Genomic DNA, 72,089 nt, shown 5'->3' with positions numbered 1-72,089 from the left:
CCATGAATGTTTGGACCTCTTGGCTTCTGTGCCCCGTAAGGGCTTTCTCCCACGCGTCGAATGAATACGAGGCGCCAGGGCGTTTTTACATTCGCCCCCCTAGCCAGATAAATGAATTGTCTATTAAAGGGATGGGGATCGTTAGATCCGATCCATACCATCCTCTCCTAGCGAGAGTCCATCAGAGCGCGTTCCGGAAAGATCCATTCCAGCATGGCCGACCTCTGCAGCTCCTCCTCCTGCCCCCGATGCCCTAAGCCCGGTGATTGGGAGAGGTGTTCAGTCCCACACAGTCGTTTAGTCGAACTGCAGACTAAGGGATTTCTCCCTCCGGCATACATGGTGCCCGTTCGAGCCGGGCTCGCCATCTATAATGGCGGGGATCAAGCGGAGAGGTTTCCCTGTCCCTCTATGGGGGAACGGGTCTGCCTTGTCCCCTATCTATTAAGGGGACTTGGATTTCGAATTCATCTGTTCCTCCACGGGCTCCTGGAGTTCTACGGCCTCCAATTACACAACTTCACCCCCGCCTCCATCCTACATATCGCCGGCTATGTGTCTCTCTGCGAGTTGTTCCTGGACTGCGAGGCTCACTTCGAGCTGTGGAAAAGGCTTTTTTGCCTCGTCCCTCGCACACAGAGGGGGTCACTTTATCAAGTGGGCGGAGCCGAAATATGGCGCATCGCCGACACCGGATACCTATCCGGTACTCCGAAGAAGTCGCCCGAAGACTGGCCTTCAGAATTGTTTTATATGGAGGACGTTCCCCTTCCGGACCCTATTCGGCGGGGACTTCCCGAGTTCGACAATGCTCCTCTGAAGAAACGCTGAAGTTGGCGCCCACGGAGCCCCAGGGTGGAAGACAACAGAGAAGTCCTCTATCTGATGAACCGGATCAAAGCTCTGGCCCAATCAGGATTGACAATAATCGAAGTTATGTCGATTTGCATAATGCGGGGAGTGCAACCACTTCAATATCGTGGGCACCCCTTGTGGTGTTATAACGGGGCGGATGACGCCACCCGCTGAGGGCGTAAGGGTCCGGACAATGCCAACACTTTAGCGAAAATTTTGTCCGAACTGTTCAAGGGTGAGGAAGAGGAGTTCACCCGCATCAAGCTACAGGATGGATTCTCCATGTACAATCCTCCAAGCTGGGTAAGTTATATCTCCCTGCTCCCATTTTTCCCGCATTCTTTGTTGTAGGTGTTCACCTTGCCACTTTGCGGCAGGAACTGCAAAAAGCCATAAAGGAGGTTAGTAGCCCTTCTCCACAACCAGAGGACCCTGACCGGGCCCTCGACTCTGGACTCGAAGAAGATTCGGTTATATCCGTGGAGCTGATAGACCGGTAGTTCTATCAGTTAAGCTGCGATGATGCCATGGTGGCCATTACGGCCGACTATCCCGGACCGCTCCCTGCATCACACGTAAGAAAAACCAAAAATCCCAACTCCAAAACTAGGATCCCCTTTTAGACACTTCACCCACCATATACACATGGTATTTTACAGGGAAGGATTTTGGGACGCCCTGCCGAACCCGCAGCAACGCGCCAACAGGAGGCACCGAGGCCGGGTGGGCCAAAAAGGAAGGCGATCAGGATGGAGACGCCGGCGCAAAGGTATAACAAAACCCCGCTTTGTGGTTGTCGTCTTTCTCGAAATATAATGACGCCCGTGTTTCTTTAACAGAAAAAATGCTCGCCGGAATATGTCCGGCGATGTTACTAATCACGCCTCCACCAGCCGGGCGCCAGGACCGGACATAGAGGCGGAAGCCGATATGGGGTTGACGCTGGATAATCCCCCTACAGAGGATGCGGATAGATTATCTGCTACTAACTCAGAAGTGGAAAGCGCCATGAATCATAGGCGCCGCTGGGACGTACTCCGGGACGCTTGTTTCTCACCAGAGGCATTTGATGCCTTCAATTCCGAAGAGGCGTACCTCCGTGTTACTCAAGATGGTCTAGGCAGAGCCACAGATCAGTATGTGATGTATGGGTAAGTAAATCTAGCAATTTATATGTATCAGTAACCCCTGAGACTTCAAACGGTTAGCAGAACTGATTTAAGGATCATCTTTATTGAGTAGGTTCTTACAGAGAAGAATACGAGGCTATCCCAGGAGCTGGAGGAGTGCAAGACCCAACTGCAGGCCACTATTACCGTATTGCGGGAATCGAAAAACCCTCTCGCTGGTAACATTTACTTTAAATAATGATGGTTACCATATAGTGTGCAGCGTGGCTGTAGATCTAACAATAGATGTTGGAGATGAATCCTGAGAAAATCTGGAGGAACAGCATGTTATGCGACAGCTAGAGGCTGGCAAATGCGTGCTGACTGAGGTTAGGCGGGAGAAAAACAATCTCCAAGACGCCAATGTTAAGTTGAGCGTGGAACTAAAAGACGTTTGGGGCCAGCTTGCAGACTCCGAGAAGGAGAATAAGCGGCTTCGGCGCGGCATTTTCGGTAAGTGCTTGAACGAATCCTTTTAAAGGAGTACGGCGAAGAAGGCAACTAACAACATTATGTCTGTAGGTATGCTGACGGGTCGTCCCGCGGAGGAAATACCCGGGTCTGTGGGTGAATTTCTATCCGAGCTGTCACATCTGCACGAACAAGTTCGGCACGTGATGCAGGGTGTTGCCCAGGCCTTGTGGCCGTCTGTCTCCCTGCCAGAGGGCGTTGCAGAGCTTGTGGAGAAGCTCAAGGGAGCATGGCGCGCTTCCGATTATGAAAGATATCATCCTGCCGACAGGGTGCCAGAGAAGCCTGGGCCATGGTGAATACGCGGTATACCAAGGCAGACCCAAATCACATGGCCGAGGTCGGACCTGTGGGGCCCGACGGAAAAGAGATCCCCGTTAGCTTAGTTTATGGGCAGGTAGAATTAGCCACAAAGTATTCCCAACAGGATTGTAGGCTAGACCGCCTGTTGGATGGTATATAGGAGGAATTTAGTCAGTCTGCATGACTATGTAATTAAAGTGACATGTATAATGCCTTCTAGCCGGATTGTAGATCATTTGTCATGGCGGACCTTTTCTCTTCAACCTCGGGACCCGATAGTCCGGAGTGTATCCGAATACCTTCTCAGTTATATAAGAACCAGGGTATGCGTGGAGACCAGGCGTAGGGGCATTGGTGCTTGAACAGACAAGTGCCCAACTAGTTATGTTATATTAGATGGGTAGTAAGAAACATCTTCCAGGGAGAATAGTTCCGTTAAGGGTTCCTTTCCCTGGGTAAGCATGCCCTAAAGTGCATGTCCGGACTGCGATAGGAAACGCAGGAAAAAACATCTGTGGGCAGATATGGAAAATAAGTAAAAAATCATATTTTGTTCGCCGATCGAATATTCCCTTAAGAACGCTAGCTTTCGGCTTCACCCAGTCCGAGGTACACATCCGGCTGACCCGACAGTAACAATCGCAGAGGTGCTCCCCTTATGCCCTAGCCGAATTAACGGGAATGTAGGGCTTAAATACAAGTGCCAGGCAACCCAGCTTGCCAAAACTTAAGTCATATCGATGCATATAATGGCGAAAAAAGGTACATGTGGAAGCATAACACATGTGCGGGGCACGAGCCCCAAATAAATAGTCAAGCTTCTGTGAAAGAAGCCCCTAGGTATGAGAGTGTGGCTAGCGCATATGTCATGTGCAAACGAGGCGCAAGTTGGCCTTTGAAGGCCTGGAGAAAGAATAAAAGAAAGAAAGAAAAAATAGGACATATAATAAATAAAAATGGACAGAGGAAGGGGACGAACACAGGGTCCGGCGATAGGCGTAGAATCTTCGAAGCCTGGCCGCGTTCCATGGGTTCGGCTCGAGTCGATTAGTCGATGCATCCCGCAGTTGGTATGCTCCACCGGTCAGAACTTGGTCAATAATGAAGGGACCTTCCCATTTGGGCTCGAGCTTGTTCTTTTTCTTATCCGGCAGGCGTAGAACTACTTCACCAACGTTATAAGTTTTGGCCCGTACTTCTCTGCTTTGGTATCTGCGAGCCTGTTGCTGATAAAATGCGGAATGGGCTTTTGCTACGTTGTGCTCCTCCTCCAGGGTGTGAAGACTGTCCTGCCGATCGAGCTCGGCTTCTCTTTCTTCGTATATGCGCACTTGAGGTGAGTCATGAATTATGTCACATGGCAAGACTGCCTCTGTGCCGTACACCATGAAGAAGGGTGTATATCCGGTACTACGATTCAGCGTGGTCTGTAGCCCCTAGAGTACGAAGTCGAGCTCCTCTACCCAGTGCGTGTTAGACTCTGTTAAGGAACGCACTAATCTGGGTTTAATGCCGCTCATTATAAGACCATTTGCTCACTCGACTTGACCGTTGGTTTGTGGGTGATAGACTGAAGCATAATCGAGTTTGATGCCCATTTTGCTGCACCAGAGTTTTACCTCATCGGCTGTGAAGTTCGTGCCGTTGTAAGTGATGATGTTGTGGGGGACGCCATAACGGTGTTCGACCCCGGATATAAAGTCTATCACCAGTCCGGATTCGGCTGTTTTAACAGGTTTGGCCTCTATCCATTTGGTGAATTTATCCACTATGACCAGTAAGTATTTTTTCTTGTGGGTTCCCCCTTTAAGGGGTCCAACCATGTCAAGCCCCCAGACCGCAAAGGGCCACGTAATGGGGATTGTTTGGAGGGCGGTGGGTGGCATGTGGCTTTGATTTGCAAAGAGCTGGCAACCGGCGCAACGTTGGACCAAGTCATGTGCGTATGCCCGGGCCGTTGGCCAATACAATCCTGTACGGAAGGCCTTGCTTACAAGAGCCCGGGCTGCGGCATGGTGACCACCGAGTCCGGCATGAATTTCCGCCAGGAGCTTCCGCCCTTCCTCTTCGGAGATACACCTTTGAAGGACTCCGGTGGTGCTTTTCTTATAAAGCTCTCCTTCATGGACCTTATAGGCTTTAGATCGCCGCACTATGCAGCGTGCCTCATTTTGGTCCTCGGGGAGTTCCTGCCTAGTTAGGTAGGCCAGGAATGGTTCTGTCCACGGGGCGATGACGACCATTATAACGTGGGCTGAAGATGTTATTTCGGTGGCAGAGCCTCCGATTATGTCAGAGTGTTCGGTATCGGGCATTGTGGTTGGGTCCGGGCTGTTATTGCTGGGTTCCCCTTCCCATGCTACGGATGGCTTGAACAGCCTCTCCAAAAAGATGTTGGGGGGACTGCATCGTGTCTTACACCGATGCGTGCGAGGACATCTGCCGCCTAATTGTTTTCCCGGGCTACATGGTGGAATTCGAGCCCCTCGAACCGAGCTGACATTTTTAGGACGGCGTTGCGATAGGCTGCCATTTTTGGATCCTTGGCATCAAAGTCTCCATTTATTTGGGATATTGCGAGGTTTGAATCCCCCCGCACCTCTAGGCGTTGAATGCCCATGGATACTGCCACCCGGAGCCATGTAAAAGGGCCTCATATTCGGCTGCGTTGTTGGAGTCCGTATACATTATCTGGAGTACGTATTGAACTGTATCTCCGGTTGGGGATGTCAAAACGACGCCAGCCCCCAGACCAGCCAACACTTTGGAGCCGTCGAAGTGCATGATCCAGTTGGAATACGCGCCGTACTCTTTAGGGAGTTCGGCTTCCGTCCATTCGGCGACAAAGTCGGCTAGTACTTGCGACTTAATGGCTCGCCGTGGTTTGTATGTTATGTCAAACGAGAGGAGCTTGATGACCCATTTGGCAATTTGGCCCGTAGCGTCGCGGTTGTTTATAATATCATTAAGTGGCACTTCCGAGGCTACTGTAATCGAACACTCTTGAAAGTAGTGTCGCAGCTTCCGGGATGCCATGAATACCGCATAGGCTATCTTTTGATAATCTGGGTACTATGATTTGCATGGAGTGAGGACAGTGGATACAAAGTATACCGGCTTTTGAAGAGGGAATTTATGTCCGTCCGCTTCCCGTTCGACAACGAGCACTGCGCTGATGACTTCATGAGTTGCCGCAATGTACAACAGCATTGGTTCGCCGATGTTTGGCACGGCCAGGATTGGGTTAGTTGCCAAAATGGCCTTTATTTCTTCCAATCCGCCTGTAGCCGCGTCCGTCCACTCGAAGTGTTCGGTGCGCCGAAGGAGGCGATAAAGGGGTAAAGCCTTTTCTCCTAAGCGGTAGATAAAGTGGCTTAGAGCCGCGACGCATCCAGTTAACTTCTGGATTTGTTTGAGGTCTGTCGGGGTAGCCAACTATGACAAAGCTCGGATTTTGGCCGGATTAGCTTCAATACGTCTACTGGAGACAATGAAACCCAGGAGCTTTCCGGCTGGTACGCCGAAAATGCATTTTTCCGGATTGAGCTTGATGTCGTATGTTCGGAGGTTGTCGAATGTGAGCCTCGATTCGTCTATCAAAGAGTCGAAGTGTTTGGTTTTGATGACCACATCGTCTACGTATGCCTCTACTGTTTTGCCGATTTGTTTCTCCAGACATGTCTGAATCATGCGCTGATATGTTGCGCCGGCAGTTTTGAGCCCAAAAGGCATTGTGTTAAAATAGAAGGTATCGTATGGTGTGATGAATGCCGTTGCGGCTTGGTCGGACTCCGCCATCTTGATTTGGTTGTAACCGGAATATGCGTCGAGGAAACACAATGACTCGTGTCCTGCGGTAGCATCAATAATTTGATCGATGCGCGGCAGGGGGAAGGGATCCTTTGGGCAAGCTTTATTGAGGTCCTTGAAATCGACACAAAGGCGCCAGGATTTATCCTTCTTTGGTACCATCACCAGGTTTGCTAGCCAGTCCGGGTGTTTTATTTCTCTGATGAATCCGGCCTCCAATAACTTGGCTAGTTCCTCTCCCATGGCCTGTCTCTTAGGTTCGGAGAAACACCAAAGAGCTTGCTTGACCGACTTGAATCCCTTTAGGATATCGAGGCTATGCTCGGCCAGCCTGCGTGGGATTCCTGGCATGTCTGAGGGATGCCAGGCGAATATGTCCCAATTCTTGCGCTGGGAGTCTCGTAGTGCGGCGTCCACGGCGGGGTTTAACTGTGCCCCGATGGAGGCTGTTTTTGTAGGGTCCGTTGGGTGGACTTGGAATTTGACTATTTCATCCGCTGGTTTGAAAGAGGTGGACTTGGATCTCTTATCGAGTATCACGTTGTCCCTGTCCACTGTGGAGCGTAGCGTGGTTAATTCCTCAGCCGCTAGCGCTTCGGATAATGCCTCGAGGGCCAGTGCGGCTGTCTTTCTTTCGACGCGGAGTGCTGTGTCCGGATCACTAGCAAGAGTGATAATTCCATTGGGCCCGGGCATTTTGAGCTTCATGTACCTGTAATGGGGTATGTCTTGGAAGATTGTGAACGCCTCCTGCTCTAACAGGGCGTGGTAACCGCTACTGAACGGGGCCACTTAGAACGTAATCTCTTCGGACCTATAATTCTCCGGCGCGCCGAACACCACATCTAGTGTGATTTTGCGTGTACAACGCGTTTCCCAACTGGGGATTATTCCTCTAAAGGTTGTGCTGCTTCGCTCGATGCGGTTCTAGTCTATTTCCATTTTTTGAAGGGTTTCCTCATAAATGAGGTTTAATCCGCTGCCGCCGTCCATGAGTACCTTGGTGAGTTGAAAGCCGTCCACAATTGGACTAAGGACCAGTACGACTGGTGCTCGGGCTGTTCGGAATTTAGGTTCATCACTGGCATTGAAGGTAATAGCCATGTCACTCCATGGATTTATTGCTGATATGTGGTAGATTTCGGCCATGCTGCGGAGTGTTCACTTGCGCCTATTATTTGACGCAAATGTCTCAAAGACTATTAACACCGTATTGTTATCCACGGGATGGTGCTCTGTGGCATTTGGGATAAGAAGATCCTCACCACTTTTGGCCACATGCCGGAGTATCCAACATGCTCTAAGGCTGTGCATTGGTATTGTATCCGCTGTACTATGAACTTTGCAGGGGCCATTGAGCCATCCCTCCAGTACGGTTCCATGCCCTAAGAGGGTTTTTGCTTTTTGGTAGTTGACCCGGTGTATTTTTATAATGCACCCTTTTATTTCGGACTGGGTTCGTATTTAGGGCCGGATTATCCCAAAAGTTTATTTCGGTTTTCCAGGCACTTTCCGTCGCACAGTACTTTCGTACTATGGACGCCAAGTCGGCGAAACGTGATATCTCACGGCGATTTATGGCATTAAGGATTCCCTTGTCCGTGCAGTTATTGCAGAAAAATAAGTTTGCGTCTTCCTCGCGACTGTCCTTAACCTTGTTCATCGCAAGGAGGAATCTGGCCCAATAGTGATGTACTATTTACTGGGGCTCTTGCCTAATGTGGGAAAGATCGCTAATGTTTGGGTGGGTGGGTGGATTTGAATCCGAACCCTTACCCGATCTGGGATCCAGGGGCCGAGGAATTTCCAATTTTGGAAATTCTGGTTTCGGGGTGTTCCCCAATAATCCTGGCCCGCTGCCTGACTCTAAGTTCAGGGATTGGGTGTTGTCCTCCCGCGAACGGGTATCCGGCTCGGAGAGCTCGGGAATCCGGACATAGTTGGTCCTCAATATGAAGGAGAGGTCGCCGCATTGTCCCTCCACCACTACAATATGATGGGTGACCGGCGAAGAGTTAATCTCCCTTTGATCGGGTTTAAGCCCAATCTGATCATAGTCCGTAGCGACTCCCAGGGTGGCAACGCGATCCAAGTGCTCGTTTAGAGAGGCGAGCTCCATTGGATCCATCCGTTCGGTGAGTGCCGATTTGACGTGGAGGCTGTTTTCGATGATCCGAGAAGTCATCGTCGGCGTGGCGGCCGAACAGGCGGTCATGACGAAACCGCCTAGCCCGAGAGTTTGGCCGACAGCCAAAGCTCCCCCAACAGTAGTACCGTCTTTAAAGACAAGACGAGACATCCTTCCTTCTGGCAACGACACAGTGGAACTCTCAATGAAAGCACCAATGTCGGTGTCAAAACCGGTGGATCTCGGGTAGGGGGTCCCGAACTGTGCGTATAAGGCAGATGTTAACAGGAGGTAGGGGACATGATGTTTTACCCAGGTTCGGGCCCTCTTGATGGAGGTAAAACCCTACGTCCTGCTTGATTAATATTGATGATATGGGTAGTACAAGAGTAGATCTACCACGAGATCAGAGAGGCTAAACCCTAGAAGCTAGCCTATGGTATGATTGTCTGTTATTGTGTCCTACGGACTAAAACCCTCCGGTTTATATAGACACCGGAGGGGGCTAGGGTTACACAAGGTCAGTTACAAAGGAGGAGATATACATATCCGTATCGCCTAGCTTGCCTTCCACGCCAAGTAGAGTCCTATTCGTACACGAGACGAAGTCTTCAATCTTGTATCTTCATAGTCCAACAGTCTGGTCAAAGGATATAATCCGGCTGTCCGGACACCCCCTAATCCTGGACTCCCTCAGTAGGGTACGAAACCACCTTGAAGTTATTCTTTCCAATCAATCTGTTGGGCTATTCCTATAAGTGTCACAAACAGCCCTAGAGTTCGTACTAGAATAACACCTTAAGACACAAATCAACCAAAACCCTAATGTCACCTAGATACTCCAATGTCACCTCAAGTATCCGTGGGTATGATTATACGATATGCATCACACAATCTCAGATTCATCTATTCAACCAACACAGAACCTCAAAGAGTGCCCCAAAGTTTCTACCAGAGAATCACGACGAAAACGTGTGCCAACCCCTCTGCATAGGTTCATGGGTGGAACCCGCAAGTTGATCACCAAAACATAAATCAAGTTAATCACGTGATATCCCATTGTCACCACAGATACGCATGGCAAGACATACATCAAGTGTTCTCAAATCTTTAAAGACTCAATCCGATAAGATAACTTCAAAGGGCAAACTCAATCCATTACAAGAGAGTAGAGGGGGGAGAAAACATCATAGGATCCAAATATAATAGCAAAGCTCGCGATACATCAAGATCGTATCACCTCAAGAACACGAGAGAGAGAGAGAGATCAAACACATAGCTACTGGTACATACCCTCAGCCCCGAGGGAGAACTACTCCCTCCTCTCCATGGAGAGCACCGGGATGATGAAGATGGCCACCGGAGAGGGATTGCCCCCTCTGGCAGGGTGCCGGAACGGGTCTAGATTGGCTTTCGGTGGCTACAGAGGCTTCTGGCGACGGAACTCCCGATCTATTGTGCTCTGCGGTATTTTTAGGGTATATGGAGATATATAGGCGGAAGAAGTACGTCAGGGGGGCCACGAGGGGCCCACGAGGGTGGAGGGAACGCCCAGGGGGGTGGGTGCTGCCTCGTGGCCTCCTCGTATTTCCCCTGACATGCACTCCAAGTCTTCTGGGCTTCTTTCCTTCCAAAAATGAGTTCCGTAAAGTTTCAGGTCAATTGAACTCCGTTTGATTTTCCTTTTCTTCAAAACCCTCGTGACACTGGCACTGGGCTCTGGGTGATGTGGAGCGAACCTCGCGACGAGGGTCGGTCCGTTGTTGGCCCGATCTTTCACGGCACAAAACTCCATCACAGCAAGAACTAGACGTAGGTTTACGAAGATGTTCACAAACATCGCAAAAACAACACGACAACCCCTCGATCCGAAGGAATAACGTGGACGAACCGTATAGGTTCAGCTTGTAATCCCCTACGCAACGCGTCGCTGGAACTCACACGCCAGTAGAGATTTTGACAAGATTTCTCTAAAATCAATAATGGCGAGCGGCCGGAAGACACACGGTGTCTAATTCATCTCAAAATAACCTACATTTACAATGATTTGTTTCCTATCTCTATATAGTAGCCGACATGACAAAAACTTAGAACACAAGAAAGAAACGTACGAACCTAACTCTATCTATAGTATTGGCTAGTGCAAGCCTTTTACATCTCGGCCGCACCTAAACTAAACAACTCTACTCTAATATATTAACCGGCATAATCTCCAAGCATGTAGGCGGGCCCCATCCAACAGCACAAAGACTTAACAAATCACGTATGGAAATACATCTCCACTTCCTTTCTCTACATCATAGGAATAGATAGAGAAATATGATTACCAGCTTCTGCATTTTAAACCATAAAATAAGTGCAGCAGATAGATCCTCCATTTTAATTACAAGATCTCCAAAATAATAATATCTCCATCCATCTTTTCCTCGCGTGTAGCCATGCAAGCTTTTGCCTCCACACATATACGTGGGGAACCAAGACTCTTCACAAGGATTAGCAATATTACTCACTTGTTTATCTCTTGTAATAAATATATCAATTTGACCCACATGCCTCATCTTCTTGGCCCTATCACTGGGTTAATAGGTTAGTCCCAAAAATGTTATAAAAGTGTATAATAAAGCCCATAAACATCCAAAACAGTAGATAATATAGCATGGAGCAATCAAAAATTATAGATACGTTGGAGACATATCAGTTATTCTCAAGATGAGTGTTTATTCAGTTGTCATTGCACGAGAGTAAGGCAAAGGTATTAGGGATGCCTAGTCCCGAAATGCAAAAAAATGAATTTACTTTATGTTGTCAAATAATAAATTCTTGGGAAGTGTTGGTATGGAGGGCAACCGTGGACACGGCTGGCCATGGAAAGTGAAAGTTATGGTGGAAAAGGGAATAAACTTTATTTTCTGTTCGGGATCGCCTATGATATATCTATGCATGGAAAGTATTGGGAACACTAAGTTGTTTTGTTTGGTGGGATGGATACACCTCTCAAAATGTTTTTATCTCTAAGTTTTCGCTTTGAGCTCTGGCACCTCTACAAATCCCTACTTCCCTCTGCGAAGGGCCTTTTTTTACTTTATGCAATTTTTATTTTGAGTCTCCATCTTCTCTTATAAAAGAACCAACTAGGAGGCAATATGATCGTACTTAAGTATTGGGTGTAGCTAATATTCCAGTGTGTTTCATGAATGGATCAATGTTTGAGCATGATGGGCTAGGGATAGCTTATATTAGCATTGATATTTTGAAAGACATGGTTGCTTGTTGATATGCTTGACTATCTAAATTATCAAGTCAAAACTAGACTATTGCTTTGAACAACTAAAAGTCCAAATGTCCATGCTATAAAGAAAGAAATATGATATGACATGATAGGCAACATTCCACATAAAAATTCTGTTTTTATCACTTACCTACTCGAGGACGAGTAGGATTAAGCTTGGGGATGCTAATACGTCTCCAACATATCTATAATTTTTGATTGTTCCATACTGTTATATTATCAATCTGGGATGTTTTATAATCATTTTATATCATTTTTTGGTAGTAACCTATTGACATAGTGCCAAGTGCCAGTTCCTATTTTCCGTGTTTTTTACATCGCATAAAATCAATATCAGACGGAGTCCAAATGCCACAAAACTTTATGCAGATTTTTTTATGGACCAGAAGGAACATGTAGGGCCCTGGTTGCACATGGGGAGAGTCCCGAGGAGGGGACAACACACCAGGGCGCGCCAGGAGGCCCAGGTGCGCCCTGGTGGGTTGTGCCCACCTCGGGTGCCCCCGGGGCCGCCTCTTTACTCTATAAATACCCCAATATTTCTAGAATCCTAGGGGAGTTGATGAAATATTCATCCAGCCGCCACAGAGTCCAGAACCACCAGATCCAATCTAGACACCATCTTGGATGGGGTTCACCACCTCCATTGGTGCCTCTCCGATGATGCGTCAGTAGTTCTTTGTAGACCTTTGGGTGCATAGTTAGTAGCTAGATGGCTTCATCTCTCTCTCTATCTTGATTCTCAATGCAATGGTCTCTTGGAGATCCATACGATGTAACTCTTTTTGCGATGTGTTTGTTGGGATCCGATGAACTTCGAGTTTATGATCAGATCTATCTTTTTATATCCATGAAAGTATTTGAGTTTCTTTGATCTCTTTTATGCATGATTTCTTATAGCCTCATATTTCTTCTCCGATATTTGGGTTTTTGTAGCGATCCGACCTCAGACGATCAAATCTCTGTGCATAAGTGTCATCCCTGGATCGGTAATGCTGACACACACAGTACTCGAGGATCTATAACAGAGTCCAATCACACACTTATTACATGGAATGTCTCAAAATAGAACTTATTACAATAATATGGCTGAAGGCCATCTAAATAAGATAACAGCGAAAGCTTCGAAGGTAAATGAGTCCATCAACTCCAACGGCATAGCTGAGTGCATGACAACGACCTAGCGCACCTTACTCTTTGTCTGAAAACTCGACAACATAATACGTTGCAGCCTGTGTAGGTCAGCACATGGAATATGCTGGCAAGATAACACTATAGAGAAATGAACAAGTAACAACTATAACTATATGCATAATTGGCTGGTGGAGGCTCTATGGTTATCATTTGTATAAAGCTAGTTTTTCCCTACAACAATGGAATACATTTTATTTAACTACAAAGTTTGTTTAAATATTGAGAAGGTTCCTCCAACTCAACCCCAAAATAATAATTATCAACCCAACAAATTAATTAAGTAGAGTGATGAGATCAAATCAATAATTCAAGTACCGGATACTCAAGATGTCCATAATCAGGGACACGGCTAAACATGATTAGTTTATACACTCTACAGAGGTTTGCACACTTTTCCCCGCAAGACTCGATCTCCTCCTTTGGATTTCTCACACTGCATGATGTTTGAGAAACGGATGACCGAGACACAGTCTTTCTAAAGAGGTCCCCTTAACTGATAGATAGGCCGGCACACCTACAATCCCCTACATCTTCTAGCCCATCATGGAAAGGTTTCCCACAACTTACTCAGCTATGCTAGAGCGCATAATGGCATGTGGCTGCACATGGAAGTTTCTAGCATGAATAATCTTATGATCCCTTTGAGCCTGGGTGGAAAACCATAGGATGATCACACAGGTACTCCGGGATATCCCAGGACAACGCTGGATTGCCCCAGGTGCCCAGACAACCACCGGGTGCTCCAGGGTGCCTCAACCAATCCACCCAAATGTGTATTGAAGTAGCCACCTTAAGTTTAACCATTAGTAAATAACAACTCTCACATCTGTCGTGGATCACTCAAACCAAACCACGTCTACGAGCGTAGCATAGCAATATAAGCATAACGTAATAACACCCAGGGTTTGAATGCAAGACATTAGGTTCTACCTCATCAACTACTTCCCGATACCCACAAGTTATCAAGTCCTAACCATGCAGTGTTTGAGGATTGGAACTAATGCATAAAAATTGGGTAATAAAGGGGTATGATCAAAGTGTTACTTGCCTTGTGGACGATCTGAAAACCCTAGTGACTCGTAGTAGCACGCTTCGCACTCCAGAAACTCTATCGTAAACAAACAATAGCATACATAAGCACTCAAGCATAAGGTGCAAGGGTAAAACTCAAGAGAAATATCTAAACTGAAAGTTCAACTCAAGATCTTTGATTTGCAAAAAGAATCAATTGAATCGGAGTTACGAAACTCAAACTGCGATCAAAAGAAGTTCGAATACAAATCTGCTTGAAACCAAATTTTAATTTGTCAAAATCATGTTCAAGTTATTTATTTGGAAAGAGGCGATCAATACGAAGATTTTGGCATTGGTTTTGGATTTGAACAAACAAGTAAAAAGTAACGAAGGTTTGAAAATCAGGGACTAATCTATGATAAAAGTATTCACGGATAGGTCCCTGGCTGAAAAATAAAATAAAAAGAAAAATCTAACAAACGAACGTTCGCTAATAGAGCTAAATGAATGAAAGCCGTTTCTTAACAGAAGTTAACCGGTGAACGCTCGCTAAATAAACTAAAGCTAAAAACCAATATAAAACAGAACCGACAATACCAAAAAAAACACAAAGAAAACCGGTGAACCAAAACGGTTATTACCGGTCAACGGTCTCGGCCGGCGGCGGTCAAGGGCGAACTGCAAGGTGACGGCGAGGCGGCGGCGGCACATAGCAGCGGCGGCGAGCGGTGGCATTGGCGGCGGTGGCTGCGGCTGCATGGAGGCGGCGGCGGTGATGAGGAGGAGGGGGGCGGGGCAGCTTATAAAGGCCGGAGGGGGCTTCTTGCGAGAGGGGGCGGCGAAAGGGAGTCCGAGCTAGACTCCCTCGGCGACGACGGCAGCGAGGACTCCTCCTGCCAGGGAGGAAGGCGGCGCGGGGCTGCTGGGCCTTTGGCCCAGTCGGGCGAGGAAGACTTTTTAAAAAAATCCCGAAAGAGGAATCCTAATAAAATATAAAAATATATTCTAAAAATATCAGAAATAATATTTACCGTCTAAACCTAATATTTAGGACAAGATGAACATTTCTCTGGCCTAAGAATGCAGTTTTCAAAAATGCATATTTTTCTAATTCAAATAAAATAGAAAATAAAGCAAATATCATGCAAATAAAATATTAATTTGATTTTAAAATTTCTCCTCCAATATTCCTCTCTTTTGAAGAAGTCATTTTATCTTATGTCTTTTATTTTTATTATTGGAAATAATTGGAGGGAAAAAATATTAAGATCAAATTTATCCTCTTTCCAAATTTGAAAAGATTTCAAATATGAAAGTATGTGAAACCTCCAACTCTCACCTTGGTTCCTTGAGTTGCTTAAGATTTCTAGGATCATAACCAGAATGAAAAGAAAATAGGATATGCATATGATGACCTATGTGTAACATCCAAATTGAAAATTGGGATGTTACAAACCTACCCCCCTTAAGATGAATCTCGCCCTCGAGATTCGGGTTGGCTAGAAAATAGGTGTGGGTGGTCTTTCCGTAGGTCTTCCTCTTGCTCCCAAGTAGCTTCATCCTCGGTATGGTGGCTCCACTGAACTTTACAAAACTTGATAACCTTGTTGCGTGTAATTCGGCTAGCAAACTCGAGAATGTTGACGGGTTTCTCCTCGTAGGTTAGATCACTCTCCAACTGAATTGCTTCCAGGGGCATTGTATCTCTCAAAGGAATATCAGCCATCTCAGCATGGCCCTTCTTCAACTGGGAAACGTGAAACACATCATGAACTCCCGACAATCCTTTGGGTAACTCCAACTTGTAGGTCACTTCTCCCATACGCTCCAAAACTCGGTATGGTCCTACAAATATCGGGGCTAACTTTCCCTTAACTCCAAATTGTTTAACACCTCGCAGTGGTGATACACGAAGATATGCTCTGTCTCCAATCTCATATTCTACCTCCTTGCGTTTTGTATCGGCATAACTCTTCTGCCTGGACTAAGCTACCTTCAGTCTATCTCGAATCAACTAAACCTTATCTTCAGACTCTTTGATCAAATCGGGTCCAAACAACTGACGGTCTTCGACTTCATCCCACATTAATGGTGTCCTGCACCTTTTACCATACAAAGCTTTGAAAGGTGCCATCTTCAAACTATCCTGATAACTGTTTTTGTATGAGAACTCCGTGTAGGGTAAATTGTCATCCCAACTAGATCCATAATCTAGCACACAAACTCTCAACATGTCCTCCAGAATCTGATTGACTCTCTTGGTCTGTCCATCTGTCTGTGGATGAAAGGATGTACTGAACTCTAGCCTGGTACCCAAAGTCTGGTGCAACCGATTCCAAAAGTTCGAGGTAAATTGTGGTCCTCTATCTGATATGATGGTCCTTAGAACTCCATGCAAACACACGATCCTGGTCATATATATCTTGGCCAACTTCACGCTTGTATAAGTAGTTTTCACTGGGATAAAGTGAGCCACTTTGGTCAAGCAGTCAACTACTACCCAGATGGAATCATATCCTGATCATGTCCTGGGTAACCCGGTGATGAAATCCATGCCAAGCTTGTCCCACTTCCATTCGGGTATCGGCATAGGCTGTAATAATCCGGCTGGCTTCTGATGTTCTGCCTTCACTCTCTGGCATACATCACATCCTCGGCAATATCCTTCTTCATACCTATCCACCAGAAACATTCCTTCAAATCCAAATACATCTTGGTGTTCCCAGGTTGAATCGAGTATGGTGAGTCATGAGCCTCCTGAAGTATTAACTTCCTGATCTCCGCATTATTGGGCACATATACATGATCCTCAAACCATAATGTTTCATGCTCATCCTCATGAAAACCCTTGGCTTTTCCTTTACTCATTTTCTCCTTTATCTCAGCAATTACCTTATCATCCTTCTGAGCTTCTCGAATCTTTCCCAATAATGTGGACTGGACCTCCATTGCTGCAACAAAACCTCTTGGAACTATCTCCAAACTAAGTTCTGTGAGATCGTCGACTAACCCCTATGGTAATCCTCCGCTTACGAGGGTATTGACATAACTCTTGCGGCTCAAAGCGTCCGCTACGACATTGACCTTTCCTGGATGATAATGCAGCTTCATATCATAATCCTTTATTAATTCCAACCATCTCCTCTGCCTCATATTCAACTCCTTCTGTGTGAAAATATATTTCAAGCTCTTGTGATCTGTGTACACATCACAACGGTTTCCAATAAGAAAATGTCTTCAGGTCTTGAGCACATGCACTATGGCTGCTAGCTCCAAATCATGTGTGGCATAATTCAACTCATGAGGTCGAAGCTGTCGTGAGGCATGTGAAACAACTCTTCTGTCCTGCATAAGTACTCCTCCAAGTCCCAGGCGAGAAGCGTTGCAATAAACTTGGAAATCTTTGCGTATATCCGGAAGAATTAGCACTGGGGCTGTAACCAAATGTTTCTTCAATTCCTGAAAGCTGGCCTCATAATCTTCGGTCCATTTAAATTTGGTGTCCTTCTTCAACAACTCTGTCATGGGTTTTGCAATTTTGGAAAAATTCTCAATGAATCTCCTATAATATCCCGCGAGTCCTAGAAAACTGCGGATCTCTCCAACTGAGGTGGGTGCCCACCACTCAGTGATAGAGTGAAGCTTGGTAGGGTCTACTGCTATACCTTCTCACTACTCGGGAAAACCCTAGTAGTAGCACGGGTAATTGCCTAGAAGTAACGCGGGGCCTGCGCTACTGCTAGGGCGCTACAGCTAACTTTTAGCAGTAGCACGGGTGATACCCGCGCTACTGCTACTTCTAGTAGTAGTAGCGCGGGTCAGGGCCCCGCGCTACTACTAACTAATTGAGAATTAAAAAAATAAATTCCATCCATGGCGGCTGCTTCTGCTGGGTGTCATCGTCCTCTCCATCCATGGCTGATACTGGTCCTGGAGGGTATGAAGTTGTCCGTGGTGATGGTGCTTCCCCACCCAACTTGTGCCCGCACCTCTCGTCTACTTCTGCTACAAGAGAAGAAAAAATTATTAGAAAGAGGAATAGAGAGATAGAGAGAAGTAGGAGGAGGAACTCACCGGTGGCCGCCGGAGTTGGAGCCGATGCCCGAAACCCTAGTTGAAGCTCGGTGACCTACTGCTTCTTGTCGTGGGACCCTTGACCCGGCGAGGAGGTGCAAGTGGCTGCGTCCATGGCGGATATGGCCACCACCATGGATGACGCTCTGCTGGTTTCCGTCTCCTTCCACCAGTGGAGAAGGAGGATGGAGGGGGAGGGGAGGGGTCTGCAGTGCGAGAGGAGGTCGCCAGATTTGTGAGTGCCGCCGAGGTGCGAGGCCGGCAGTGGCGGTGGGTGAGGAAGGGAATGACGAGGAGGAGAAGGGGAATCAGAAGAGTGTGAGTTTGGATTTGGGCCTCTGCATGCTATGTGTACATATGTCTTGGTGGGTCGATAGTAGTAGGGTGGGTTTATAACCCTTGCTACTACTATGGCATGTCCCGGGTGGGCATGGTAGAGACCACTTAGTAGTAGCGAGGGTTATAAACCCGCGCTACTACTATCAACTTAGTAGTAGCGCGGGATTATACCCCTCGCTACTACTATGGCATGTTCCGGGGGGGCACGGCAGAGACCACTTAGTAGTAGCGAGGGTTAAAAACCCGCGCTACTACTATGAGCTTAGTAGTAGCGGGGGCTATAAGACCGCGCTACTAGCAAGTAGCAGCAGCAAGGGGTATAAACACTACAAAAAAAATACACTTCCATGATGATACGTGTTTGTCACAGTAGGTCGCATTTTCTGTCATGCATGTACATCCATGACGATTTTATGACAGAATCAAGATAGTCATACCTGTGCTGTCGTAGAAGTGTTCCATGACATTACCAAAATTATCATCACGGAAGTGTCCACTTCCATTTCGATAAATCCCGCGTCACAGAAGTGCTTTCGTCAAGGGTGACCGACACGTGGCATCCACCGTAACGGAACGTCGCTAAGCTATCGGGTTGAGTTTTGGATCCGATAACCCGTTAACAGCCCCGACCAATGGGGATTTTCCACGTGTAAAATCATCATTGGCTGGAGGAAACACATGTCGGCTCATCGTTGGGACAGATGTCATCCACTCATTGGACAGCAGGCGCCTATGATATGTCGACACGTGGCACGGCCCAACAGAGGCCCATTCCTGTGAAAAGACCAGCCTGTTTGATTTGGTCAAAAGGTGGCGGGCCGGCCCATGTAAAGCCTGTTAACGGCCTGTTCGCATATAGCCCATTTACAGCCCGCTAACCTAAGGCTCGTTACGCCCTATCTGAATTAGGCCCAGTAGTGTCATCTGGGCTACCCAATATGATTCCAGCCCGTTTTGACTTCTGGCCCATGTATGGCCCATGACGTATTTAGGCCCATATGAGGCCCTATGTAACTCTTGGCCTATTAACGGTCCATGGTGAAACTGGCCCATAATGAACATTGTATCACTTTACACCCATTAATGGCCCGTGGTGAAACTGGCCCGTAATGAACAGTGTATCACTTTATACCCATTAACGGCCCGTTATTCCGTTGGGCCGTTTCCAGCCCATGTTATCTTTCGGCCTTCTCAAAGCCCATTTATTCTTGAGCTCATTTCCAGCATTCGTTTACTTATGGCCCATTACTGTCATTTTCTGCTTGTGGGCCAAATTCAGCCCGTGGTTACAGTCGGCCCGTTTGTGGCCCGTTAATACGTTGGGCCATTTTCATAGCGTCATCAAATACGGCCTATTAACGATGGCCCGTTATGGTCGGCCCATGAACGGACGATTCCAACTCTAGCCCATTTATGGCCATAATGCGGCCTGTTATTGGCCCATGTTTGGCCAATCGATCATACTGCCCGTATAAGGCCCATTGATGATACGGCCCCGTATAAGGCCCATTGTTTCTACGACCTGTAGAAGGCCCATTATTTCTACGGCCCGTAGAAGGCCCACTGTTTCTATGGCCCGTAGAAGGCCCACTGTTTCTACGGCCCGTAGGAGGCCTAGTGTCACTACAGTAAATATTAGCCCATGGTTATTGTGGCCTAGTTTTTAAAAAATAGGTTATTGCAGCCACTAGCAAACCGCGGAAAAAGAACTGCAATGACTACAAGCAAACAAATAAACAAGACAACAAGGAAATAAATAAGAAAGCAACTTACGCTAGGCTATCATGGCTATCACACATATTACATCCACTGGGCATCAAAGTTTGCCACCAGTGCAAATAAACACGCCAACAAAAGAATATACAAAACTGAGAGCACTTCAGAAGGCACTAGGCCTGGCCAGGTCGGGCCCCCCCAAACAGCTGAAGAAGTAGAGTAGACCTCAGTTGTGTCAATGATAGATGCATCAACACTAGACTTAAGGCATGATGGTGCGAACGACAGTCCTCTGACATCTTCATTGCATCTTTGACTTCAAGTCGGAGCTTAGCTGAAGCAAGCCTTTCCGCTTTAAGTTGAGACTGAAGAAGTTGAACTGATTGAGGCAGCGACTGCACAGAGGTTGTCTCACACCTGCTGGTGAGTAGCTTCAACTCACTGTCTTCATCAAGACAGGACCTTGGGGTCATCTCGCTGTCCTCAAGATGGTTTGGCTCACTATCTTCCCTAAAGTTCTGCCTGGCGTAAGAGATACGAGTCTGAACGAGAAACAAGGAGACACGTAACATGTTTCACAATTATATAAGTGAATAAATGGATCTGTTCTGCATAAGGAACATGTTTTTACAACTACAATTTGAAACTGGTAGTTGTTGCAAACATCCAATCAGATGTAAACAGCAAAGCAAACAGCAGTGGAGGAAATGATGCCTATCCAAATCTATACTAGAACGAAGTTTGAAGGCTTGAGAAGGATGAACTTACATTACATGTTAACACGGGCTGGACAAAGCCCTTCTCCATGTTGATGGAAGGATACTTCAATAAATTCCCTAAAGAAAATTCTTTATAAGCGTTGCCATTATTCTACATTTTGCAAAGAGTAAATATAGATCAAATAATATTGGAAGAAACAGAGGATAATGAAGCTCAGGTGCAGACTGATGATACATAATCAAATAGCAATTAATTAAGTACAGCGTTACAAGGCAAAAGGGAGAGAGGTACTTACAAGAGCAATGCAGAGCCCATTATTTTTTGAGATCGTATGATCCTTTGAGCAAGGAGATTCATCTGAAATTAGTTTTCATACAAGAGAGAAGGTAAGGCACAAGCAGAAATTTAGGAGTTCAAATTTTGAATTGATATCATAGACAGTACCTAACGCTGGGCTCCCAGCAGTTCTAATAGGGGTTTGGCCACTGGACTAGGGGTAAAGTGTGGTACAGTTGGGCATGTGTTTTTTGTGGCTGCTGATCTATCTAATTTAACAGGTATCACTACATTTTCCAAATACCTAGTTTGTACTCCTTGAGGATCTGCACTCACCCTCTTCGTTTTGGACATCTATTATGAAAGAACAACATTTGACTGGAAAAACATAGTGTGACAACACATGGAATAGGTACAGAAAATGGATAGGTATGGCATATACTCATATATGATGCTTAAACTAAGCAGATGGTGTAACAAAGTAGAAGTAATGCAAGAGGTCAGATGCAAAATATGTGCGACCAATACAACTTTGCAAAGTTAGAGCAAGCACCTTGATGGATGAATAAGATAGGCCATCCTCCACCATGCCAAGTTTGTTAGCGAGTGGATCGTTCCGCAATATTCCTCTCGTGCGCCCATTCTCATATTCATTTTTATAATGTTCAATATCTGACATGCATGAAAACATAAAAACAAGTGAGATTTTTTTGTAATACAGAAGTGATTCTAATCCAATACCGCCTCCCTGTAAACCCCTTTGTGCTATCTCTACAATTCTTTTAAAAGATGCCATGCATGTTGTAATTTGTTGTGTGCATTAATATAATGTGGCCTACTACTCAAAATATGAGAGCTCCAGAAGTGATGACACTTCGCAGATGATAGCTTCAACATATAGTAAAGAAGAACAACTCGACCTGACCTGAAAGATTCAAAATATACTAAGGGAGAACAACTCGACCTGACCAGTCGACCGCAAGAGAAGAGTATCATCTTAAAGAAGAGCAGAAGAGCAAGCAGATTGAAGATATTACAAGTCTTTCAATACAATGTCGGTTGGCCACCCATGATGAACCAGAGCGCACAGAGAAATACTATTCTTTCCGGTCTCTCCATATGTGGCTCACATGCATTTCGAAACTAAAGTAGGAACATTTAGCTAACCAATTAAACATCTCTCAGTTTTACTAACATCAGCAATAATATCATATATGAATTTGTACAACTAAGATTGTTTAGCTCGATGGGTGGAGCAGTGCTATTACGACACGAACCACGTAGGCTGATTGTGGTCATCATAAAATGGGGAAAACATAAGCATGATGAGTACAGTGTTGACCGTGGCAATGGGATGGCAGATCGGAAGATGCAAACCGCGTAAAGGGTAGTTAGCAACCGATGTTTGCTTTGAAATAACAACTAAGATTTGGTATGGACAAGAAAGTACGGTCAACAAGTGACAAAGAAATGCAATTATGATGTCTCTCTATATGTCGCGACATGCATTTGGAAACTCAAGTGGGACCTTTAGCTAACCAATTAAATGTATCGGTTAACTAATATCAGTATCATATCACAATCATATTTGAACAACTAAGCTTTCGAATTCTGAGTGTTGTGTTGTTTAGCTTGAAGGGTGGAATAATGCTGGTACGACAGAAAGCACCTACGCAGATCATAGTAGAGTAGATAAAAGGGAAAAACGCTTAGCATCAAGAGAAAAATCAGGAAAGTGGAACTAGCTGGACCAGTAGGTGGCGCACATGCTTTTCGAAACGAATATAGCAACATTATGTGACCAATTAAACGTTCTCTGTTTTAGTGATATGAGCATCATATCAGATTCGTATTTAAACACATAAGCTTTGGGTTGAGGTCTTGAGGAGCAGTGCTAGCATGACATGAAGCACCTGCGATGATGGTAGTGAATATAAAGGGCGGAAACCATAAGCTTTACGGGTATAGTGCCCGTGCCATGGCGGATCTACAGGTGCAAACCGGACAAAGCTACTTCGCAACCAATGTTTGCTTTCAACTAGCCACTACGATTTGGTACGGACAAGAAAAGTACAGTAAACAAATTACGATCGATTTTCCGGGTGAGATCAATAACTTAAGCACATATGGAAGAGTACCACCTCTCTTGCGACACCGTGTAGGCCTATGCTGATACGTTGAGGGTGATGTGGGTGCGATGGCTGTCGGCGGCGGGGAAGAAGACTTTAGACGGCAGACGGCTGGGTCGGGGATATATCCTGTTGCCGTGGATGAGGCAGTCGTAGGAGCGGCAACGACAAGGTGGACGACGGCACCGATGAAGCGAGAGGAGGCGATGAAAGGATCCTGGTCTAGCACCGTGGATGAGAGACGTCCATCTCTTGCAGTGGACGACGGGGTAGGGGTAGCGGCTCCGGCAAGGTGGAGGATGGGGTGGCGGACGGAGGAGGCTGGCCGCAGTGCGGAGGTTGTTGTGCCGCTGATGGTGTATGAATGGGGAAATGGAGAGGAGGGGGGATCTCAAACTTTGGGACGCGCTTCTCTGAAATGGGGGAAAGTTACAAACTTATCCCTTGTTTAAAATTCAGACATCGCGTCAGTTGGGGATAGGACGGTAATCTCGCATCTCCCAAATATTTGCCGGTAACTATTTCGGGCGAGGAGAGGGTGTTTTGCCGCCCACAGTTGGCTCCCACGGTGTATGAACGGGGCTGACAGGTAGGGCGGTTGTGTCATGTCTGATGGAAGTTACACATCTACCCCTATTTAAAATATTAGCCTACATCAATTTCAGACGAGGAGAGTTTGTTTTGCCGCCCACCATGTATGAATGGGGAAATGGAGGAAGAGACACATGTCTTTCGGATGAGCTTGAATCAAATGTGTTTTGCCGCCCACGTTTGGCGCCCACCGTGTCTGAATGGGCTCAGAGGCCGTCGTGTCACGTCTGATTGAAGTTACTAGTCTACCCCTATCGACAACAGTGTAAATCCGGTCGATAAGGATGTCAAGTGTCAGGGGTAGACAGTAATTTCCATCTCGCAAACACTTGCTTCGGGCAGCCCACAAATTATAGTGGGTGTTTAGCCGCTTCGTTCAAAACTTGGGAGAATTAGCATTCATGTTTGCCCTGGGACCTGGCAAACTAAATTCAAATCCAATTTGTATTCGATTACGAATATCCATGGATAATTATACGTTTTGTTATTTATTTCTTCAAAACCACAACGAAGATTTATTCCACCTTTAGATATGATTATGATTTAGAAATGCCGTGATCTTCGAATTTAGTAGGTTGGATACACTCTGAGTCAAGAAGTTATTTCATCCAATACAATATGTCAATCATACAAGTACTGAGGATTACCTCGCCTAAAAAATTTGGATCATTACAACACATGGACAACATAGGGGGTCTTGCAACATAATCCATTCAGAAACATGACACAACATGCAAGTACAATAATCTAATGAAAATTTCAACTGGTATCTAAAGAAGAACCGGGATTACCTTGGGCTTCAGATAGCAGAAACAGCAGGACCTCCTCCGTCTTCAGATGCAACATTACTTCCTCCAATTCTTGGGTTGCTTGCATAATGCGTGCCGCTAATTCCGTAATTTCCAGCCTCAAGATAAAGATTACCTCATTCATGGCAGCCACACTATCTCTTTCTGCCTCTAGTAGAGCCTCAAGCACTATAATATCTATGCTCAGACTGCTCTCCGGCGGTGTTGCCTCTGAACTGCTACCATCTGGTAACATGGATGGCGCACTGCTTCCACAAATAGATTATGGGGTTGTACATTGTGTCCTAGTGTGAACGGCATCCTGAAAGGTTACCGCTGGACATCAGTAAGAGATAGTTATCGTATGATCCAGGCAGTAAGCTTACATGGTAAATGACAGACGAATTATTGCCGAGCATGGCAAACTATATTTAAATGGTTCGAAGCAGCATGAGCCGAAAAGAAATTAAAATGGTAAGATGAAACTAGGGATATAAGTGGCAAATAAATGACATCCGCCAGTCCCATCTAGTTTGTTTTTGCTACCTCCCTAGTTCATTTTCCTCAAAAAACAAAAACTCTTTTGAACCATCATACCACCAGTGGACTTTAATCAGGATTGAACAGGACCCAGTTGACATCCCTAGTTGAAAGGGAGTGTTCAACTGCTATATTTAAGTTGCCAAGGCATCTAAGCACTTGAAATAATCTGAGAAAGCACTTAATAGTGTGGCCTCATATAAACTACGAAGACAGTCTTGTGATAAAGTTGAGAGGAAAAGTTAAGGACTCAAATGAAATAGGCATGCATTTCTTTGCGATAGTACAACAGGCACTGGTGACATATTGGCCAACTCAGGTATAGCGTAACAACAAATAAGCATTCGAATCAAGCAATACATCAAAGCAGACAACTGAACTATTTGTAATTCGGTAGGATTACACGTTCAGGGCACAAGCCAAGAAAGCAGCCCACTCGCATTACATTTGACATGTACTAAAACACACTGGCTTACCATATGTTGTTGTGAAGCCTAGCTGCTGTTGCAATGTTCTTTGAAGATATCGTCAGCATCCCGTGGTTGCAAATCTAGTTGTTGTAGTTTATTCTGCACCATCTATTTAGGTAAAATTAATTTTAATCACATGCACTGGTCCGAATTGATCATCAATGGTTCATCTAAACTAATGAAAGAAGGGTGTGTGCATACACGATAATATATCTGCTTCCCTCTATTTTTATGCTTGTTCGAGGTGCCAGCCCCAAAAGAACAAATATTTTGCTTGATGGGGTTGGCAGCTCCATAATTAATAGAAGCATCAAATTAGTCATGCAATTTGGGAAGATCAAGAACACACAAACAATTAATGAACAGAGGCTCGGAGCAGTGATGTAATAGCTAGCATCAGAAAATGTAGGGTAAAACAAACAAAAAGCAGCGGAACCACATGCTAGTTTGCTGATGTGTAATTAAGCATAGAGAACATTAAGCAGTCTGATGGAACCAATAGGTGGCATCAGAACAAAACTAAAGCATATTAACTATATGTGCACTGTTATGTAATTTAGCACATGTAACATGTTCACTGCCAGAAGTATGGCCCGACAGGTGCAAACAGAATAACGTGTCTCATGAAAAACTGAATGATGCCCTGAAGAAATTCAAAGGTGCGGTGCTTACACTAGGAAAGTGAACGTAGGCGCCGGACGTTGGATAATAGTACCTGATTCTCGGCGGCGTATGGGTATTGTTGTCATACTTGATAGCTAAGGATCATCGATGGTGCTCGTGTTGCGGTTGAGTTTGGGCTGGCTGTCGCCATCGCTGAAGCGGCTCCAGTGCTATGGTTGCGGCACCTGTCGACATACAAGAAAGCTCATCTGTGGTAAGTGAACAGTTGCACGATAAAGAGAAAAACCGAAGGAGTACAAATCGAAATAACCTGATGAGGCTGCGGCATCGGTAAAGTAGGTCTGGTGGAGTTGAATATGGCGTCCGTGGAGCGGGTCCGGTGCAGTGGACGAAGGCTTCGGTGGGCGCGTTGTACAGTGCTTTCGGTGAGGCGGATCTGTTGCGGTGGACGAGGGCTTGTATGAAGGGCCAGCGAAGGGGCAGACGAGGGAGTCAGTGAAGGGCCTACGTTGTGGTGGACGAGGGTGCCGGTTAAGCAGATCCGGTGTGGTGGACCATGATGGCGGTCAAGGAGATCTGGAGCGGTGGACAAGCCAGTCGCTGAAGCGGCTCCGGTGAAGTGGTGAGTTGGCAGTTGGGGGTTCCAAGGTGCGGAAGGTAGATCTGACGGGGTGTGAGGTCCACCGCTGCGGCGGAGGACTAGATTCGGCGGCTTGCCGTGGTTGGGGGTCGGGGAGGGGCTCTGGGGAAGAATGTTGGGGGCAAAGAGGGGAAAACAATGGAGTTACCAAAGCAGCTCTTTTCCGTTCATGTGGCAGGGGTAAAACAGGAATATCGCAGGGCTAAACTTTCGGGCTCATGATATTTTGATGTGAGCGGGAAGTTTGAAAGCTTTTAGCGCCTAAAAATTATAAGTATTCTGCTCTCGTACGGCCGACTATGATATCATGGCTGAGAATTTGTTTGTTTTGCACGCAAAAAAATGTGCAAGTTTTGAAAATCAATGTCTCCAACTCGAAACTTAGATTGTCCATTCAATTCAAATATGGATCATTGAGCTACTACAAGCAAATACCATCATACAGTCCAATTCAAATGAAATTCCAAATGTGTTTATCCTAAATATGATGACAAAAGCAAAAATGTGTATGTGTATGAATAAAGTGGATGATTATAAAGTTTGAACATGCCCGTATGTGTATATCTCTAGGTGTGATATATGAATTTGAAATCATGAAATCCTGGCTTAAAAAATGTACCTCCGTTTAAATGAATTACAAAAGCTAATGATGGAGTCGAATTCCAAAATTCCAATCTTAGGTTTGTAATTCTGGTACATCAAGGTATATCATGCATGTTCAAAAGTATCGTTATCTCATAGTACAAACTGTGAAAAAATTGATCAACCATGAGTGCACAATATCTCAATTATGCTAAAGTCCCTCAAATATAGACACCTCACTCTTTATCTTAAGTCAACCCCCCCCCCCACCACACACACACACATAGAGAAGTCGCTCTCTCCCCCAAACACCAACACATGAGCACATTAACACCCCTCTCTCTTGTAAAGTCTGGACCCCAACATAGGTCTCTATCACTTTGTCGCTCGGGCATGCACACATCTCTTCCCTCACTCTCTAGGTCTCCCTCTATCTCTCTGACCCAAGAACACGCACTATGTAGAGTGTATATTTCCCATACACACAAAACGTTGCCCCCGAACGTCTATCTCCCTAGTTATGTGGTTCTCGCGCACTCACCTCACACACCACCCCCACTGCAAACAAGCACACTTTGTCTCCCTGTGCACCACTCTCCTCTTTCTATCTCTCCCACATGAGGATCCGCCCCAGCTCCTTCCCTGTATACATATATGTCATGACTCTTTGCATAGCTCCCTAATGTATAATCGTTCTTGATTTCGCACATTGTTCTCTACACCATCTATTCTAGATCTCTCATGAAGTCCCTATCACACACACACGATGACTCGCTTCCCTTGCATCTCCGTTCATAGGCCAATTTTGGACAACATCAACATTGTCTCCCTCATCTCTCCTCATGTCCGCATGTGTATCTCACACACTCACTCTCTAATTATGTATATGTGTCTCCACGTTACACAACACAAAGCCACATGTAAATGTCTCTCTCTATCCTCCACACACATAGACACAAAGAATCTGTTATCATTGCCTCAGTCTCTAACATATCACACACGCACTCTCTCTCTCTCTCTCTCGCGCGCGCGCGCAAACACGCTCAACAAGGGTTTCCCCGTGAATAACTTACCGTCTATTCATCAATAGTCGTGGCAGTATGGTGAACACGAGACATGAAAAAGAATAAATCTACACGTGCTTAGACCACCTAGTATGACTACTAGGACTAGAGCAAGCCAAAAAGCGCGCCGCCGTCACCCCCTCCTTGTCGGCGACGGGAAAATCTTTGTTTTACACAGTCAAGAAGTCATTGTGCTAAGGCCCCACATGCCGAGGCATTGAATAGAATGTAGATGCTAGTTTACGGAAGCAAGTATCGATAATATGTTTGTATCTCCATACTTATATTTCTTCTCTTATAAAAAACCGAGTTGGTGATGATGGTCCGTGTGCCATCTTGCAATATAGACCGTCCGATCTATATCTGACAGATGGAAATTAAACTAAAAGATACCCGCACCCCTCTCCACATTTGCAGACAAGGCCTTCCCTCGTTCATCCTTATCTCCAACAAACCTCATTGTTGAGCAATCAAGAAAGGAAGCCTCTGGAACAAACTGGCCTCGTGGCCGCTGCCGGCGTCGTCAATCCCCCTGCCTCCACTCAGTCCGACCACCAACCACCACCACACCCCACTCCTCTTCACCTTATTTCATATTTCTCAAGATATCATTAGTTTTTACACATGGGATTACTCCCGCAAGGGTCAACCACAACAAGTGTTTTATAAAAAATGCATCTTGATGTTCCATGCAATGCACGGATCTTGCTAGTACTCCTACACAAGACTAAGTTGGTGATGCTGGTGTGTCTGCCATCCGTCGTTTATGACCATTAGATCTACATCTAACGATTGTGAGGTAAGTTGTTTCCTTTTCTCACCAACATCCCACTTGTCTACCAACTTGCAGAAAAACCCATAATTAGTATCTTAAAACCAACCACATCCCTCCCTGACCTCACCAAAACAGCCCAGGGAATATATTCTAATTGAAACATAATATATCTCTAGTGACATATGTATATCAAAATTAGAGTGTTTTGTACCAAGTTTGTGAATAAGTATTATTCTAATTATGATTCATTGCAACGGACATGAAAATTGCTAGTATTTCCAACCATGCATTTTTTTCCTAGTATTCCATAGTTTCGAGTTTTCCATCAAGATATTAGTCACTCATGGTTGATATTTACTTTCAATCATGTACACATATGCACTATGTAACTAGCCTTGCTTATTGGCTTCCAAAGCTTAACTTTCACTCCTACTTACAATTTGTAGAGTATTTAACAAAAAGCTACCACTTTCAACCAGCCCTAGGAAGAATCTATTGTACAAAAAATAGCAAAAACATACCCAAAATTTCTTAATCCACGCCAAAAACTACCTAGTACTCCTACCGATTAGGTTTGTTAAAACCCATTTATGACAGGGTTGGCCCACACGTCCGTGCTGACGAGGCGCCTTAAACCAACACATTTTGTTTGACCATTGACACGAGGGACCCACATCTGACCTTCTATCCTATTATTCCCCCTCAAATCATTATTTTTCCTGAACATTACTTCAAACAGTACTTATGCGTGTTCGTCGGTGGCGCCGGTGATGAGCGAGTTGGCCGTCGCTCCGCCGGACGGGCCGGACGCCGCGCTGGCCTCCGCACGGGTTGGCAGGCTGGCCCGAGCGTGACTCACGAGCGAGCAAGCCACCGTGCTGGCCTTCGCTCGAGCCAGATGGCTGGCCTTAGTGCGGCGCGCGCGAGCAAGCCGCCGCGCTGCCGTGCCAATCTAGCAAGCAAACCTTGCAGACAAGCAGCTGGACGGAGCTATCTTGGCTAGCTAGCGGCCGCGAGCGCCGGACGGAGCTGGCATCCGGGCTGCTGCAACATGGGCTCCGCACCGCCGGCTGTTTTGACCTCGCCTTCTGCCGACGGCGGTAGCTGCGTCCCATGGCCGAGGATGACTAGGTGGATAGGCCGGAGGTAGGAGGTCACTTGAGGATTTTTGTTGGTAAGAGCATGTACAATGGTGGATAAGGTAGTCTTATCTTAAGGCTACCACGTATGCAAGTGGTAGTAGTTTATTGGCATTTTAGTGGTTTCTTGCATTATTAGAGCAAGTACAATAGAGCTGAGTCAGCGGGCTATAAGAAATAAACTAGTATATTTCTGCTTAGTTGGAGGAAAGAGAAGATGAAAGAGAAGGTAAGCGGGCTCTTTGTGAAGAGCCAGCTCTAGCACGTGCTCCTAGGCACTTTGTGAGAATGAGAAGTGGGCCACATAATAAAAAAAAGTTGTACACTCTTTTGATCTATTATTGTACATGTTGGCTATAAGATGGGTTGTATATGACATGGCACTGGCTTATATCCAGCAGCAGATGATAGGGGTTTCTTGTAAGGAACAATGTACATACTACTAGCGACAAAAGGCGATTGTAGGTTGCGTTGTACTCCAACGAGTACTACTGGTGGTCGCGGGAGTGTATACCTCGTTTTGTGGGTTCGATCCCGGCCGAACACACGATGGCCTTTTAAAAAAATAGTACTACCACACTTCGCTGCGAGCCAATATTTTACACGGGTAGTTTGTTTTGAAGTCAAACCGACGTGCGGCCCCACAATGTAGGTGCACTGGACATCCTAGCCACGTGAACAGGTTTTTCCTTCCCAACATCCCGTGGCTCGCGTGCTCGCCCTAGCCGCACCTCGCTTGCAACTTCCTCATCAGCTAGTAGCATATTTAAACTAGCGCCTCCCAATTAAGCCCGAGGAGCCGGAAAAGCCAAGCGGGGCATTGGGAGCTATGCAATATGGCTCTGTACGTAAAGTGCTCTACTCCCTCCGTCTAGGTGTGCAAGTCACCTTACGAAAACCAAATATTCCCAAAACACTTAGGCACTGTACATTAACTCCCTTCTCGTTTTTTTGTTTTGTGGCATATCAACCAATAAGATATGTGGGTTGTGCATGCTTTCAATGACTTGAGACTACCAAACATAACATGCAGTGGTTAGTTCATTGCATGCAATGCTATTAATTTGCAAAAAGACATTAAGTTTTCTCATTTTCCTCTCCGCCTTGGTCGCGATGCACAACATAAGATGACTTACACACCTAGACGGAGGAAGTACTACTATTCTGTAGCTTGTGGCATTGCACACATGGACTTCACTCCATTATCGGCTCTACTATAAAAGAAATTCCTCTTGACGTGTCTTTTTGAAATGGAGGCAAAAGCTTTGCTTCATCTCATTCATAAAGAAGGAAATACTAACAAAGTTCGACGAGATCCATTACACCTCCACAAATGGAAGCGAAAAGCCTAGTCTCGCTATATCAAATAACTCAAATGTTCTACCCCCATAGTAACTGTCGCTGATAAACAGGCTGCTAGTGTGTCCGTGAGAGGAGCGGCTGAGTAGGCCAGCTACATGAGAAGAGCGGCACACCAGGAGTACCCACTAGGCCACTACGCAGGTGTACTTCCCCTGCAATGATAGTACAGCGATGGTTCTAGAGAACAGTAGTACCCTCCACTTCCAACTGTAGCTCCTTGGCCCTGAGATCCAAGAGTTCAAAACTGGTGCACAATACTAGACTAGACTAGACTAGAAGTACAGTACATTGGACTACTAGTTGAGAAAAGTAGTACTAGTACTGCTACAGTACGAGTATGTACTCCTCCGTCACATAATGTAAGACATTTTGACACTAGTTGGCGTGTACAAAAAATGGCAAAAACATACCCAAAATTTCTTAATCCACGCCAAAAACTACTACCTAGTGCCAAAAATTTCTTACTAGTGCTATTATTTACAGTATAATGCAATCTATAATGTTCCATAATCCCTTTTTTTCAAAAAAATCTCTTCTGGAGAGAAGATTGCTATCTCCACGCGAGCTTCTCATAGGCCGGCACCACCGCATGCAGTCATGTGAGAGAGAGGGAGACATCCATGCAGCATGCAGAGAGAGGAGAACGCGGGCAGACAACCAATGGGCTACATGGGGCATTTATAGCTGCTAGCTCCTCCCATCCATGTGCCAGGGGTATTTCCGTCCAGAAAGCATGCAGCGAGCCCCTTCCTTGGTATCCGGGTCTGCTCTTATGCGCAGAGTAAAAAGAATCGGAGGGAGTACTAGTAGTAAATAATAGCCTCACCCCTTCGCCGAGGAACGATCTACAGTTGGAAGGGACGAGGCCCTGCGGTTACTACGCTCTTATCTCCTCCTCGCCAGTTCCCCTCCTCCCGAAGAGAAGGCAGTTCGTCGCTGCTCCCATGGATTCGCCAGGCGGTTCTCCTCCTCGTTGGGGCTGGGAGACCTTGGACGATGGTCCTTTGGGAGAAATCGCGCGCCACTCCGACGTCCTCACCGCCGCAACACTTGGTGCTTCCTACACCAACTTTTTCAAGATGCTGCTTAAACAGGCCATGCTTGTTGGTCTTCCATGCGTCCTCGAGGAGAATGTTCTTCTATGGGACAATCGTTCGAACAGTCCACCGCTCCCTGGCCATGGTTGCACATTGACTCCGCTAGAGTTGCCGACGTTGAGAGGTAGTCGGATTTTGTCGGATGAGCAGGTCAGTAATGGAGTTTGATCATGTAGTACTTAGTTATTCCATTTCCATCCCATAATTTCTCCGCTACCCACTTTCTTATGTATAGGTCTAGGTCAGTGCCAATGAAGATTGGCTTGCATACCTCCGGCCGGATACCACCATCATTTTGCACAACATCCACAGCAGTGCGGCCGTTCTGGTACCTCTTCTCCACCATTGGGATCGGCCTTCTGGACTGGCTGGGCTTGAATACGTATGATGATGCCTACATGAGATTGATGAAGATAGCAATTGCGGACCCGCCGACAAAGCGACGCGGCTACGATGATTACTATCTCATCGCGGTGTTCGACATAAGGATTGCCATCAATGCAAGAGGCAGTAACGGTAGAGGCTGGCGCATGTTGGCGGCGACAGATTTATACCCCTACACATTCGAAGACGCCGTGTGCCATCTAGGCCGCATCTTCTTGGTACAAGCCAGGGGACTTGTTTCATCTGGTTGCCATCCTACGGTACGGGAGATTACAAACGGAATGCACAAACCATCATTTGCATCCCTAATGGTACTCCATTATTTTGTAGGGACCAGTCATCCCCCGATCAAAATAAGATCGCCGATCCTGGATGTGCATTTGCATCCGCGATTCGGTCGAACCTGGAACCTTGTAGCTGACTTTGGCATATTGGGATCAACTATCTTAGCAGTCGTTACCCATGGTACCACTGATGTGCAACATGGTCACACAATCTACCACGATCGGACCGTCACCATCTACCCAGGTATTCCATTTTTTAACCCTCTCGCCTTCTCTTTCATTGTTGTACTAGTAGTATACTTTGTAGTACTAGTAGGAGTACTTTTTACCTTGGAGGACGCGTATAGCTAGCTAGGCCCTTGAAGAATTGAACCCACTAGCTGCCACCATTTTTGTTTTTCCATGTCTTACTATCTCATCCATGTAGCAAACAGTGGCTATATATAATAAGCCGGTTATTTTACTTCCTCTATACCGGAGTAGTACCATTTGCTGCACAGTATTACTGACCGCCATATTTGAGCACAACATTATTATGCATGGACCTTGACTATGTACGTCACAATGTGTCCAGATCTGCGATGCCGCGTGTACCAGATGAACGGCGCCAAGTTCGACCCCCATGATGCTACGTGGGTGCCGAGGAACACTCTTGGAGAGTACTTGCTTTTCATCGGGGATAGCTACCCCATTGTGAAGCCAATGCCACCTTCCGTGCACGACACGGAAGGCCTGCCGTTCATGAAGCATGGCTGTGTCTTCAGTGCGCACCGCCGGATGAACGACATGCTGGGACACGCTATCCCTGATTTATGCCGCTTTAGCTTGGATGAGTCTCCATCGTGTGGAACCGGACTAGAAAGCTGCGACAATGATTCTCATTGCCCACCGCTATGGATCGTGCCATCCATGAAGAACACCTGGGACTGGAACCTGGAGGAGGACATGTAGCCCATCTATAACGTGTAAGTGGAGTACGGTAATTGTGAACGGTAGCGCTGTGAATATATGTAGACTAGTCGTGCAGAAATTTATCACATGAATTTGAGATGAACTTGTGTGGCATACTGGCATTTGTCCTTTAGAATTTATTACTAGTAAATGTGTTATGTGTACGTGCAACTTGTGTAGTTGTTGCACGGGCTCCAACACGCTCTTTGAGAAAAAAAAGGTGGCACAGCTTTGGATATACGTGACGTGGTGGCATCATACAGTAGCATCGTTCGCTATAGTTGTAGTACACTCCTACTAGGACGACAACTCCTATAAAACCTTGCACTTGGCTCTTTGCCTCTTCGGGAGGTTCAACAGTTCGTACTCGTGTGAACCTTGCACTTGGCTCTTCGCCTCTTCGGAAGGTCCAACAATGATGATACTACAGTACAATATGCTTCTGGCAATCTGACACCGATTGAACTGCTACACGTCCACCGCGAGGGCGAGGGTGAGGGAGAGGGAGAGGGCGCTGTAGTCAAAACCCTCTCCTCGTCCTGCGAACCACCACGTGCGTGGGTGAGGGAGAGGCATAGTAAGCAAGCTTCTCCTCGGTCGGCGAGTTGACGGGACACATCAAAGCAGTACTAGTACTAGTACTAGTAGTCCATACTGCGTCCTTTCCGATTAATATGGCTTAATTTGAAACAAGAAAAATACACTGGCGGTCAACGTATGTAATAATATGCTCTTTACGGTCACTATATATAGTTTTGCGGCGATTATACGATCACTAGCTCATCATAGAGCACCATATTGCACCCTACTGACCAGCCACATAGTCGATGTGGCACTTTGTTGACTGGTTAAATTGTCACCTGGTTTCTTGGTCCCACCTGTCAGTTGGCAGAACAAAAAATCAGTTAGACAAAACTTTACGCAGGCGCGACACGAGTCCAACCCTTGCGCGCAAACTGCCCAGGCTGTGTATGTGAGTGCATGCACGTGTCGTCCCTCGGTCTTCCAACAGAGAGTGTACATCGGCTATAAAACAAAGAGTGTAGTACATGATGTACATCTACACTTCCAATGCATTTAGCCTTTAATCTATATGGATATTGATTGACTAATGCACCAACTTGTGCTGTGGGTATAGGCTACATGTCTATCTTTAATTATAGCATGCAACGACCTTCATTTAATCTTCTTATCTCAATGGTCGCATGCACACATAAGTCTGCAACTTTTGGGCGTTAATTATGCCCTGGTCAATGTGTAAATCTCTAAATGTACAGTCTTTCATGGACGTAGGGAGTAGGTTGAGCACTTGAGCGTGAGCGTGTGTGTTGCGTCGTGTAATGTGTGCCGCATGGGTGCGTGAGTGTTGTTTGCGTCCATGTGTACATGTGAGTGTTGCATGTTGCATGCATGCATGCAAGCGTGGGGCTTACTCCCTCCCATTGACATGTTCATATTTCAAGCTTCATATGTTCCCTCCATATGGTGATACTCCCTCTGTTCCCAAATAGTACGGAGTAAAAGCCTCCCTCTGTTCCCAAATACGGAGTATTTGTCTTTCTACAGATTTCAACAAGTGACTAGATATGGAGCAAAATGAGTGAAGTGAGCGTAGAGGCATAGGGATACTATAGAAAGGAAGTCCTCGCGTTCCATTATTCCCCATCTTGGGCAGAGAGAACTATTCAACTAGTCTTCGCAGTGAAGTGACAATACACGCTGCACCAGATGGGACACGTAATTAATAAGCTGAACCCGCGTGTTGGTGTTACTAAATCAGCCTTACCCAGTATTGCCATCTCTTCTTCTTCCTCCTCTCTTCTTCTTCCTCCTATCTTCCCCATCATCGGCCGCACACCATTTACCCCAGCTCACTGCTCGCCCACCCGCGCCATCTTCCTTGGTAGCTCGCGCGTACCATATCCCCCTGCTCACTACTCGGCCACACGAGGAGAAGCTTCTTTGCTCGCCCGCCCGAATCCACTTCCCCACTGGCTCGCAGGCACCGAAAACCCCAATGGCAGAACCGACTGACACGCAGAGCCGCGATTGGAATTCCCTCCCTGATGTTCTCTTGGAGCAGATCTGTAGTCGTATGGACCTACTCAGCACCGTCTGTCTGGCCGCATGCTCGGTGTCTTTGTACCGTCTACTCGTCTACAACCGGCCGACTCTTTTCAAGACACCCTGCTTGCTGATGCCCGATCCTCGCAGGTGGCCCAGACACCGACTTGACGATCCTACGGAGGTTGCCATGGTGCCCCTCGACATGTTCCCACTACCCGTCCACATGTCCTTCATGCGCGGCCACTACTGGGCGGGCATGAAGGCCAACTGGATCATCCTCATCCACCACACCGGTAGTCTGTGGCGTCTCGTGGATATCTACACCCAGCAAGAGATCACCCTTCCATCATTGGATACCACCGCCATCAAGCCTCGCGGCCCGTCGGACACTCCTGCCTACTACGCACGAGACGCGGCAAGCTTTTGGGTCGACCTCTGTTTGCAAAAAGTTGTAATCTGTGAAGTGCCCACACCATCAGAAGACTACATGGATTACAAGCTCATTGCCTTGTTCAACATGGGATTAGTCTATCTGGATTCCGGTCGCCATACATGGTTATGGCTCCTCATCAATCTTGTTGAGGCAACATTTCTGTCTGATGCTATAGTGCACGATGGCATCGTTTACGCGGTTGACGCACAGATTGGCTGCCTATACTGGTGGAATCTATCGTCGTGTAATTGTTCTACCTCATGTCATCTTTACCTTATGAATACGACTGCCTGTTCATTTGTTACAAATTTAGAATGCATAGCATGTCTATAACCACATCATTGCTATATATTCCTCTCATTTCCTAGATTTTTATGACCACACATGTTATTATTAGAGTTGATATGAGAATTATTGGCATATAATGATTGTTAGATTACATATTATGAGCATAACATCATGATTGCTATATGTTACTCTCGTTTACAAGATTTTTATAACAACGCATGTTATTGCTTAGAGTTTATATGAGAACAGTAGTAGTAAGTGCTATGGTAGAATATGAGTAGGCGCTGTCATAGCTGTTTTCCTCTCATCGTTACATGATGTTTGAACCATGACATATTGCTAGAATATGAAAGTCATTGGCTTATTTTTTTTTAACTTGGCGTATGATTATGACCACGGCATTGCAATTCTCTGTCTATGATATGTGTCACTGTTATAATAATCTTAATTCCACACATACTCTGAACATGATTGTTTATTTTTGTCCTTTTGGTCTCCAATTTGAATTGTTACAGCAGACGCAAATGCGCTGGCCTTCATGATTCCAGGACCTGGAATCATACCAGCCGATGGGTGGTGGTTTATCGCTAGTTCAGCTGACGGCGGTCATTTGATGCTCATTCGCACGTACCAAATTGACCAAACCATTACATCAAACCACATGCAGTACAATGCGTGGGGCGTTCGTGACATTGATGGCTATGGCTGCTTCGTGTTCGAGAAAGATCCCAGCTCTGTTGGGCCAAGCGTATTCAACTGGAGGCGGGTTTACAGCCTCGGCAACCACACTTTGTTCCTCAGGCTCAATTATCCGATCATCCAACCAATCATCGATCATATCACCGGCGATGATTACTGCGATATGCAACTTCCATTCGCGAGGGGGCTGTGTTTACACATCATACCATGGGTTTCATGAATCACCATATCCAGAGATTTGTCAACACAGCTTGTTGCTAGATAATCTTCAGTGTATGAAAGGCATCAAGCTTCCATGCAATGGATGGCTTTTGCAAACCCGACATGCGGCGATGTGGTTCATGCCAACAACAAATATGCACAACTTGATTTGTGCTGATATCTAGACTGAGCCATGTATTCTGCTGCTGTAGCACGACCCTCTTTTATTGGATATTATGTACTATTGTTAGTTTGAAGTACTCCTCTGGTTTGAAGGATAGATACCTTCCTGGGATCAAGTGCATCCTAACTCACCTGCGTAGGATGTACTGATAATGATGATGGAGATGCTGTGCAGAAGCCATATATATATATATAGTGTTGCTATTCATCACCCAGGGTGCAGAATAAGTTATTCTTTACCCAAGGTAATCTTACGATCGCTTCATAAACAAGAACTTCGACCAGCAGAGGACCAACTGGGTGATGCACCAGTACCACCTCGGGGACGTGGAGCAAGAGAAGGAGCGGGAGCTGGTCCTCTGCAAGGTTTTCTACCAGACGAACACTAGGGCCAGGAGTAAAAAGATTATAAGTTAGTTTGGTATTGGTAGTTGTACTACCTTGTTGCCTGCAAGTTGGTATTGTTGTTAACGATCTTTTGGTATGAACTTGCATTTGCTTCCAACCAACATGCCGAGGGTCGACGTGAAACAAATTTTCAGGCACCTGATTTTTATTTGATGGGTAGCATAAGCACCCGCCGTTCGAATTCCCAGTTCTCCAATTTTTTCGAAACAAGTGCATGCACTTATTATCACGATAAAAAACAATATCCGTGTTGCATCCCAGTTATCAGTGTGTACTTGCATAATTCTCTCATTTATTGAGCATGTATATTGTTTTTTCAGGTCGAGCAAGTTTCAACTGGGCTGTAGACTGCCTAGGGTTGGTTTTATTTTTAACAGGCCCAGCCCATGACGACAACGAGGCACCAAGGTCCAGCATGTATCTACTGGCCTCTGGCCCGCCAGCGTTAGGTATATTTTGTCTTACAACATCCGCAGGCAGTTTTTTTATTGAATCAAACACACAACCCAGTTCTATTATCCTCTTGAAACGCATGTCCTATATCCGTTTTCTAATCTCTACCTATAGTTTTACTTGTTCATATACACGTATCATTATATTGAAAACACACAAAATTCCCTTTTCATATTTACATCCTTATTTTTGTTGTTTTTCCCACCCAGCGCTGATGTTTTACCACTGGTTTTCCCTTAAACCAACTCAATTGTCCCATGTCTTATTTGCTTACAAAAACAAAACGATTTTTTTGGCAAATCAATAAGTTCTTAAAAAATGTTTATCATTTCGGGATTACAACAGTTCGGACTCCACCAAAATATGCAAAATAAGGTTGAACTTTTTGACCGTGGTCCTAGGCGGAAAATGGGCTGTAATAAATTACTTAAGAATTAGCAAATGGGCTGCAAATTATAAAAAATAGCAAATGGGATTTATGTTGTGTGCCACAGATTTGGAGGCTGACTTGTGGGCCTACTAAGTTCATGCGTACACAATGTTTCTCAAAAAATAAACTTAGTCAACAATCGACTCTACCAGCGTCAGACTGTTAGATGTCAATCTAACGGCAATCGTGCTTCTTCAGTCTCTGATCTTCCTGCCCCAGCCGCCCAAACCTGCGCCGTCGGAACCGCCTGCTCCCGCCTCCCATGTCCGGCAGTGCTGCCGGGCAGGCCTCACGACCCCATCATACTCGTATCCCTGGCCTGTCTATCCCTCTACTCACCCACACCTCCTATTATTTTCCGGCGACGGCAGCAGAACCAGTCAACCCTCGTACTCTCCACCGCGTGGGCTGCCACCGCCGTGTCTTCCCCGGCTTCGTGTCGTTCCCTTCATAGGCCTCGCCGTCGTCCACCGCCCTGGTGCTCTCGGCATGGCATGGTCAACGATGTCCATCCAACGGTCGTAGTGCTTCTTCAACCTCTGGTCTTCTTGCCCCAGCCGTCCAAAGCAGCGCCGGTCGTGCCACATGCTCCTGCCTCCCGTGGCCGGCTATGCTACCGTGGAGGCCTCACCGTCCCCATACTACTCCCACCGCTGGCCAGGCCATCCCTCCACGCACCCACTCCCCCTGTTATTCTGCGGCGACGGCAGCCTCACACCGTAGCCGGGCCAGTGAACCCTCGTACTCCTCTCCGTGTGGGCATCAATTGCCGCGTCTTCCCCGGCTCCGCGTCGTCCCCTTCCTAGGCCTCGCCGTCGTCCACCGCCGTGGTGCTCTCGGCGCGGCGTGGTCAATGTGGTCAATGACCGACTTCCATCGGAAGAGTACTGTACGTGGAGAGGCTGACAGTTGGGTCCACGGCAGCCGCAAGGAAGTGCCTCCTTATTACGCGCAAAATAATTATTCATCCACCTGACAGCAGGGACCCACCGGACGGGCCACCAGTATTTCGCGGAAAAACATTTCCCCCCTGACTGCTGGGACCCATCGGACGGGCCACCGTATTTCACGAAAAAAATGTTTTCCCCTGACTGCTGAGACCCACCGGACGGACCACCGTATTTCGCGAAAAAAACGTTCCCCCTGCTGTTAGCTCGGACCCACCGGAAGTGCCTCCTTATTACGCACAGAAAAATGAATACCCCCCCTGCTAGTTGGGACCCACCATGGTGGGAGGCTGACTTGTGGGCCTACTAAGTTGACGGGGACGGAGGGATTTGTCAACTTAGTCAATATGAACGAATCTAGCTCAAGTGACCGTACGATGTCTATCAAACGGCCGTCGTGCTTCTTCAATCTCTGCTCTTCCTGCTCCAACCAATCAAATAAGCGCCGGCGGGACTGCCTGCTCCCTCCTCCCTGCGGCCGGCTGTGCTGCCGCGCAGGTCTAACCGCCCCACTGTACTCCCATCGCTGGCCTAGCCATCCCTCTACTCACCAATACCTGTTGTTATTCTCCGGCGACATCATACGAACCAGTAAACCCTTGTACAGTCGTACTCTCCTCCGCGTGGAAAACAACTGCCGAGTCTTCCCTGCCTCCGTGTCGTTCCCTTCCGAGGCCTCGCCGTCGTCTACCGCCCTGGTGCTCTCGGCGCGGCCTGGTCAACATGGTCAACGACCGACATGCATCTAAAGTGGACGGTACGTGGAGAGGCCAATAGCTGGGTCCACAGCCGCACGCAATGAAATGCCTCCTTATTACGCGCAAAATAATGATTCCTCCACCTGACATCAGGGACCCACCGGAAGGGCCTCTGTATTTCACAAAAAAAACGTTACTGCCGCTGACAGCTCGGACCCACTAGCTATATCTTCGCATGTAAGGAAGTGCCTTCTTATTACGCACAAAATAAATGAATACTCCCCCTGTTAGCTGGGACCCAGTATAGTGGCAGGCTGACTTGTGAGCCTACTAAGTTGACGGGGACGGAGGGCTTTGACAACTTAGTCAATATGCACAATTCTAGCTCCAGTGACCGTACGATGTCCATCCAATGGCCATAGTGCTTCCTCAACCTCTGTTCTTCTTGCTCCAGCCGCCCAAACCAGCGCCGGTCGTGCCTCGTGCTCCTGCCTCCCGTGGCCGGCTGCAATGCGGCGGAGGCCTCACCGCCCCTACTACTCCCACCGCTGGCCAGACCATTCCTCTACTCACCCACACCCCCTGTTATTCTGCGGTGATGGCAGCCTCATACCGCAGCGAACCAGTGAACCCTCGTACTCCTCTACGCGTGGGCATCCACTTCCACGTCTTCCCCGGCTCCACGTCGTCCCCTTCCTAGGCCTCGCTGTCGTCCACTGCGCTGGTGCTCTCGGCGCGGCGTGGTTAACGTGGTCAAGGAACGGCTTCCATCGGACGTGGACTGTACGTGGAGAGGCTGACAGCTGGGTCCACGGCCGCAGCAAGGAAGTGCCTCCTTATTACGTGCAAAATAATTATTCCTCCACCTGACAGCGGGGACCCACCAGACGGGCCACCATATTTCACGAAAAAATTGTTTCCCCCTGACTATTGGGACCCACCAGCTACACCTTCGCACGCAAGGAAGTGCGTCCGGGAAAAAAAACAAAACGATTTGGCCCCCTGACTACTGGGACCCACCAGCTACATCTTCGCACGCAAGGAAGTGCCTGATAGTCGGGACCCACCTGGTCGAAGCATACGTAGCATTGTCATTCTGGTCGTGAACGTGTACGTACATACTGGTCGATGTAGAGGCGCGCACGTGTCGTAGTAGAGGCATGCACGTAGCATGTACACGTACGTACAGCGGCCAGGGTGCAAGAAAGAAAATACGGCCACCTATGTGTACATATGGGCGGGGTCTCGAATGGCTACTCGCGCATACGTACGGCCAGGGCTCGTGTACATGGCTGGGTCAGAACGGAGAAACAGTGTCGTCGTCGTGTTCATGGGGAGGCAACGAAATGCGTCGTGTTCATCGGGAGGCAATGGAACGCGTGGGAGCCAACCGGCTGGGTCGGAACGGAATGCGTGGTCGTGTTCATCGGGAGGGCTTGGATGGAACAGGCGGTGGAAACGAGGCCTGGCGTACCGTAGAACGGAGGAAACGGACCTCCTATGGTCAAAACGGGGGTCCTGTTGATCGGGAGGTGTGTGGCATACAGTAAAATAGAGGAAACTGACCTCCTACGGTCGAAACAGGGGTCCTGCTGATCGGGAGGGGTGTGGCGTACCGCAAAACGGACGAAACAGACCTCCTACGGTCGAAACAGGGGTCCTGTTCATTGGGAGGGGTGTGTCGTTCCGCAAAACGGTATTCCACGGGATACTATTCATCTCCACCGTCGACCTCCTCCAGCCTCCACGGGCTAGCGTCGATCTCCTCCAGCCTCCACGGGCTAGCGTCGACCTCCTCCAGCCTCCACGGGCTCCTGTTCATCCAGCCTCCACCGCGCGCTACTCCACCGGCTACTATTCAACTACCCTCCACTGTCTACTATTCATCCAGCCCTCCACACCACGGGGTCCTGTTCAACCACCCCTCCACGGGCACCCCTCCACCGTCTACTGTTCATCCAGCCCTCCACCACACCACGGGGTCCTGTTCATCCAGAGGCAATGCCACCGCTCACCGTTCATCCTACCCCCCCCCCCCCCGCAACGCTCATCCATCATCCAATCGATCGGCTTCAGTTAGCAGCAGTAGCGAAGGAATCGCTCGATTGGGTTCAGTTAACAGCCATCGATCGATCGCTCGGGTTCCGTAATGCGTAACCTGCAGTGCAATCGCTCGGGTTCAGTTAGAGCCCAACACCTCGCTCGGGTTCAGTTAGAGTCAACGCCTCGCACACACGCGCGTACGTGTATGAGAGAAACGTGCATCGCTCGGCCCCCGACCTCCCACCATAACCGGGAACTCCCCGAAATTTTCCTCCCCCTCGCTTCTACCACGGTTTTTTCCGTCATGGATGGCCCAAGGAATGTAATGCAGCTACGTCTCCAGCCCGCCCAGGACGAAAAGCCCATTTTCTGTCATGATTTTTTGTCATAGAAGTAGGAGCCCACCACATCTATGATGATACCGGGTTTTGTAACAATTATCATCATAGAAGTGTCATATGTATGACAGAAAAAATTTCGTTCGGCCCAAAATGTCACGGATGTGTCTTTTTTTGTAGTGAAACCCATGCTACTAGTAAGCGTATGCCTATAAGCTTGTCCCTAGTAGTGTCTCCTGATATAACATGTCCAAGAAATCCAACTTCCTTCAACCAAAACTCACATTTGCTGAACTTGGCATATAGCTGATGTTCCCTGAGCTTCTCGAGAACTAATCGCAAGTGCTCCTTGTGTTCTTCATTCTTCGAGTATACCAAAATGTCATCAATGAACACCACAACAAACTTATCCCAAAACTCCATGAATACCTTGTTCATCATACTCATAAAATAGGCAGGGACTTTAGTCAATCCAAAAGACATGACCATGTACTCATATAGCCCATACCTTGTGGTAAAAGCTATCTTAGGTATATCCTGTTCTCGAATCTTAAGTTGGTGGTATCCTGATCGAGGATCGATCTTGGAGAATACTTTAGCTCCCTGCAGCTGGTCAAACAGATCACTGATCATCGGTAGTGGGTACTTCTTCTTGATCATCACCTCATTCAATGCTTGATAATCAACAACCATTCTAAAAGATCCATCCTTCTTCTCAGCTAGGAGCACCGGGGCTCCCCACGGTGATGAACTTGGTAGGATATGACCTTTCTCTAGTAACTCCTTAATCTACTTCTTAATTTCGTCTAGATCATTTGGGGCATCCGATACGGTCTCTTCGATATTTGTCCGGTGCTTGGCAATAGCTCTATCAGAAATTCTAACTCTTGATCCGGTAGCATGCCTGGTAATTCCTCTGGAAATACATCAGGGTAATCCTTCACAACTGGAACTTCCTCCTGAACAACTCCCGAGAGGAAATTTACTTGGGTCCACCTCGGTGCATGTCGTGATACGTAATTGATCCTTTTACCCTATGGCGTGGTGAGTAGAATTGACTGAGGGAGTCCTGGACTAAGGGGTCCTCAGGCATCCGGCCTGTTAGCCATGGGCCGGACTGAAGGGCTCTGAAGAAACGAAGACCGAAGACTGCACCCGTGTCCGGATGGGACTCTCCTTGGCGTGGAAGGCAAGCCTGGAGACTGGATATGTAGATTCCTTTCTTTGTAACTGACCTTGTGTAAATCTAGATCCTCCCGGTGTCTATATAAACCGGAGGACTTAGTCCGGATAGGATACTCATTATCGTAGCCATACAAGCTAGACCTCTAGAGTTTAGCCACTATGATATCGAGGTAGATCATCTCTTGTAATACTCATATTCATCAATATCAATCAAGCAGGACGTAGGGTATTACCTCCATAGGGAGGGCCCGAACCTGGGTAAACACCGTGTCCCTTGTCTCGTGTTACCATCGACCTTAGACGCACAGTTCGGGACCCCCTACCCGAGATCCGCCGGTTTTGACACCGACATTGACTTACTAGCAGAATTGATATTTCCTCCATACCTCGATAGCCAATCCACGCCTAGTATCACATCCAATCCTTGTGACTCCAAAAATTTTAGGTCTGAGGGGAAAACATGCCTACCTATGGATAATGGCATCTGAAAACATCCTCTGCTTGCCATATACTCCGCTCCTGGCGAGCTTGCTAACATAGGTGTCTTAAGGACTTTGGTGGGCAGCTTATATTTATCCACAAATCCCCTCGATACGTATGAATGTGATGCACCAGTGTCAAAAAGAACAATTGCAGTAAATGACTTAATCAAAAACTTACCTATAACTGCATCTGGCTGCCCTTCAACTTCCTCCACGTTAACGTGGTTCACCTGTCCTTGCTACCTCTTGAGCATGCATTGGTTTTCCCTTTAAGAGAAAATGGTGATGCAGCAACTAGCGTAAGTATTTCCCTCAGTTTTTGAGAACCAAGGTATCAATCTAGTAGGAGACTACACGCAAATCGCTTAGTACCTGCACAAACAAATAAGAACCTTGCAACCAACGCGATAAAGGGGTTGTCAATCCCTTCATGGCCACTTGCAAAAGTGAGATTTGATAAAGATAATAAGATAAATATTTTTGGTATTTTTTTGATATAGATTGGAAAATAAATATTGCAAAATAAATAGTAAACTAGAATTTTAGATCGGAAACTTATATGATGTAAAGTAGACCCGGGGGCCATAGGTTTCACTAGTGTCTTCTCTCAAGATAGCATGTATTATGGTGGGTGAACACATTACTGCTGAGCAATTGATAGAAAAGCGTATAGTTATGATGATATCTAAGGCAATGATCATGAATATAGGCATCACGTCCGTGACAAGTAGACAGAAACGATTCTGCATCTACTACTATTACTACACACATCGACCGCTATCCAGCATGCATCTAGAGTATTAAGTTCATAAGAATGAAGTAACGCATTAGGCAAGATGACATGATGTAGAGGGATAAACTCAAGCAATATGATATAAACTCCATCTTTTTATCCTCGATTGGAAAAAAAAATATGTGCCTTCCTGCCCCTACTGCCACTGGGAAAGGACACCGCAAGATTTAACCCAAAGCTAAGCACTTCTCCCATTGCAAGAAAGATCAATCTAATAGGCCAAACTAAACTGATAATTCGAAGAGACTTGCAAAGATATCAAATCATGCATATAAGAATTCATAGAAGAATCAAATAATATTCATAGATAATCAAGTTCATAAACCCACAATTCATTGGATTTAGGCAAGCACACCGCAAAAGATTTACATCGAATAGATCTCCAAGAAGATCGAGGAGAACTTTGTATTGAGATCCAAAGAGAGAGAAGAAGCCATCTAGCTAATAATTGTGGACCCGAAGGTCTGTGGTAAACTACTCACACATTATCGGAGAGGCTATGGTGTTGATGTAGAAGCCCTCGTGATCGAATCCCCCTCCGACGGAGCGCCGGAAAAGGCCCCAAGATGGGATCTCATGGGTATAGAAGGTTGCGGCGGTGGAAAAGGTGTTTCGTTGCTCTCCTTGAAGATTTCAAGATATAAGATTATATAAAGGCGAAAGAAGTAGGTCGGTTGAGCTGTGAGGGGCCCACGGGGGTGGGGGCGCGCCTGGCACCCCTCGGCGCGCCGCCCTACCTCGTGGCCACCTCGCTGCTTCCTTGGCGTCCACTACAAGTCACCTGGATCATGTTTGTTCCAAAAAAGATCCTCGCAAAGGTTTCATTCCGTTTGATATTCATTTTCTGCGAAACACTGAAATAGGCAAAATAAACAGCAATTTGCATTGGGCTTTCTATTAATAGGTTAGTCCCAAAAATAATATAAAAAGGTATATTAAAGCCCATTAAACATCCAAAACAGATAATATAATCGTATGGAACAATAAAAAATTATAGATACGTTGGAGAAGTATCGAGCATACCCAAGCTTAATTCCTGTTTGTCCTCGAGTAGGTAAATGATAAAAACAGAATTTTTGATGTGGAATGCTCCCTAACATAATTTTCAATGTAATTCTCTTTATTGTGGCATGAATGTTCAGATCCAAAAGATTCAAGATAAGTGTTTAATATTGCCATAAAAATAGTAATACTTCAAGCATGCTAACCAAGCAATTATGTCTTATCAAAATAACCTAGCCAAAGAAAGCTTATCCCTACAAAATCATATAGTTTGGCAATGCTTCATTTTCGTCACACAAAATGCTCCCATCATGCATAACCTTGATGACAAGTCGAGCAATTGGTTCATACTTTTTTAATGTGCTTCAGCCTTTTCAACCCTTACGCATTACATGAGCGCAAGCCATGGATATAGCACTATAGGTGGAATAGAAAATGATGGTGGGGGTTATGTGAGAAGAAAAAAAGTAAGTCTCACATTGACGCGGCTAGTAAACAAGCTATGGAGATGCCCATCAATTGATGTCAATGTGAGGAGTAGGGATTGCCATGCAACGGATGCACTAGAGCTACAAGTGTATGAAAGCTCATCTAAAGAAACTAAGTGGGTGTGCATCCAACTTGCTTGCTCACAAAGACCTAGGGCATTTTGAGGAAGCCCATCATTGGAATATACAAGCCAAGTTCTATAATGAAAAATTCCCACCAGTATATGCAAGTGACAAAATAAGAAAGTCTCTATCATGAAGACCATGGTGCTATTTTGAAGCACAAGTGTGGAAAAAGGATAGTAACATTGTCCCTTCTCTCTTTTTCTCTCATTTTTTTATTTGGGATTCTCTAGCCTCTTTTTTATTTCACTTTCCTCACATGGGACAATGCTCTAGTAATGATGATCATCACACTTTTATTTACCCATAACTCAATGTTACAACTCGATACTAGAACAAAAATATGACTCTATGTGAATGCCTCCGGCAATGTATCGGGATATGCGATGAATCAAGAGCGACATGTATGAAAGAATTATGAAAGTGGCTTTGCCACAAATACGATGTCAACTACATGATCATGCAAAGCAATATGACAATGATGGAGCATGTCATAATAGACGGAATGGTGGAAAGTTGCATGTAAATATATCTCGGAATGGCTATGGAAATGCCATAATAGGTAGGTATGGTGGCTGTTTTGAGGAAGATATAAGGAGGCTTATGTGTGATAGAGCGTATCGTATCACGGTGTTTGGATGCACCGGCGAAGTTTGCACCAACTATCAAGGTGACAAAGGGCAATGCATGGTACCGTAGAGGCTAGCAAATTGCGGAAAGGCAAGAGTGCGTATGATCCATGGACTCACATTAGTCATAAAGAAATCATATACTTATTGCAAAAGTTTAGTATCCCTCAAACAAAGAACTACTACGCATGCCCCTAGAGGGATAGATCGGTAGGAAAAGACCATCACTCGTCCCCGACCGCCACTTATAAGGAAAGCACTCAAAGAACACCCCATGCTTCAAATTTGTCACACAACATTTACCATACGTGCATGCTACATGACTTGCCAACTTTAAAAAAAGTATTTCTCAATTTCACCATTACCCAACTAGCATGACTCTAACATTACCACCTTTATATCTGAAAACATCTATCAAGTATCATAGTATTCAATGCACTCTATATGAAAGTTTTTATCATACCCATCTTGAATGCCTATCATATTAGGACTAGTTTTATAGCCAAAGAAAATTACCATGCTGTTCTAAAAGACTCTCAAAATAATATAAGTTTAAGCATGAGAGATCAATAATTTCTACAAAATAAAACCACCACCATGCTCTAAAAAATATAAGCGAAGCACTAGAGCAAAATTATCTAGCTCAAAAGATATAAGTGATGCACATAGAGTATTCTAATAAATTCCGATTCATGTTTTTCTCTCCCAAAAGGTGTATACACCAAGGATGATTGTGGTAAACTAAAAAGCAAAGACTCAAATCATACAAGACGCTCCAAGCAAAACACATATCATGTGGTGAATAAAAATATAGCCTCAAGTAAAGTTACCGATAGACGAAGACGAAAGAGGGGATGCCTTCCGGGGCATCCCCAAGATTAGGCTTTTTGTTGCCCTTGAATTTTACCTTGGGGTGCCTTGTGAATCCCCAAGCTTAGGCTCTTGCCACTCCTTGTTACAAAATCCATCAAATCTTTACCCAAAAACTTGAAAACTTCACAACACAAAACTCAACAGAAAATCTCATGAGCTCCGTTAGTATAAAAAAACAAATCACCACCTTAAGGTACTGTAATTAACTCATTATTTATTTATATTGGTGTTAAACCTACTTTATTCCAACTTCTCTATGGTTCATACCCCCTGATACTAGCCATAGATTCATCAAAATAAGCAAACAACACACGAAAAACAGAATCTGTCAAAAACAGAACAGACTGTAGTAATCTATAGGTTTCGAATACTTATGTAACTCCCAAAATCCTGAGAAATTAGGAAATCCTAAATAATTTGTATAGTGATCTACTGCAGTTCGAATCAGTATTTTATCGCTCCCTGGTTAAAAATGAAAATTATTCTCGTGAGTGCATACTTTCTGTTTTTTCAGCAAGATCAAATAACAATCATCCAAGAAGATCCTAAAGGCTTTACTTGGCACAAACACTAATTAAAACAAAAAAACACAATCATATCATAGGATAGATGATTTATTTATTACTAAACAGGAACAGAAAGCAATAAACAAAAATAAAATTGGGTTGCCTCCCAACAAGCGCTATCGTTTAACGCCCCTAGCTAGACATAAAAGCAAGGATAGATCTAGGTATTGTCATCTTTGGTATGCAATCCATATGTGGCTCTCATAATAGATTCATAAGGTAATTTAATTTTATTTCTAGGAATGTGTTCCATGCCTTTCCTTAGCGGAAATTGGAATCTAATATTTCCTTCTTTCATATAAATAATTGCACCAATCGTTCTAATGAAAGGTCTACCAAGAATAATAGGACATGTAGGATTGCAATCTATATCAAGAACGATGAAATCTACGGGCACATAATTCCTATTTGCAACTATAAGAACATCACTAATCCTTCCCATAGGTTTCTTAATGGTGGAATCCGCAAGATGCAAATTTAAAGAGCAGTCATCAAATTCACGGAAACCTAGCACATCACACAAAGTTTTTGGAATTATGGAAACACTAGCACCCAAATCACATAAAGCATAACATTCATAATATTTAATCTTAATTTTAATAGTAGGTTCCCCCTCATCATAAAGTTTCCTTGGGCTAGAAACTTCTAATTCAAGCTTTTCTTTATAGGACTGCATTAAAGCATCAACGATGTGTTTAGTAAAAGCTTTGTTTTGATCATAAGCATGAGGAGAATTTAACACAGATTGCAACAAGGAAATACAATCTATCAAAGAGCAATTATCATAATGAAATTCCTTGAAATCCAAAATAGTGGGTTCTCTATGTAAAGTTTTGACCTCTTCAATCCCACTTTTACCAATTTTTGCATCAAGATCTAAAAACTCCGAATCATTGGGACGTCTTCTAACTAAAGTTGTCTCATCTCCAGTACCATCTTTATCAAGATTCATATTGGCAAACAAAGACTTAATAGGAGACACATCAATCACTTTTAGATCTTCATCTTTATTTTCCTCTAGATCTTCCGGTTTAGCGGCCATCTTATTAACTAAGGTGGCTTGCTTATCTGAAATTTGGCCTACTAAATTTTCAAGATGGGCAAACTGAGATTTCAAACAATAAAATTCCTTAGACATATCATCCAGCTCTTTATTCATGTACTCCATAAAACTTTTTTGTTCTTTAAGTTCGTTTCTGAAGAAATTATTATGCTCAAATTTCAAGGACATAAAGCTTCTAACAGTGTTCTAAATTTCTTCCAACCTTCTAAGGTGAGCATCAACATTGTTGGGCAAGACCATCAGGGCAAGCAGACACACAAGAGGCAAGTGAAAGAAGGCGAACGGAAAAGATGCGAATAAAACGGCAAGGGTGAAGTGGGGGAGAGGAAAACGAGAGGTGAATGGCAAATAATGTAATGCGAGGGATAAGAGTTTGTGAAGGGTACTTGGTATGTCTTGACTTATGCGTAGATCTCCCCGGCAATGGCGCCAGAAATCCTTATTGCTAGCTCTTGAGCATGCGTTGGTTTTCCCTTGAAGAGGAAAGGGTGATGCAGCAAAGTAGCATAAGTATTTCCCTCGGTTTTTGAGAACCAAGGTATCAATCCAGTAGGATACTACACGCAAATCGCCTAGTACCTGCACAAACAAATAAGAACCTTGCAACCAATGCGATAAAGGGGTTGTCAATCCATTCACGACCACTTGAAAAAGTGAGATCTGATAAAGATAATAATATAAATATTTTTGGTATTTTTGTGGTACATATTGGAAAATAAAGATTGCAAAATAAATAGTAAACTAGAATTGTAGATCGAAAACTTATATGATGTAAAGTAGACCCGAGGGCCATAGGTTTCACTAGTGTCTTCTCTCAAGATAGCATGTATTACGGTGGATGAACAAATTACTTCCGAGCAATTGATAGAAAAATGCATAGTTATGATGATATCTAAGGCAATGATCATGAATATAGGCATCACGTCCGTGACAAGTAGACAAAAACGATTCTGCATAAACTACTATTACTCCACACATCGACCGCTATCCAGCATGCGTCTAGAGTATTAAGTTCATAAGAACACAGTAACGCATTATGCAAGATGACATGATGTAGAGGGATAAACTCAAGCAATATGATATAAACCCCATCTTTTTATCCTCGATGGCAACAATACAATACGTGCCTTGCTGCTCATGCTGTCACTGGGAAAGGACACCGCAAGATTGAACCCAAAGCTAAGCACTTCTCCCATTGCAAGAAAGATCAATCTAGTAGGCCAAACTAAACTGATAATTCGAAGAGACTTGCAAAGATATCAAATCATGCATATAAGAATTCAAAGAAGAATTAAATAATATTCATAGATAATCAAGTTCATAAACCCACAATTCATCGGATCTCAGCAAACACACTACAAAAGTGTTACATCGAATAGATCTCCAAGAAGATCGAGGAGAACTTTGTATTGAGATCCAAAGAAAGAGAAGAAGCCATCTAGGTAATAACTATGGACCTGAATGTCTATGGTAAACTACACACACAACATCGAAGAGGCTATGGTGTCGATGTAGAAGCCCTCCATGGTCGAATCCCCATCCGGCGGAGCACCGGAAAAGGCCCCAAGATGGGATCTCATGGGTACAGAAGGTTGCGGCGGTGGAAAAGGTCTTTCGTTGCTCTCCTCGATGGTTTCACTATATAAGAATATATATAGGTGGATGAAGTAGGTTGGTGGAGCTACGAGGGGCCCACGAGGGTGGGGAGCACGCCTCCCTACCTCTTGGCCGCCTCGCTGCTTCCTTGACGTCCACTCTAAGTCTCCTGGATCACGTTTGTTCTAAAAAAGATCCTCGCGAAGGTTTCATTCCGTTTGGATTCAGTATGATATTCCTTTTTTGCGAAGCAGTGAAATAGGCAAAAAACAGCAATTTGCACTCGGCTTTCCGTTAATCGGTTAGTCCCAAAAATAATTTAAAAAGGTATATTAAAGCCCATTAAACATCCAAAACAGATAATATAATAGCATGGAACAATCAAAAATTATAGATACATTGAAGCCGTATCAGTCCTCTGTTGAAAGGGTTGGGCTTCTTCCCAGAACTTCCATTGCCATTACCATTCTTTGCTTCAGGACACTCGGTGGCGTAGTGTCCAGTCTTCCCGCGCTTGAAACAAGTAATGTGACTTAGATCCTTCTTGGCGGGTGTAGTGGGGTTGTAACGATTCTAACCGTTGTTCCCTCCATTCCCATTACCATTCTTAGGGCCACTATGGTGATGTGAGCTTCCTCCATTGTGGGTATGGCCTCCATGGTTATGATGGGTATGTCCTCTCAAGTTCGGGGTAAAATGAGGCTTCTGTTGGTCTCTAGAATTGTTGTTGTTGCCTTAGTTCTAGACCAGCAACTGCATCAAGGCATTCTGCTGTTGGATCAACTAAGTGAGCTCCGATGGAAAGACAAATCCGGGGTCACGTCTCAGAGGCATCTGATAGGTTTAGAGGGGTGAGAATAGAATAGAGTGAGGTCTAAGGAGAAATTCACTACCCATATGCACATGAGAAAAACACAATCATGCACACCACTCAATTCAAACAAGGGCATACAATCGATCTAATCTACCATTACAAAATACTCGGACTACTACTATATACATGGGGGAATACTACTGATAATATGGTGGTCGACTAGAAATTTTGATCGGATGAAGACTCCATGATATCTGCTCCAGCTTCGTCTTCATAATCACCATCACTGTCGGGGTCGGAGTCGGTGTCGTCGATGATGATGTAGTCTTCGGGGTGGTTGTCCTCCTCAGGTGCGGGATCTCCCATGAATATTCCTAGCTTCTTCTTCAGGTCTTCATTCTTCTCCAGTAGTACTGCAATTTCCTCTTCATATCCAGCGCGTGTAGACTTGAGTTCCTCTTCTAGCTCCATGTTCTGGGTCATCACCTTCTTCATGTCTATCATGCCGGCGCACATCTGGTTCTCCTGACGATGATTTTGCTGGTTCAACTCCTGGATGTTGGCTGCAATGGACTTGTCCCTCCTGGTGCAAATCATCTCCCATTGTTCATCTCGGCATCCACATATCTGCTAGATGGTGTCCTTAAGATCCTTGTGGTATACTTTGCCGATGCGTCCCATGGTGATGTGGGCTGCCATGCTCTTTCCTAGACTCCAGGTTGGTGCATCAATAGAAAACTCTATGGGCTGAGTAACTGGTGTGAATGTCCTTCCTAGAACATGTACTCGAATTGTCCAGCGCTCTTCTTCAGGTAGAGTGGCGGTGTAGGTCCCCGTGAAGTTGGGTATTCCGATGTTCAGGTATCTAGTAGCTTCCTTCAAGTGTCGTCCAAAAGCGGTGTCTTCATCCGGTTGAGCAAACTTGTTCCTTGGGTCCACCATCTATAGAGAAGAAAGTGGAGAAGAGTCGGAAATGAGTAGAGAAGAGTGTCCTATGGCTCATCTTAGTGGTTGCGTCCTATAGTCAGCGTGTGCTCTGATACCATCTTGTCGTGATCCGACCTGAGACGGTTAAATCTCTGTGCATAAGTGTCATCTCTGGATCAGTAATGCTGACAAACGTAGTACTCGAGGATTTATAATAGAGTTCAATCACACACTTATTACACCAGATGTCTCAAAAGATAACTTGTTACAATAATATGGCTGAAGGCCATCTAAATAGGATAACAACAGAAGCTTCGAAGGTAAATGAGTCCATCAACTCCAACGGCATAGCTGAGTGCATGACAACGATGTAGCGCACCTTACACTTCATCTGAAAACTCTACAACATAATACATTGCAGCCTGTGTAGGTGAGCACATGGAATATGCTGGCAAGATAACACTATAGAGCAATGAACAAGTAACAGCTATAACTATATGCATAATTGGCTGGTGGAGGCTCGATGGTTATCATTTGCATAAAGCTAGTTCTTCCCTACAACAAAGGAATATATTTTATTTAACTACAAAGTTTGTTGAAATATTGAGAAGGTTCCTCCAACTCAACCCCCAAATAATAATTATCAACCCAACAAATTAATTAAGTAGAGTGATGAGATCGAATCAATAATTCAAGTACCGGATACTCAAGATGTCCATAACCAGGGACACGGCTAACCATGATTAGTCTATACACTCTGCAGAGATTTGCGCACTTTTCCCCACAATATTCGATCTCCTTCGTTGGATTTCTCGCACCGCATGATGTTTGAGAAACGGATGACCGAGACACAGTCTTTCCGAAGAGGTCCCTTTAACCGATAGATAGGCCGGTACACCTACAATCCCCTACATCTGCTAGTCCATCATGGAAAGGTTTCCCACAATTTACTGAACTATGCCAGAGCCCATAATGGCATGTGGCTGCACACGGAAGTTTCTAGCATGACTAATCTTATGATCCCTTTGAGCCTGGTGGCAAACCATAGGATGATCACACGGAACAGAGAAACAGTGTCGTCGTCGTGTTCATGGGGAGGCAACGGAATGCGTCGTGTTCATGGGGAGGCAACGAAATGCGTCGTGTTCATCGGGAGGCAATGGAACGTGTGGGAGCCAACCGGCTGGGTCGGAACGGAATGCGTGGTCGTGTTCATCGGGAGGGCTTGGACGGAACAGGCGATGGAAACAAGGCCTGGCGTACCGCAGAACCGAGGAAACGGACCTCCTATGGTCAAAACGGGGGTCCTGTTGATCGGGAGGGGTGTGGTGTACCGCAAAACAGAGGGAACGGACCTCCTACGGTCGAAACAGGGGTCCTGTTGATCGGGAGGGGTGTGGCGTACCGCAAAACGGACGAAACAGACCTCCTACGGTCGAAACGGGGGTCCTGTTCATCAAGAGGGGTGTGTCATTCCGCAAAACGGGACTCCATGGGATACTGTTCATCTCCACCGTCGACCTCCTCCAGCCTCCACGGGCTACCGTCGACCTCCTCCAGCCTCCACGGGCTCCTGTTCATCCAGCCTCCACCGCGAGCTACTCCACCGGCTACTGTTCAACTTCCCCTCCACCGTCTACTGTTTATCCAGCCCTCCACACCACGGGGTCCTGTTCAACCACCCCTCCACGGGCACCCCTCCACCGTCTACTGTTCATCCAGCCCTCCACCACACCACGGGGTCCTGTTCATCCAAAGGCAATGCCACCGCTCACTGTTCATCCACCCCCTCGCAACGCTCACTGTTCATCCAATCGATCGGCTTCAGTTAGCAGCAGTAGCGAAGGAATCGCTCGATCGGGTTCAGTTAACAGCCATCGATCGATCGCTCGGGTTCAGTAACGCGTAACCTGCAGTGCAATCGCTCGGGTTCAGTTAGAGCCCAACGCCTCACTCGGGTTCAGTTAGAGCCAACACCTCGCACACACGCGCGTACGTGTATGAGAGAAACGTGCATCGCCCCGCCCCCGACCTCCCACCGTAACCGGGAACTCCCCGAAATTTTCCTCCCCCTCGCTTCTACCACGGTTTTTCCGTCATGGACAGCCCAAGGAATGTAATGCAGCTGCGTCTCCGGCCCGCCCAGGGCAAAAAGCCCATTTTCTGTCATGATTTTTTGTCATAGAAGTAGGAGCCCACCACATCTATGATGATACTGGGTTTTGTAACAATTATCGTCATAGAAGTGTCATATGTATGATAGAAAAAATTTCGTTCGGCGCAAAATGTCACGGATGTGTCTTTTTTTTGTAGTGAAACCCACGCTACTAGTAAGCGTATGCCTATAAGCTTGTCCCTAGTAGTGTCTCCTGATATAACGTGTCCAAGAAATCCAACTTCCTTCAACCAAAACTCACATTTGCTGAACTTGGCGTATAGCTGATGTTCCCTGAGCTTCTCGAGAACTAATCGCAAGTGCTCCTTGTGTTCTTCTTCATTCTTCGAGTATACCAAAGTGTCATCAATGAACACCACAACAAACTTATCCCAAAACTCCATGAATACCTTGTTCATCATACTCATAAAATAGGCAGGGACTTTAGTCAATCCAAAAGACATGACCATGTACTCATATAGCCCATACCTTGTGGTAAAAGCTATCTTAGGTATATCCTGTTCTCGGATCTTAAGTTGGTGGTATCCTGATCGAGGATCGATCTTGGAGAATACTTTAGCTCCCTGCAGCTGGTCAAACAGATCACTGATCATCGGTAGTGGGTACTTCTTCTTGATCGTCCCCTCATTCAATGCTCGATAATCAACAACCATTCTCAAAGATCCATCCTTCTTCTCAGTAGGAGCACCGGGGCTCCCACGGTGATGAACTTGGTAGGATATGACCTTTCTCTAGTAACTCCTTAATCTGCTTCTTAATTTCGTCCAGATCATTTGGGGCATCTGATACGGTCTCTTAGATATTTGTCCGGTGCCTGGCAATAGCTCTATCAGAAATTCTAAGTCTCGACCCGGTGGCATGCCTGGTAATTCCTCTGGAAATACATCAGGGTAATCCTTCACAACTGGAACTTCCTCCTGAACAACTCCCGAGAGGAAATTTACTTGGGTCCACCTCGGTGCATGTCGTGATACATAATTGATCCTTTTACCCTATGGGGTGGTGAGTAGAATTGACCGAGGGAGTCCTGGACTAAGGGGTCCTTAGGCATCCGACCTGTTAGCCATGGTCCGGACTGAAGGGCTGTGAAGATACGAAGACCGAAGACTGCACCCGTGTCCGGATGGGACTCTCCTTGGCATGGAAAGCAAGCTTGGAGACTGGATATGTAGATTCCTTTCTTTGTAACCGACCTTGTGTAACTCTAGATCCTCCCAGTGTCTATATAAACCGGAGGACTTAGTCCGGATAGGATACTCATTATCGTAGCCATACAAGCTAGACCTCTAGAGTTTAGCCACTACGATATCGAGGTAGATCATCTCTTGTAATACTCATATTTTCATCAATATCAATCAAGCAGGACGTAGGGTATTACCTCCATAGAGAGGGCCCGAACCTGGGAAAACACCGTATCCCTTGTCTCGTGTTACCATCGACCTTAGACGCACAGTTCGCGACCCCCTACCCGAGATCCGCCGGTTTTGACACCTACATTGACTTACTAGCAGACTTGATATTTCCTCCATACCTCGATAGCCAATCCACGCCTAGTACCACATCCGATCCTTGTGACTCCAAAAATTTTAGGTCTGAGGGGAAAACATGCCTACCTATGGCTAATGGCATCTGAAAACATCCTTTGCTTGCCATATACTCCGCTCCTGGCGAGCTTACTAACATAGGTGTCTTAAGGACTTTGGTGGGCCGCTTATATTTATCCACAAATCCCCTCGATATGTATGAGTGTGATGCACTAGTGTCAAAAAGAACAATTGCAGTAAATGACTTAATCAAAAACTTACCTATAATTGCATCTGGCTGCTCTTCAACTTCCTCCATGTTAACGTGGTTCACCTGTCCTTGCTACCTCTTGAGCATGCATTGGTTTTCCCTTGAAGAGAAAATGGTGATGCAGCAAAGTAGCGTAAGTATTTCCCTCAGTTTTTGAGAACCAAGGTATCAATCCAGTAGGAGACTACACGCAAATTGCTTAGTACCTGCACAAACAAATAAGAACCTTGCAACCAACGCGATAAAGGGGTTGTCAATCCCTTCATGGCCACTTGCAAAAGTGAGTTCTGATAAAGATACCATGCTATTCTAAAAGACTCTCAAAATAATATAAGTGAAGCATGAGAGATCAATAATTTCTACAAAATAAAACCACCACCATGCTCTAAAAAATATAAGCGAAGCACTAGAGCAAAGTTATCTAGCTCAAAAGATATAAGTAAAGCACATAGAGTATTCTAATAAATTCCGATTCATGTGTTTCTCTCCCAAAAGGTGTATACATCAAGGATGATTGTGGTAAACTAAAAATCAAAGACTCAAATCATACAAGACGCTCCAAGCAAAACACATATCATGTGGTGAATACAAATATAGCCTCAAGTAAAGTTACCGATAGACGAAGACGAAAGAGGGGATGCCTTCCGGGGCATCCCCAAGATTAGGCTTTTGGTTGCCCTTGAATTTTACCTTGGGGTGCCTTCTGAATCCCCAATCTTAGGCTCTTTTCACTCCTTGTTACAAAATCCATCAAATCTTTAGCCAAAAACTTGAAAACTTCACAACACAAAACTCAACAGAAAATCTCATGAGCTCCGTTAGTATAAGAAAACAAATCACCACCTTAAGGTACTGTAATGAACTCATTATTTATTTATATTGGTGTTAAACCTACTGTATTACAACTTCTCTATGGTTCATACCCCCTGATACTAGCCATAGATTCATCAAAATGAGCAAACAACACACGAAAAACAGAATCTGTCAAAAACAGAATAGACTGTAGTAATCTGTAGGTTTTGAATACTTATGTAACTCCCAAAATCCTGAGAAATTAGGAAATCCTAAATAATTTGTATAGTGACCTACTGCAGTTGGAATCATTATTTTATTTCTCCCTGGTTAAAAATTAAAATTATTCTCGTGAGTGCATACTTTCTGTTTTTTCAGCCAGATCAAATAACAATCATCCAAGAAGATCCTAAAGGCTTTACTTGGCACAAACACTAATTAAAACATAAAAAACACAATAATATCATAGGATAGATGATTTATTTATTACTAAACAGGAACAACAAGCAAGAAACAAAAATAAAATTGGGTTGCCTCCCAACAAGCGCTATCATTTAACGCCCCTAGCTAGACATAAAAGCAAGGATAGATCTAGGTATTGTCATCTTTGGTATGCAATCCATACGTGGCTCTCATAATAGATTCATAAGGTAATTTAATTTTATTTCTAGGAAAGTGTTCCATGCCTATCCTTAACGGAAATTGGAATCTAATATTTCCTTCTTTCATATAAATAATTGCACCAATCGTTCTAATGAAAGGTCTACCAAGAATAATAGGACATGTAGGATTGCAATCTATATCAAGAATGATGAAATCTATGGGAACATAATTCCTATTTGCAACTATAAGAACATCACTAATCCTTCCCAGAGGTTTCTTAATGGTGGAATCCGCAAGATGCAAATTTAAAGAGCAGTCATCAAATTCACGGAAACCTAGCACATCACACAAAGTTTTTGGAATTATGGACACACTAGCACCCAAATCACATAAAGCATAACATTCATTATATTTAATCTTAATTTTAATAGTAGGTTCCCACTCATCATAAATTTTTCTAGGGATAGAAACTTCTAATTCAAGCTTTTCTTTATAGGATTGCATTAAAGCATCAACGATGTGTTTAGTAAAAGCTTTGTTTTGATCATAAGCATGAGGAGAATTTAACACAGATTGCAAAAGGAAATACAATCTATCAAAGAGCAATTATCATAATTAAATTCCTTGAAATCCAAAATAGTGGGTTCTCTATGTAAAGTTTTGACCTCTTCAATCCCACTTTTACCAATTTTTGCATCAAGATCTAAAAACTCCGAATCATTGGGACGTCTTCTAACTAAAGTTGTCTCATCTCCAGTACCATCTTTATCAAGATTCATATTGGCAAACAAAGACTTAATAGGAGACACATCAATCACTTTTAGATCTTCATCTTTATTTTCCTCTAGATCTTCCGGTTTAGCGGCCATCTTATTAACTAAGCTGGCTTGCTTATCTGAAATTTGGCCTACTAAATTTTCAAGATGGGCAAACTGAGATTTCAAACAATAAAATTCCTTAGACATATCATCCAGCTCTTTATTCATGTACTCCATAAAACTTTTTTGTTCTTTAAGTTCGTTTCTGAAGAAATTATTATGCTCAAATTTCAAGGACATAAAGCTTCTAACAGTGTTCTAAATTTCTTCCAACCTTCTAAGGTGAGCATCAACATTGTTGGGCAAGACCATCAGGGCAAGCAGACACACAAGAGGCAAGTGAAAGAAGGCGAACAGAAAAGAGGCGAATAAAACGGCAAGGGTGAAGTGGGGGAGAGGAAAACGAGAGGTCAATGGCAAATAATGTAATGCGTGGGATAAGAGTTTGTGAAGGGTACTTGGTATGTCTTGACTTATGCGTAGATCTCCCCGGCAATGGCGCCAGAAATCCTTATTGCTAGCTCTTGAGCATGTGTTGGTTTTCCCTTGAAGAGGAAAGGGTGATGCAGCAAAGTAGCATAAGTATTTCCCTCAGTTAGTGATTACCAAGGTATCAATCCAGTAGGATACTACACGCAAATCGCCTAGTACCTGCACAAACAAATAAGAACCTTGTAACCAATGCGATAAAGGGGTGGTCAATCCCTTCAAGGCCACATGAGAAAGTGAGATCTGATAAAGATACTAATATAAATATTTTTGGTATTTTTGTGGTATATATTGGAAAATAAAGATTGCAAAATAAATAGTAAACTAGAATTGTAGATCGAAAACTTATATGATGTAAAGTAGACCCGGGGGCCATAGGTTTCACTAGTGGCTTCTCTCAGGATAGCATGTATTACGGTGGGTGAACAAATTACTTCCGAGCAATTGATAGAAAAACGCATAGTTACGATGATATCTAAGGCAATGATCATGAATATAGGCATCATGTCCATGACAAGTAGACAAAAACGATTCTGCATCTACTACTATTACTCCACACATCGACCGCTATCCAGCATGCATCTAGAGTATTAAGTTCATACGAACGCAGTAACACATTAGGCAAGATGACATGATGTAGAGGGATAAACTCAAGCAATATGATATAAACCCCATCTTTTTATCCTCGATGGCAACAATCCAATACGTGCCTTGCTGCTCATGCTATCACTGGGAAAGGACACCGCAAGATTGAACCCAAAGCTAAGCACTTCTCCCATTGCAAGAAAGATCAATCTAGTAGGCCAAACTAAACTGATAATTCGAAGAGACTTGCAAAGATACCAAATCATGCATATAAGAATTCAGAGAAGAATTAAATAATATTCATAGATAATCAACTTCATAAACCCACAATTCATCGGATCTCGGCAAACACACTGCAAAAGAGTTACATCGAATAGATCTCCAAGAAGATCGAGGAGAACTTTGTATTGAGATCCAAAGAGAGAGAAGAAGCCATCTAGATAATAACTATGGACCTGAATGTCTATGGTAAACTACACACACAACATCGAAGAGGCTATGGTGTCGATGTAGAAGCCCTCCATGGTCGAATCCCCATCCGGCGGAGCACCGGAAAAGGCCCCAAGATGGGATCTCACGGGTACAGAAGGTTGCGGCGGTGGAAAGGGTGTTTCGTTGCTCTCCTCGAAGGTTTCACTATATAAGAATATATATAGGTGGAATAAGTAGGTTGGTGGAGCTGCGAGGGGCCCACGAGGGTGGGGAGCGTGCCTCCCTACCTCGTGGACGCCTCGCTGCTTCCATGACGTCCACTCCAAGTCTCCTGGATCACGTTTGTTCCAAAAAAGATCCTCACGAAGGTTTCATTCCGTTTGTATTCAGTTTGATATTCCTTTTTTGCGAAGCAGTGAAATAGGCAAAAAAACAACAATTTGCACTGGGCTTTCCATTAATCGGTTAGTCCCAAAAATAATTTAAAAAGGTATATTAAAGCCCATTAAACATCCAAAATAGATAATATAATAGCATGGAACAATCAAAAATTATAGATACATTGAAGCTGTATCAGTCCTCTGTTGAAAGGGTTGGGCTTCTTCCCAGAACTTCCATTGCCATTACCATTCTTTGCTTCAGGACACTCGGTGGCGTAGTGTCCAGTCTTCCTGCGCTTGAAACAAGTAATGTGACTTAGATCCTTCTTGGCGGGTGTAGTGGGGTTGTAACGATTCTAACCGTTGTTCCCTCCATTCCCATTATCATTCTTAGGGCCACTGTGGTTATGTGAGCTTCCTCCATTGTGGGTATGGCCTCCATGGTTATGATGGGTATTTCCTCTCGAGTTCGGGGTAAAACGAGGCTTCTGTTGGGCTCCAGAATTGTACTTCCCCTGTCCATACTTCCTTTTGCGGCTCTCTATCTACCGCTGTTTGCCTTCGATCATAAGTGCCCTATCTACCAACTCCTGGTAGTTAGTGAATGTTTCCACCATCAACTGCATACTCAGCTCATCATTCAGCCCTTCCATAAACTGCTCCTACTTTGCGGCATCTGTGGCCAGATCATCTAGGGCATAGTGGGCTAACTTGCTGAACTCATCCATGTACTGCCCCACAGTACGACTTCCCTAGCGTAAGTTGCGAAACTCACGCTTCTTCATGCTCATAGCTCCAGTTGAGACATGGGCTGTGCAAAAAGGTTGCTGAAACTGCTCCCAAGTGACATTTTCTATGGGGAAAGTGATGGTGTAATTCTCCCACCATGAGGCTGCGGGTCCATCCAGTTGATGTGCGGCAAAGCTCACCTTCTCAGCATCTGTGCAACCTGCGGTGGTCAGCTCCCTTCCAATCCTGCGGAGCCAGTCATCAGCAACAATCGGCTCAGTGCTACTAGAAAACACTGGCGGATTCAACCTCAGAAAACGGGCTAAGTTGTCAACTAGAGTTGGTGGTGGCAGATTGTTGTTGTTGTTGCCTTAGTTCTAGACCAGCAACTGCATCAAGGCATTCTGTTGTTGGATCAACTAAGTGAGCTCCGGTGGAAAGACAAATCCGGGGTCACGTCTCAGAGGCATCTGATAGGTTTAGAGGGGTGAGAATATAATAGAGTGAGGTCTAAGGAGAAATTCACTACCCATATGCACATGAGACAAACACAATCATGCACACCACTCAATTCAAACAAGGGCATACAATCGATCTAATCTACCATTACAAAATACTCGGACTACTACTATATACATGGGGGAATACTACTGATAATACGGTGGTCGACTAGAAATTTTGATCGAAGGAAGACTCCATGATATCTGCTCCAGCTTCGTCTTCATAATCATCATCACTGTTGGGGTCGGAGTCGGTGTCGTCGATGATGATGTAGTCTTCGGGGTGGTTGTCCTCCTCAGGTGCGGGATCTCCCATGAATATTCCTAGCTTCTTCTTCAGGTCGTCATTCTTCTCCAGTAGTACTGCAATTTCCTCTTCATATCCAGCGCGTGTAGACTTGAGTTCCTCTTCTAGATCCATGTTCTGGGTCATCACCTTCTTCATGTCTATCATGCTGGCGCACATCTCATTCTCCTGACGACGATTTTGCTGGTTCAACTCCTGGATGTAGGCTGCAATGGACTTGTCCCTCCTAGTGCAAATCATCTCCCATTGCTTATCATGGCGTCCACATATCTGGTAGATGGTGTCCTTAAGATCCTTGTGGTATACTTCACCGATGCGTCCCATGGTGATGTGGGCTGCCATGCTCTTTCCTAAACTCCAGGTTGGTGCATCAAAAGAAAACTCTATGGGCTCAGTAACTGGTGTGAATGTCCTTCCTAGAACATGTACTCGAATTGTCCAGCGCTCTTCTTCAGGTAGAGTGGCGGTGTACGTCCCCGTGAAGTTGGGTATTCCGATGTTCAGGTATCTAGTAGCTTCCTTCAAGTGTCGTCTAAAAGGGGTGTCTTCATCCGGTTGAGCAAACTTGTTCCTTGGGTCCGCCATCTATAGAGAAGAAAGTGGAGAAGAGTCAGAAATGAGTAGAGAAGATTGTCCTATGGCTCATCTTAGTGGTTGCGTCCTATAGTCAGCGTGTGCTCTGATACCATCTTGTAGCGATCCAACCTCAGACGGTCAAGTCTCTGTGCATAAGTGTCATCTATGGATCAGTAATGCTGACAAACATAGTACTCGAGGATTTATAATAGAGTTCAATCACACACTTATTACACCGAATGTCTCAAAAGAGAACTTGTTACAATAATATGGCTGAAGGCCATCTAAATAAGATAACAACAGAAGCTCTGAAGGTAAATGAGTCCATCAACTCCAACGGCATAGCTGAGTGCATGACAACGACGTAGCGCACCTTACACTTCATCTGAAAACTCTACAACATTATACATTGCAGCCAGTGTAGGTCAGCACATGGAATATGCTTGCAAGATAACACTATAGAGCAATGAACAAGTAACAGCTATAACTATATGCATAATTGGCTGGTGGAGGATCTATGGTTATCATTTGCATAAAGCTAGTTCTTCCCTACAACAAAGGAATATATTTTATTTAACTACAAAGTTTGTTGAAATATTGAGAAGGTTCCTCCAACTCAACCCCAAAATAATAATTATCAACCCAACAAATTAATTAAGTAGAGTGATGTGATCAAATCAATAATTCAAGTACCGGATACTCAAGATGTCCATAACCAGGGACATGGCTAACCATGATTAGTTTATACACTCTGCAGAGGTTTGCGCACTTTTCCCCACAAAATTTGATCTCCTTCGTTGGATTTCTCGCACCGCATGATGTTTGAGGAACGGATGACCGAGACACAGTCTTTTCGAAGAGGTCCCTTTAACCGATAGATAGGCCGGTACACCTACAATCCCCTACATCTGCTAGTCCATCATGGAAAGGTTTCCCACAACTTACTCAACTATGCCAGAGCCCATAATGGCATGTGGCTGCACACGGAAGTTTCTAGCATGACTAATCTTATGATCCCTTTGAGCCTGGTGGCAAACCATAGGATGATCACACGGAACGGAGAAACAGTGTCGTCGTCGTGTTCATGGGGAGGCAACGGAATGCGTCGTTTTCATGGGGAGGCAAAGAAATGCGTCATGTTCATCGGGAGGCAATGGAACGCGTGGGAGCCAACCGGCTGGGTCGGAACGGAATGCGTGGTCGTGTTCATCGTGAGGGCTTGGACGGAACAGGCGATGGAAACGAGGCCTGGCGTACCACAGAATGGAGGAAACGGACCTCCTATGGTCAAAACGGGGGTCCTGTTGATCGGGAGGGGTGTGGCGTACCGCAAAACAGAGGAAACGGACCTCCTACGGTCGAAACAGGGGTCCTATTCATCGGGAGTGGTGTGGCGTACCGCAAAACGGACGAAACAGACCTCCTACGGTCGAAACGGGGGTCCTGTTCATCGGGAGGTGTGTGTCGTTCTGCAAAACGGGACTCCATGGGATACTGTTCATCTCCATCGTCGACCTCCTCCAGCCTCCACGGGCTACCGTCGACCTCCTCCAGCCTCCACGGGCTCCTGTTCATCCAGCCTCCACCGCGCGCTACTCCACCGGCTACTTTTCAACTACCCTCCACCATCTACTGTTCATCCAGCCCTCCACACCACGGGGTCCTGTTCAACCACCCCTCCACGGGGTCCCTTTAACCGATAGATAGGCCGGTACACCTACAATCCCCTACATCTGCTAGTCCATCATGGAAAGGTTTCCCACAACTTACTCAACTATGCCAGAGCCCATAATGGCATGTGGCTGCACACAGAAGTTTCTAGCATGACTAATCTTATGATCCCTTTGAGCCTGGTGGCAAACCATAGGATGATCACACGGGTACTCCGGGATATCCCAGGACAACGCTGGATTGCTCCAGGTGCCCAGACAACCACTAGGAGCTCTAGGGTGCCTCAACCAATCCACCAGATGTGTATTAAAGTAGCCACCTTATGTTTAACCATTAGTAAATAACAACTCTCACATCTGTCATGGATCACACAAACCAAACCACATCTACGAGCGCATAGCAATATAAGCATAGCGTAATAACACCCAGGGTTTGAATGCAAAACATTAGGTTCTACCTCATCAACTGCTTCCTGATACCCACAAGTTATCAAGTCCAAACCATGCAGTGTTTGAGGATTGGAACTAATGCATAAAAACTGGGCAATAAAGGGGTATGATCAAAGTGTTACTTGCCTTGCCGACGATCTGAAAACCCTAGTGACTCGTAGTAGCACGCTTCGCACTCCAGAAACTCTATCGTAAACAAACAATAGCATACATAAGAACTCAAGCATAAGGTGCAAGGGTAAAACTCAAGAGAAACATCTAAACTGAAATTTCAACTAAAGAGCTTTGATTTGCAAAAATAATCAATTGAATCGGAGTTACGAAACTCAAACTGCGATCAAAACAAGTTCAAATACAAATCTGCTTGAAACCAAATTTTAATTTATAAAAACCATGTTCAAGTTGTTTATCTAGAAAGAGGGGAACAAGAAAAAGATTTTGGCGTTGGTTTCACTGGATTTGGACAAACGAGTAAAAAGTAAAGAAGGTTTGAAAATCAGGGACTAATTGTGATAAAGGTATTCGCGGATAGGTCCTTGGCCGAAAAATAAAATAAAAAGACAAATCTGACGAACGAATGTTCACTAACAGAACTAAACGAACAAAAACCGTTCGTTAATAGAAGTTAACGGGTGAACCTTCGCTAAATAAACAAAAACTAAAACAAAAAAACTGATCTAAACAAAACCGATAGAACCGAAAAAACCCCCAAAGAAAACGGCGAACCGGAACGGTTTTTACCAGTTAACGGTCTCGGCGGCGGTGGTGAATGGCGAACGGCGAGGCGGCGCCGCGCCGTCAGAACGGTTTTTACCGGTTAACGGCCTCGGCCGGCGGTGGTGAACGGTGAACGGCGAGGCGGCGGCAGCGCACGGCAGCGGGTGGCGACGGCGCGGTGCCCGGCAACGGTGGCATTGGCGGTGGCGCAACAAGCGGCAACGGGGAGGCGGCGGCAACGGTGATGAGGAGGAGAGGGGCAGGGCAGCTTATAAAGGCCAGAGGGGGCTTCTTGCGGGATGGGGCGGCGAAGGGGAGTCCGAGCCTGAGTCCCTCCGCGACGGCGGCGGCGAGGACTCCTCCCGCCCAGGAGGAAGGTGGCGCGGGGCTGCTGGGCCGGCTCAGCTGGGCCTTTGTCCCAGTCCAGCGACGAAGACTTTATTTTTTAAAAAAAATTGCCTGAAAGAAAAATCCTAATAAAATAAAAAAAATTCTAAAAATACCAGAAATAATTTTCACCGTCCAAAACTAATATTTAGGATAAGATGAACATTTCTCTGACCTAAGAATGCTGTTTTCAAAAATGCATATTTTTCTAATTCAAATAAAATAGCAAATAAAATGCAAATAAAATATTAATTTGATTTTAAAATTTCTCCTCCAATATTCCTCTCTTTTGAAGAAGTCCTTTTATCTTCTCTCTTTTATTTTTATTATTGGAAATAGTTGGAGGGAAAAATATTGAGATCAAATTTATCCTCTTTTCATTTTTTTCAAATATGAAAATTTGTGAAACCTCCAACTCTCTCCTTGGGTCCTTGAGTTGCTTAAGATTTCTAGGATCATAACCAAAATGCAAAGAAAATATGATATGCATCTGATAACCTATGTATAACATCCAAACTGAAAATTGGGATGTTACAGTTTTGTTTGGCCAACTTGATCTATTTATCTTGCAATGCGAAGAGGTGCTTTGTAGTGGGTTCGATCTTACGGTGCTTGATCCGAGTGACAGAAGGGGAACCGACACGTATGTATCATTGCTACTAAGGATAAAATGATGGGGTCTATCTCTACATCATGTCATCGTTCTTATTGCATTCCTCCGTTTCTCCGTGAACTTAATACACTAGATGCATGCTGGATAGCGGTCGATGTGTGGAGTAATAGTAGTAGATGCAGGCAGGAGTCAGTCTACTAATCTTGGACATGATGCCTATATAATGATCATTGCCTGGATATCGTCATAATTATTTGAAGTTCTATCAATTACCCAACAGTAATTTGTTCACCCACCGCTTTGCTATTTTTCTCGAGAGAAGCCACGAGTGAAACCTACGGCCCCCGGATCTCTTTCTCATATTATCTGCCTTTGCGGTCTATTTTATTTGCCTTTTATTTTCAGATCTATTAAACCAAAAATCCAAAAATACCTTACTGCAATTTATTTTATTTGGCGTTCGATCTATCAATATTTACAACTCTCTCACATCTGTTTGCCTATCTTGAGGCGCAGTACCCCGAAAGGGATTGACAAACCCCTTTAACATGTCGGGTTGCGAGGATTGTTATCTGTGTGGAGGGGCTGTTTATGTTGTGTTGCTTGGTTCTCCTACTGGTTCGATAACCTTGGTTTCATATATGAGGGAAATACCTACCGCCGCTATGCTGCATCATCCCTTCCTCTTTGGGGAAATACCGACGTAGCTTCAAGCGATATCAGCCACAAGGCGGCCACAAGGACAGAGGATGCGCCCAGGGGGGTAGGGGGCGCCCCTGCCCTTGTGGGCCCCCAGTGTACCTCCTGACCTAATTCTTTTGCCTATATATTCCAAATATCGCCAAACCACCAGAGGTATCAACGGAAACACTTTTCCACCGCCGCAACCTGCTGTACCCATGAGATCCCATCTAGGGACCATTTTCGGCACCCTGCCGGAGGGGGATTCAATCACGGAGGGCTTCTACATCAACTCTATTGCCCTTCCGATGAAGCGTAAGTAGTTTACCACAGACCTACGGGTCCATAGTAGCTAGATGGCTTCTTCTCTCTCTTTGATTCTCGATACCATGTTCTACTTGATGTTCTTGGACATGTATTCGATGTAATACTTTTTTGTGGTGTGTTTGCCGAGATCTGATGAATTGCCGATTTATGATCAGCTTATCTCTGAATATTATTTGAATCTTCTCTGAATACTTTTATGCATGATTTGATATCTTTGTAATTCTCTTCAAACTATCGGTTTGGTTTGGCCAACTAGATTGGTTTTTCTTGCAATGAGAGAAGTGCTTAGCTTTGGGTTCAATCTTGCGGTGTCCTTTCCTAATGACTGCAAGGGCGGTAAGGCACATATTGCATTTTTGCCATCGAGGATAAAAAGATGGGGTTTTCATCATATTGCTTGAGTTAATTCCTCTACATAATGTCATCTTACTCAATGCGTTACTCAGTTCTTTATGCACTTAATACTCTAGATGCATGCTGGATAGCGGTCGATGTGTGGAGTAATAGTAGTAGATGCAGAATCGTTTTGGTCTACTTGACACGGACGTGATTCCTATATTCATGATCATTGCCTTAGATATAGTCATAACTTTGCGCTTTTCTATCAATTGCTCGGCAGTAATTTGTTCACCCATCGTATTATTTGCTATCTTGAGATAAGCCTCTAGTGAAACCTATGGCCCCCAGGTCTATTTTCCATCATATAAGTTTTCGATCTACTATTTTGCAATCTTTTACTTTCTGATCTATAAACCAAAAATACCAATATTTACTTTATCATTTATCTATCTCTATCAGATCTCACTTCTGCAAGTAACAGTCAAGGGATTGATAACCCCTTTATCGTGTTGGGTGCAAGTTGTTTGATTGTTTGTGCAGGTATCCGGTGACCTGTTCATTGTCTCCTACTAGATTGATACCTTGGTTATCAAACTGAGGGAAATACATTTGTCTACTTTGCTGCATCACCCTTTCCTCTTCAAGGAAAAAACCAATGCAAGCTCAAGAAGTAGCAGTAATAATTTTTGGCACCGTTGCCGGGGAGATCTACGCCAAGTCAAGACATACCAAGTACCCATCATAAACTATCATCTCTCGCAATACATTATTCTCCAGTTGCCTCTTGTTTTCCTCTCCCCTACTTCTAAAACAATTTTCAAAAAGATTTTCCTTTTTCTTCGCCCTTCTTCTGTTTGTCTTATTCATTTGACTTTTTGCTTGTTTGCTTTCTTTGTTTGTGTTTCCATGTGCCCTCTATTTTCTTGCATCTTCGCTTGCTAAAAATCTAAGTTTATGGATCCTCATCCGCTTACTAATGTTTTTAAGAGATCCAATTATGATGAACCAATTGCTAGTGAGTTTTGTGCACTAGATTATCTTTATGAAGTTTTGCTTGAAATTTGTGAATCTGAAAAGTGTGATGACATTTATGAAGTGATTCACGATAGATCTTCGAATGAAAGGCATGATTGCAATGATGTTATTACAAATTCTATTAATGTCAATTATGTTAATGATATGCAAAACCCTAAGCTTAGGGATGCTAATTTTGCTATGTCTACTACTTGTTATAATGATCATGATTGGGTGATTCATCTTATGATCTTGAAAATTTATTTAAGCCCCATGATGAGTATGAGATTGATAATAATGTTTGCAATAATACTGAAATTGGGTTTGGAAGAGTGTCAACTTTAGATCCCACATATTTGGATAATGTTCAATCTTATGAAGTTTTTGATAAAAGTGGGTTCGGAGAGGTCATGACTTTATTTTATGATAATCCCACTATTTCGGAAGAGTGTCAAGTTTGCATGCATGTGGATCATGAAGAGAATATTTTATGTGATAGTTATATTGTTGAATTTGATTATGATCCTACATGTTATTATTATGAGAGAGGAAAATATGGTTGTAGAAATTTTCATGTTACAAAATCACCTATCATTATGTTGAGATTTGCTATTGTTTCTGTCTTCTTCCTTGCATATGGTGGTTTTTGCTTGTCTTGATAATTTGTTTGCTTATAAAATCCCTATGCATAGGAAGCGTGTTAGACTCAAAGTTGCTTGTCACATGCTTTATGATGCTCTCTTTGTGTTTCAATTGCTATCTTTCATGTGAGCATCTTTAAAATTATCAATGCCTAGCTAAAAGGCTTGAAAGAATAACGCTTGTTGGGAGGCAATCCAATTTTATTTTTGTTCTTTGTTTTTTTGCTTCTATTTTGCAATAAATAATTCATCTAGCCTCTTGTTAAATGTGGTTTTGTGTTTCAGTTAGTGTTTGTGCCAAGTAAGACCTTTGGGATGGCTTACGGTGATGGTTGATTTGATCTTGCTGAAAAACAAAAACTTTTGCGCCCAGTCCTAGAATTTTTAAAAATCACAGAAGCGTGATAAAATTCTGAATTTTTTACACAAGATTTATATGCAAATTTCCTCTGTTGTCCTAATTTTAAAGAATTTTTGGACTTACAGAAGTATACAAGAGTTACATATTACTACAGACAGTTCTGTTTTTGACAGATTCTGTTTTCTATGTGTTGTTTGCTTA

Source organism: Triticum urartu, chromosome 6A (assembly GCF_056163025.1).
Source record: "Triticum urartu cultivar PI428250 chromosome 6A, HENAU_Tu73, whole genome shotgun sequence".
Taxonomy (NCBI): Eukaryota; Viridiplantae; Streptophyta; class Magnoliopsida; order Poales; family Poaceae; genus Triticum; species Triticum urartu.
The sequence above is the reverse complement of the archived record's forward strand: the minus strand, read 5'-3'. Positions refer to the sequence as shown.